The 72089-nt window shown below is 38.9% G+C and overlaps 1 protein-coding gene across 1 annotated transcript; it reads left to right on the top strand.

Moving 5' to 3' along the window:
- The first annotated feature begins 4446 nt into the window (after positions 1-4446).
- Positions 4447-36432, top strand: TMEM161B (transmembrane protein 161B). The gene is made up of 11 exons (XM_050912946.1): positions 4447-4544; positions 10438-10518; positions 15486-15583; positions 17906-18062; positions 25398-25549; positions 26121-26181; positions 27877-28017; positions 31343-31456; positions 32578-32752; positions 34931-35027; positions 35909-36432. Exons 1-11 carry the CDS (start codon positions 4471-4473, stop codon positions 36184-36186), a joined length of 1428 nt encoding a protein of 475 aa, XP_050768903.1. The 5' UTR covers positions 4447-4470; the 3' UTR covers positions 36187-36432.
- The last annotated feature ends 35657 nt before the right edge of the window (positions 36433-72089 follow it).

Here is a 72089-nt window from a genome sequence, read left to right on the forward strand (position 1 = left end):
GGGAAACAAAGGACGCAGGGTGATGTGGAGAGGAGACCTTGAAAACAACTAAACAGGGCAGAAGGGGACCCACACAAGTATGTAAACACAAACAAGGAAATAACCTGTACACAGGTAATGAGGCCAGCATTATAGGGGAGAAGCTCTTATACCTCTTCTGGGAAATCGGTGTGCTTGGGTGCACCTCTGACCTGCCTGCACACTAATGCATGCAGCACGGGGAAAAAATGGGAAAGCAGGGCACTGTATGAAGCTGCAGAACTATGATTTCATTGGGATAACAAAGATGTGATGGGATAGCTCATACAGTTGGAGTGCTGCTGTGGATGGATGCAGACCCTGTAGAAGGACTGGCTGGGAAAGTGAGGAGGGGCACTTGCTCTTAAGTGGGAGAACAGCGGGGATGCATGGAAGTCTGTCATGGGATGAATAATGAACCATCTGAGAGCTTATGGGTGAAGACTCGAGGGCAGAGCAACATGGGTGATGTTGTTGTAGGTGTCTGCTGTAGATAGCCTTAATCGTGAAGCAGTAGAAAATGAGGCCTTCTACAGACAATGGGAAGAATCCTCAGGTTTCCAGGCACTGGTCCTATAGCATACTTCAACTATCCCAGTATCTTCTGAAGAGACAACACAACAGGGCACAAGCAATCCAGGAGATTTTTTGTGTGCTTTTATGGCAGTTTCCTAACACAGGTGATTGAGGAGCTGATGAGGAGAGGTGTTCTGCTGGACCTCAGACTTGCAAACAAGGAAGAACAGTTTAGTGATGTGAAGGTGGCGCAACCTTTGCCACAGTGACCATCAGATGGTAGAGTTCAGGATCCTGAGAGAAGGAAATGAGGCAAGTACCAGGTTCACAATCCTAGACTTCAGGAGAGCAGACTTTGTCCTGATCAGGCCTCAGCTTGGAAGAATCCTATGGGACGTGGTCTTGGAGAGAAGAGGGGTCTGGGAAAGCTGGTTGACTTTCAAGGATCACCGCCTCCAAGTTCAAGAACAATCTATCCTGATGTACATGGATGAACACGGAACACGTGACAAGTCTCAAACATAGAAAGGAAGTATGCAAGAAGTGGAAGCAGGGTCAAGTGACCCAGGAGGAATATGGAGAAACTGTCTGAGCATGCAGGAGTGGGGTTAGGAAAGCCAAAGCCTGCCTGGAATTGAGTTTGACGCAGAACATGAATGACGACAAGACCACCTTTTACGAGTATATCAATAGCAAATGTATTGTGGCGGAAAACATGGGCCTGCTGTTGACTGGGGCAAGCGACGTGATAGCAAAGAACATAGGAAAGACCAAGATACTAATGCTGCCTTTGCCTTGGTCTTCACTGATAAAGTTTGTTTTCAGAAATCCCAGGCTCTCGAGACCAGTAGGAGAGTCTGGAGCAATGAAGGCTTACCCTTCATGGAAGAGTATCATGTTAGGGAACACTTAAATTGTAGATACACAAGTCCGTGGGTCCCGATGGGATGCACCCACCAGTGCTTAGGGAGTGGCCAGTGTTGTTGCGAGGTCACTTTCATTGGCCATCCTCACTCTATCTTTGAAAGGTCATGGCAATCAGGGGAGATTGCTGAGGACTTGAGAAGTCAGGTGTAACTTCTGTCTTCAAGAAGTGAGAATATGGGAACTGCAGGCTGGTCAGCCTCCCCTTGATCCCTGAGGAGGTAATAAAGCAAATAACCCTGGAAACTAAATCCAAACTTATTAAAGACAAGATGGGTTTGGGAGTAGTTAGCTTGGATTTATGAAGGGAGGGTCATGCTTGACCAACTTGATAGCATTCTACAATGAAATGACTAGCTTGGTGGACAAGGGGAAAAGTGGATATTGTTCATCTTCACTTTAGCAAGGCTTTCAGCACTGCCTGCTGTAACATCCTCATAGACAAACTGATGAAGTATGGACTAGGTAAGTCAGCAGTGAGGTAGACTAAAAACTGACTGAGGTGCTGGGCTCAAAGTGTTGTGATTAGTGGCACAAAGTCCAGCTGGAGGCTGGTCACTATTGATGTGTCCCAGGAGTTGATACTGGTGCCAGTGTTGTTTAGCACCTTCATTAATGACCTGGCAGGTGGAAGAGAGTGCACCCTCAGCAAGTTTGCAGATGATACAAAACTTGGAGTGGCTGCTATGTCAGGTAGTTGTGTTGCCATTCAGAGGGACCTCTACAGGCTGGAGAAATGGGTCAACAGGAACCTCATGCAGCTCAGCAAAGGGAAGTTCCAGTATTCCTGAGGAGGAATAAGCCCAGGCACCAGCAGATGCTTGGGGCTGTCCACCTGGAAAACAGTCTGGCAGAAAAGGACCTGGGGGTCCTGGAGATCATTAAGTTGACCATAAGCCAGCAGCGAGCCCTTGTGGCAAAGAAGGCCAACAGCACCGTGGGCTGCATTATGCTGAGAATCACCAGCAAGTTGACAAAGGTGCTGCTCACCTCTGCTCAGCACTGGTGAGACAATAGGAGTGCTGTGTCTGGTTTTGGGTTCCCCAGTATGAGAGAGACATGGGCTTACTGGAGAGAGTCCAGCGCAGGGCCACAAAGCTGATGAAGAGACTGGATCATGTGTCATACAGGAGAGGTGGAGAGAGCTGGGACTGTTGAGTCTAGAGAAGGTTCAGGAGGCATCTTATCCATGTGTATAAATACCTGAGGGGGAGGAATAAAGAAGGTGGAGCAAGACTCTTCTCAGTGGTGCCCAGTGAAAGTACAAGAGGCAATGGGCACAATACAGAATATTCCATTTAAATGTAAGAAAGAAAAAAACTGTTTAAGGTGAGGATGGTCAAACACTGTCAGAGGTTGCCCAGAGAGGTTGTGGAGTCTCCGTCCTTGGAGACATTCAAAACCTGACTGAACACATGGCTCTGAGCAACTTGCTCTAGCTGACCCTCTTCTTAGCAGGGGAGGTTGGACTAGTTTATCTCCAGAGGTCCCTTCCAACCTCAGCTGTTTCACCATTCTGTAAGAATTCCTCTTTCCTTTTCCAGATTATCTTTACATTGAGAGAAACCTGGTAAAAATAATGTGTGGTTAAATTTTCTCCAAGAGAGCAGGTATGCTAGGTGGGAGAGGATGTGTTTGAACAATGGCAGTACTGCATGCTGTGCTACTAGTGAGGTGTTCTTGAGGCACGAATCTTACTTCTTCCTTTGGGGACTATTGGAGAAAATGCTTCTCAAGTGTATGAGATAATCTGTTGCTTATTTGCCAATGGTTAATTGCGTACAGCTTCCATATGTAGAAATACTTTTGCCTTCTGACCTTCTATAGCACGTTGCATTAGTGCAAAGCTAGTGAAGTGTAATTGCCTACGTCTACAACTATAAAGGGAAATATTTTATCTTCAAATTATTGTTAGTAACTAGCAATATCCAAAACTTGGTATCTAAGAGTGAAAATGAACTTCTGTATGCCACCACTTAAATGTGGCATTTTTTGTGCTGATTGAAAAAGTGCCTGTATACCTTTCCATGAGAAAGTATTCTGAAAAACAGTTTAAAAGAGTGGAAGTAGCTTGTTTGGTTGATTCTTAGTGTCTTCACTGGCATGTTTTTGTAAATTTCCCTTGCATATCTGTTTGATACTTCTTACTATTGCTTGTGATGTTTTAGTCGTGAAAATATTGCATGTAAATAGAGGAAATACGGTGTACACACTTCATGCTGGTTTTTAACATGGTGTTAGTATTAGTTGATAGAACTTCATGAGCAGGACAAAAGTAGTATGATACAACATTTCATTCATTGTTATTTAGCTTCAGAAGTTTAAAGTTGCTTTATTTAAAAAAACCAAACCAACAACCAATAGAGTTAAAGCTTGCTGAGTGACTGGGAATGAGATTGCGGCTTGCTCTGCTGAAGTGCCAAATCCTTATCAAGAGTTGGATGTTAAAGTGAAGCTGTGCCGATTCCTGTGTGCCCTCCCCTCCCTTCCCCACCTGTGCCTGGAGTTCAGCGAGGAGCAAATGCTCTGCACTAATCAAAGGCTGAAATTTGACGACGCGGATTTTGTAAATTATTGTTAATTCCAGGCGGTTTGTGCGGTGTCAGCTGTTAAATCATGTCAGAACTGAAGAGACCACAAAAACCAAGATTGTAATCAGTGATGTAATTTTAAGGCATTGTCATGTGAAATGCTACGTCCACATGTGGCCTTACGGTCTGTGAAACAGGGGACATACCTTACTGGCCTTGTGACCTGGCAGTGCCTTTTCCCTTCTATGAAGTATGAAACTGATTATAGCAAGTTCCATGGGATTTCTTGGGAACTGATACGATATGTTTTTTTTCCCCTCTAGTTTAAAAAGAACCAAAAAATGTTATCCCTACCATACAGGGTATTTTTAATTTTTTTTATTTTTTTTAAAGGTACTTCAGCACTTTTCTAAAACACATAATGACTTGTTATTAACTTATTCCTCTACAGGGTGTGATAGGTGTACAGTTGGTGGTTACCATGGTAATGGCTAGTGTCATACAGAAGATCATACCTCACTATTCTCTTGCTCGTTGGCTTCTCTGTAGTGGCAGGTAAGATAAGAAACAGTTGCTATATGGTGTGTGAATATGGTAATGCAATTATGCATTAGAGTAGTAACAGTAAAACATAGTAATTTAGGTTGTTTTCTTGAAAAATAATTAATCTGCTGTTCTTAAATTTATTACCATAGCATTGTGACACCTGACTTACAGGCTCAAGGTATAAAGACAGTGTTGTTGTAAAAGAACAGACTTGTTTGTTGGTATTAATTGTGTCAGTCAAAGTTAGCTGTTGTCCCGCTCTTATGCTATTAAAGGCACAAGCTACATACTTCAATATTAAAAAGCTAAACTGAATACAAGACTGAAGAATGGAAGGATTTTTTTCTCTACACTGCCTCAGTGTTCTTGATAATCCACCTGCTGATTAGCCTTGCATATAAAGAGTGCTTAGGTATTTATTAAAAATTCTATTTTTTTAATACTTCACAGGACAGGATTAGTACAAATTTCAATACACTACTTCCTCATAACAATAGATCAAACAGACATAATGAGTTGCAAGGGAAGCATTCCCTGTGTGGCTGTATCCATAATAACAACGAAAACCAGCAGCTGTTTCGAATATAAATCAGTATCTTAAATATTAGAAGAATCATAGACACAGTGTTTTTTCGTTTGGGAAGAAAAACACTTTGTATGATTAGAAGGTAATGTGCTTTTTAAGAATTTTTTTGTGAATTTAATGTGAATTTTAAGAATACCAAATCTCTACTCCCTGATTTCTGAAGGAGTATCCTTGAATAATAATGTGCTCCATAGGAGTCTTAACCAGTCTTGTATAATTTTCCATTGCCTTTTTTCCTCTGCATCTCAGAATTACCAACTTTTTGTTTTTAATTTTCCCCATTTCATCACCCAAAGAGTTGCTAATGAAAAATGACTCTAAATGTTGTTTAGATGCGTGTTAGGTATCACTGGTTAGGTATAATGGAAAACAGTAATTGTCAGGTGAATAATATGAACAGAAATCATACTCTTAGTTGTTGGGTGAAGTTTCATTGACCACATCTGCAGGGTATTGATCACCTGTTTTGTGCTCTAAAAAGAATACTACATTAATGAATATGAAATTGCATACCAGTTATTTTTAAGGTGTGTTACAACCATAGTGGTTTTTGTCAGCAATTATTCAAATGACATTTTCTACTTTTTGTGTCCTATTTAAAAGATTTATTTAAATTTTTATTTCAAAGTTTAAATATTTAATTGCTCTTTTTAAAGATGTGCTCAATATTATGCCTGCGTTCTTCATTTCTGTGAAGTTTTCACCTTCTGTATCCTTGTTCTAAGGCATGCCTTGTGCCAATGATAGGGAGAAGTTTGCTGTTCAAATATTTTTCACAATCCTTTTCTCCTTTTATCTCTGCACACCTGCAGATAGATAAATACATAAAGCAGGATTTCTGCACTTGTGCTTATGGAATTCTGCTCCCACTGAAGTCAATGGGAGTCTTATTATTGCCTTTCATGTTAGTGGCCTTGAAAATCTCATTGTTGCTTTTCAGTATTCTTCTATTTATCTGGTAACTATTTTAGTGCATTGTAATTTCAGTCATTGTGAGTAACCTCCTGAATACAAGAATTATGTAAAGAGCCAGAAATAATTCTGTGTTCCAGAAATAAAAACAAGTCAGAAGCTTCACTGCAACAAGAATCTGAATTTTAATGGCAGAAAGAAAAACAGTTCTCTTCTTAGTTTAGCTGACAAACTATCTTTTATGTTAACCCATTTTCCTTAGTGCTGTCTTTTTGCCAACAGTGTTTTCTTTGACAGATCTGTGTGGGTGGGGTGGTGGAGGGTTTTATATACACTTAAGTGTGCAGGCACAGGCAGACACACACTTAAGCAGTCCAGCTTTCCTAGGAAGAATTACTGCCTGCTCCTCCTTTCCTTCGTCAACATACTTCAACTAGTCTTTGGTTCCCAGAACTGGTTTTTAAGTTATGTGGCTTAAGTGTCTTTCTTCTGAAGGGCTGGGAGGCTTTTCTAAGCAAGATAGTCTGAAATGTCTACAGATAGCCCTTGCAAAATGGGAGGGAGGATAAACACATTACCAGACAAGCCAGAAACTCTTAAGTGACCAGTTGGTTTCAAGATGCTTGTATGTGTACATTGAAAGTCCATTAAAAGGAAACATAGACACTTCAAAATTTAAAAGAATTGTTAGAATAGATAGAAATAAGATAACTGTTCACTTACAGAATGAACACTATCATTGACTGTTGAAAAACTACTTAAATTTGTAAAGAAATGCAAACTTTTTCAATCAATGTTATTTTCAGAGCTTGAACAGAAACGGAATATTCGTATCTATTGAAGTCAATGAATTGGCAGCCCAAGTATCTGCATAGGCCTTTGCCTTTTTAACTGTGTCATGGTTTAACCCCAGCCGGCAGCTAAGCACCACACAGCCGCTCGCTCACTGCCCCCCGGTGGGATGGGGCAGAGAATCGGAAGGGTAAAAGTGAGAAAACTCGTGGGTTGAGATAAAGACAGTTTAATAGGGAAAGCAAAAGCCACATGCGCAAGCAGAACAAAACAAGGAATTCATTCACCACTTCCCATGGGCAGGCGGGTGTTCAGCCAGCTCCAGGAAAGCAGGGCTCCATCACGTGTAATGGTGACTTGGGAAGGCAAACGCCATCACTCCGAACATTCCCCCCCTTCCTTCTTCTTCCCCAGCTTTATACGCTGAGCATGACGTCATATGGTCTGGAATATCCCTCTGGGAAGTTGGGATCAGCTGTCCCGGCTGTGTCCCCTCCCAACTCCTTGCGCACCCCCAGCCTCCTCGCTGGTGGGGTGGGGTGAGGAGCAGCAAAGGCCTTGACGCTGTGTGAGCACTGCTCAGCAATAACGAAAGCATCCCGGAATTATCAACACTGTTTCCAGCACAAATCCAAAACATAGCTCTATACCAGCTACTATGAAGAAAATTAACTCTACCCCAGCCAAAACCAGCACAAACTAATAAAACATTCTCTACCAATGTTGCTTTTAAGTTGCTCAGCTGTGCTCTATTTTCAGGCCACTTCAGGAAGACAGGAGAGAGCGGATGTTTTGTTTTGCATTCGTTAATGACCTTCATTCAGATTAACTGGGGCATATCTGTGCTGCTGTTGCTATTCAGACTAACTTGGATAAGTCAAAGCTACAGAGTAATCAGTTGTGGGATCTCAGTTTTAAACATGTATAAGCTAAAGCAGATACAAACTACTTTTTTTTAGCCCTACCTTTATGAAAATATTTGTTCAGATCTCTTGGTTTTCAGATTTTAAATATAAGGTGTGTAGGGTTTAACAACTAAAAAATCCCCAAACTCTTGTATCCTATTAGTTGTAATTATGAATCACTTGCAACATAATTCTGTAGTGTAATTAAGAGCAAATTGTGGTTTAAGTGTTTGATTTGTGTTAGTATGTTACACAGAACAAGAATTTTGTCTGTTCTGCTGTAATAGGTACTGTTTCTCTATCCGTGCAGGAAAGACTGTGAAAAATTAGCTTTCAACACAGGTGATTTTCATCATTACAGAAGTACATGTGGTACTCTCAGAATGCCAAGTTCAGATCTGGGAGATGGTGAATGACAAAGCAGAAGACTATTTCTCTGCTTTCCCCTACTTTCTCTAGGTCGTGTGAAAGATAGGAGGAAGTTAGTATCTCCAGTGTAGTTTGTCTTGGATGAAAAGGTAGATGCTGTAGTTTCTGTGTCATTCTCAGTCTTAATGAAGTCTCTTCTGCAGCAAAGTTTGCAAACAGCAAATTTTTTAGCTGGGACCACACATGATAAAAATAAATTAATGAAATAACCTTCACTCTTATTGATGCCTCAAAAAAACCACAAACAAAATTCAACCCCTTTTCTCCGCCCCTCCTGCCCCCCGAAACTCCTTGCTCATGCAAAGTCTGTAATAGTTGCCCTTTTCAGTTTTTGAACTGGCAGTGAATTCCTCCAAGGGAAATTTGCAGTGATGGTTTGGATCTCTGTGATGTATTATTGGCTGGCACTGAAGTTCTTTTTTCTTGAAGAAATCCCAGCATCAGCTGATTCTTTAGCACAGCAGTACCTACTGACACAGGCTCGTGGAACCCCCTATTAGCCAGATTGTATTCTTTGTAATATTGCTGGCTTGAACTCTTACTTATCCATTATGCCAGTTTTTAAGTTATTTTAAGGGGATGTCCATGAGCTCTGTGCAACTGCCTGTTTAATGCTTCATTATACCAGCAATTAAACCATTGAAATTGGGAGCTCTTCCTGGAATGTTTTGTATTTTTGTCACACCATTTTTCTTCATTCCCACTCCTCAGCCAAGTTTAGCGTAGTGTCAAGGACAGTATCAGGACAGAGCGGCTATGTCTACTGTTTAAGATCTGCCAGGCAGGCATATGCTCAGTGGTACACCCATTTCATTAAAATTATACCTATTCTCTCTCATAGTCTGTATCGAGCGTCTCTTGTAGCATAGGTATGCACACGTGAAGTGTCCATGCTGTCATAAGGAAGGTAGAAGATGGGCTGCTTGCATTTAGGACTGTTTCTGCTTTTAGCACGAGTCTCGTAGCAGCGGACCTCCCTCAGTATTTGTTGCGTAGACAACGTTCCATGAAGAATGACAAAATTTTTTATATTTACATGAAAGGCCATATTCTGCTAATATAAAGATGTGTGGACCAGACTTCCACTTGGGACAGGAAGCCTTTCTGGAACAAAGCTGGGAATCAAGTGTTATCAAGTGGCTTGAGGTTGTTTGGGTTTGATGTTTATTTTCCAAATTTGCCTGCTATCTTTTTGAAATCGGATGTAACATAATCTCTGATTGCTGGTGTAGATTTGAATGGTCCTACCTGATGAGGTTTTCTTAACGTGAGAAGTACTGATGGTTGTGGATTCCATTATCATCTCTAACTATTACTCTATGTTAACCCATGTCACCAATTAGTGGCCTCCTACTCCAGAAGAGTACTTCCACATAGATTTCCCCAGTCTGTGCCCATTAATACTTGGGCTCCTTTGCCTCAGCGTTTCAGAATGGAGATCAGACTGACATCCTTCCTGCATCTGGACAGCAACCCTCCCTTGTTGAATGTGGAAAAGGCCTTGTTTCAGCTACTAAGGTTCTTGACATGCTTAGAGATTAAGGTAAAATGTACCATCTTAGAGACTTAAGCGTCTCTGTTTTTCCTCTTCAGAATTTCCTTGCCACTACTTGCCTTTTAAATAAATGAGCAATGGATGGTGCATTGACTGTGAAAGTGGAAAAACTTGCAGCTCAGCTACATGTAAATTAGTGATTTATTTTTTTTTTAATAGCACTTTTTCTAGTAGGAGTTGAAGATATCACTGAGGAGGTGTTTAGAAAAGGAGTGTTGATGTTACAATCTGCTCTGCCTAAGAAAAAAGACTGGTAATGGTTATTTGATAATAGCTATTTCAGATTCTAGAAAATTACTGTTTTTTTGAGAGGCATAGTTATACTTTATAAAATCGTTTAGAGTATGGTTCTGATGGGTAATTGTAGCGGTATAATTATTCTAGTGAACTTTTTCCAATATCAGTACAACCTTGTTTGCTGTGTCTGATGATAACTTGAAAATTTGGTGTTTTGAGAAGTGAAGGGCTTTCACTTGAATGACGAAGTGGCAAAGCTTTCTAATTATGAATAAGCATCTCATGCTGAAGAGAACTGAAGTTTAGCTGTGGTTGTTCAGTTCAGGCAGGGCTGGTACTTGTGCACAAGGGTATTTTGCTTAGGTGTTGCAAATGACCAGTGTCTTAATATGCATATAGATCTGTGTTGATATATAGGTTTTTTAGAAAAACACTCTAAATTGCTAATACTGATATTGTTTTACTTGAGATTTTCTTTTTCTTTAGTTTACGGTGGTATCAGCATCCTACTGAAGAAGAACTGCGGGTTCTTGCAGGGAAACAAAGAGGGAAGAGCAAAAAAGATAGGTAAATACTTGTTTTAAGCCTTTTTCGTTCCCCCCCTCCCCCTTTTTTTTTTTTTCAGCATGATCCATATAATAACTTTACTGGCCAACTTTTGTCTTTGCGTGAGTTAAAAACTGCTAGTTGCATATGCCTGCCCTGCTTGCATTAATTGTCACAACTCTGTACCGAACTATGTTCTTTCAGTTTAACAGAGAGTTGAACGTGCCCAAATTGTGCAGAACTGAATGATTTCCAGTTTACAAAACTGGTCTGTGAAATTGCTAATTTGGTGGCAAGGATTTTTTTTAGTGAATGTATTCATTTGGATGAAAACTGAGGAAAGCAAATCTTCTATAGGATTGAAGCTCTTCATCTTGAAGCAAGAGAAGAAAGATTTGAGTATATTAGTTCAACATAGGATTACTATGAGCCACCACTCTTACACAGCTGTGAAAAAGGTAAATGTGCTCCTAGGATGTATTAGGTGAGGTATTTATAGTAGAAGAGATAGGGAAATATCTCTTGGGCAAGGCACAGGTGTAGAACTTTATCTGGATTACTGTGTACAGTTCTGATCACTCATGTTCAAGAAAAATGAATTTGTATGTGAACAGAGGGCTACGAGGATCATCCATGAAACAGAAAGTCTGTCTTACAAGAGGAGGCTAAAAGAGTTTGGCTTGTTTAACCTAGCAAAAAGACAGCCGAGAGGGATGGGGTATCTGTCTGTCAGCTTAAGCTGGAAAGAGAGTTCTGATGTTCAGGCATGAAGTTCAACTGCGGCAAGAACCAAGACATCTTGGGGTGGTGGAGCTGGGTATGTTGATGCAAGATTTCTGATTTGGCTATGTTTAAAACAAACCAACCCCTCTGGCTTTCTTTTTGGTGACATAGGAGGTTTCCTTTAGTCCTTTTTCTTTTATTCCAGTGTGAACTCTTAACTCGTCAATTCTTAACGCTTGTATTAATCCACAAACTGCACATATAATCTGTTCATTGTAATGTGATTTTTTTTTTTCTGTTTTGTCGTTCTTAAGCTACATGGTTAGCAACCTTATTTGCCACATTTTTGGGTAAAAAATTAAGTTGTTCCTTTAATATTAAAATAACTTTAATTTTACATGTTTGTTGCAATATTCTTTCAAATTCAGAAACTCATTTTATGTAACAGTTTTCTGTAATGAGGCAAAATAATTGTGAATAGCATTACAATTTATAACTGTCCATTTAACCAGTGATATTCATATGTAAAATAACTTTAATTACGTAACTATAAGTCCACCCATAGGAGCCTTAAACAGAAAAACACAATTGCATTGCCAAGTAATAATTGTACATTGCTCTTATTGCCTTTCCTCAGCCTTGCCAGACTTTTGCCATCCAAAGCATGTCTGTTCTCACTTTCACCAGAGCAATTATGTGCTCTCAGCTGAGTGGAAGCATGGCATGTTAATGTGTGCTGACATACAAGCTTAAATTTTGTAATCTTTGGAAAATTTACTGTGAAATTTAGTAGGAACCTGTATCACAAGTCACCTATATATGCATTAAGTCTTTTTTCAGTTACTAAACTTCTACATTTAATGTTTCGAATGTGATGCTATGTTTTCATGTCTGTGAAGTCAAATTTTGTTGGTGTGATTTGGTTATTATAAGATTGATGTAAATATCTTACTACATTAACATGTAACCAAGAGAATACAGTTGTAATAGTTGTAGGTAGTTGTTTGTACTAGGGTAAATGTTAATCACAGGGGGATATGCAACTTCAAAGAAACCAAAACGGTAATGTGGAGGCTTAAATGGTGCTTTCTTTGCTTTGCTGTTTTAACAACAGAATGAATAATACATTTACTTTTTAGTCGATAAATATACCTTTGTGTCCTCTAAAGAAGCAGCTGTTGTTGGAGGAGAACTGTAGTTTAAAGTAGGAATCGTTCCTGTTGGGTTGGTTTGGATGTACTGTTTTAGGTAGCACAAAATGGAATGCAGTGCTCCTTTGAGCCAAGGAGGTGCGAAAGAGATCGTGTAGGAGAAATAAGGACACATCTATTTGATTTTCCCCATGTCTTTTCAAGATACGGAATTGCTTTGTCAAGCCCATAGTCTTGCAAAATGTAGTACCTGCTCCTTACTTAAATACTTTTCCAATTTGTACTAATTAAAAGAGAAATGATGAAAGGAGATCTAAGGAACTTGCTTGAAAATTAGCCTGAGAAACAGCTGTAGTGTGAACTTGTCCATTTTATTCAATGCATAGTACACTTCAGTATATTATGCTGTAGATTATAATAGCACATGAATACTAGGCAGATTTTCTATTTCAGAATCGTTTGTGTTACATTAAATTGTTAAGCTAATGAAAAGGTCCGTAACCACTATGAATTACTTTGAATTAAAGTTGTCAATGATCCTGGTTATGTTCTGACTGTGTCTCTTGGATTATGAGTCCACTGGGATAATTAAAGTGTAGGAACACCAAATTTTGTTGAGCTGAAATGGCTTCAGTTATCAAAATGCTCATCTCACTCAAGATGATGGTACTCTTGGGTGCATGCAGTAGGAAAACATCAGAGTACAACTGGGGGCAGGGAAGCACACAGAAGCTTGCAGAGACTCAAGTGGCTGGGCAGGGTTTGGGACTGCTTGTTTAGACCTGAGCACCTGAATTTTTGGAGTAATGCTTTAGATTCCTATCCTCCATTTTCAGTTTGTCAAAATTCTTGTGCTTCGGATAATACTAAGAATTAATATCACCTGAAAAAAAAATTATTAGTACTTTCTGCTTGTATTCTCATCTCACACATTGGCTGAGAGGACATCATTCCTTAAAAATAAGTTCATGAGTGATTGATTGAATTTCTTTTTAATGCTTATGTCCCAATAGCTTGTCTTTCTATGGAAAATCAAGCTCTCCTTTTCTAATTTCAGAGGTGCTACTCTAAAATGTGGCAGAGCTTACTGTTTCCTTCTAGCCGTTTAGGGGTTTTAAGTTTTGGGTTCGGTTATTTTTTTTTTTTTTTTAAACCTAACAAAACATTTTCTGATCTGCTTTAATGATTTTTTTTTTTTTTTTAATAGTGATGAGGTAAGTTTTACCCTAGTTAGTAATGGTAATCTCTCAACCCAATTTCATGTAACTTGACTTTGTTCAGGTTCTTTCAAGAGCATCCTGTTTTCTTTAATTTAAAGTCTAGTAGTGTGACTTATTTTCAGGAAAGTGAAGATCATGATGTTGGTATAGGTTCAGAGCTCCAGATGAAAATGTGCCTTTTGCTCTAAATATGTCATCTTTTATGGTCTTTACATGTATGTCTGCTGTGAAAAATGATTCCTTAAAGAAGTGTTAGTTCTAACCAACAATTTGGAAAACATAGTCTAACTTCATAGTATGACATACTTTTGTTTATACTGTATTTGAAAGATGGTTCAGTAGAACTGGAAAAGGGAAGCAATGGTGGCTAAGAGAAAGGCTTCCACACAAAGAGGAGAAGCGTAAGGCTTACTAGTCTGGGAACTGGCTGAGGGAGGGTTTTGCAACAGGTATGTATCCAGTGTGCACAGAAGGTGGATGGGGAGTAGTAAACTTACTACTATGTTATACAAGGAGGCACTGAATGATATTAGTAGAGTAGATTTAAGGACTTCTCAATTTAGGACACACATTGTGGATTTTGGTGCCACAAGGCACTACGCAGCTCAACAAATTTCATACTGGTTCAGAAAGGGATTAGGCAAATTCATGTAAGTTTTGAAAAATGATGGTTTCAGAAGGTGCAATTGCTGGCTCAGATTATCCTCAAGTTGCTTAATGCTGGAAGCCAGGAAGGGTTTAGCAGTGTGAGGATCAGCCTTTGGTTGCCCTATTCCTTCCATTTGTTTAAGCAAGTCGCCACCTGTATGATAGGAACAAATGAATCTGCGTGTTACTCTTTATGAAGCTCCTGTGTATCACTGTCATGCTCTGCAGCAGTGGCTAAAACCTGGAACACAGCTTTAAACCCTGGTGCTGTATCGCAATGTACTTAGCAATGTCTGTCTCCCCAAAGAGAGCACGATGGATTATTTCTTTTCAAGATGTACTGGATCTCTAAGATTGCTAGTAATACTGCGACAAATATCTTTTTTTTGTGTGCTTATTTTCATAAGCAGGGTATGAATTGAAACAAGTCTATAGTATTTCTACACATACCCTTTTAGATTAGAAAATTATCTTAAAATTGTCTTTGCTTGATGGCTAGTTGGATGGATCTTTCAAGGATCTGGGTTAGTTCAGCTCGCGTGACGTACTTTCTAAGCACCGTGTTGTGACAAAAAGGCCTAATGCTTTTTTGGGAAATTTGGTTGTGTGGGGTTTTTTTTGTTTGTTTTTTTCCTTGTCAGCTATCTTCCGAGATAGATTACTGCGTGTTATTTCTGGTGAGCGTTCAATAAATTAACACTGCCAAGTCTGTCTCTTGTTTTACTTACTTTCAATCCAAAGATTTGACACTCCTGTCTTTCAGCATCCTGGTCTAGACCTCAATTAAAAAGTCTCAGTTTAGCTTTGATTTTCTTCAGGGTATCTGTATGGCAGGGTGGAGATATTCTGCTTTGTAGCTGTACTCATACCACTAAGCTTTTGAGACTGTGGGAACTTACTAAAACACCCTGTAGCTCCCTGAAAGAGAAGATCAGTGGGCTGAAGTAAATATTGGCCACTGGATCTTGCCTTAATACACGCTCAGGATGCGGCATGTAGAAGACATTTAAACTCATACCACAGGAGTATGTCAGAGCCTTGCAAGATAAAGCTAGGAATCATTGCCATACGTGGTTGTTTCTCAAGATTTGAACTTGAATTAATGCTTTTAGCTAGCTAGATAAAAATGTTTGCATTTGGCAAAAAAGTGGTCTGCACTTTTCTTAAATTTGAAATGCCGTTATATATTGAAAAAGTTTATTTTGTCATATCCATGTGTGTATTATCTATTTATTTATTTTTACAGAAAGTATAATGGTCATATTGAAAACAAACCCCTGACCATTCCAAAAGACATCGATCTTCATCTGGAAACAAAATCTGTGACTGAAAGGGACACTATCGGTAAGAATGAGTGGATGCAGATGATAATATATTATTTCGAATATAGCCTGATTCTGTCTATCAAGTGTTTATTTGCGATGAATGCTGGAATACCTTTTTTTATAGACAATGAATGAATAGAAGTACAACTGATAATAAAGTTAAATGAGAAGGCAAGAATTAGGGCTAAGTCTCCTTTGTTGTTCCATGGGTGACATCTTAATAGCAGTGTTATGGAAAAGTATGAGAAGGTGAAATCCAGCATAAAGCACATCTATTGTTGTATCAGGCATCCATAGCAATATGAGACAACACCAAAAGGATGACATCATAGTCTATTTGAAATAGAGATCATAGCTTTGTACAAGAAAATGACAGTTGGCAGATGTCGAAACATATACTTTCTGCTCATCTAAAATAGGAAATGTGCTGTAGCATTGAAACCTAGACCTTTCAACCACACATCTGAAACACTGAGGTAAAATGCTTATAAATCAAAAGTGACAGTACAGAAATAAGCAGCATTAAGTGTTTTGGAAGTTGCTGGTTTTTTAAGTGATGATTTTTGATTCCTTAATCGTAACCAGTCATTCTGTTACAGAAAACTCATATAGGGATATGTATGTATGTGTGATATGTATTTTCTTCCTATCTACATTTTTATATGCATGTGTTCTATGCATAAATACAGAAAGAAAGGAAGCATAGTCCTATGCAGGAAATTTCTCAGCTTAAGTTATTGGAAACAGTATAGAAAATACCTTTAACAGAAATGCAGAGTTTTTTGAAGCTGGCACACAAATAAACAAAGCAGTCACAAGTTCCAATTAGTGTTATTTGCTTGAAATCGTAGCATTTAACTGTCTCCCTGAGTATTTATAGATACTGATACAGTGTAGGGTTTAACTGTCTTTAAAAAGTTAAGTATACAAACTTTTGTTGAATCTAACCAGGTAGTTATTTCAAAATAAGTACAGCACTTGGAAATACTTGAGTTTGGCCAATTTTGTATATTTGACATTAGATAGCTTGTAGTCAACAGACAAATGCTTAGTAATGTTTTGTGACTTTTTAACCGTGTAGATGTGGGGAAGGTGTTTGGGAGGGACAGGCTGCACTTCGTTGTCACAAATTGTTCTTTGCAGTTCCCAGCACCTATGGGAGCTCTCTCCTCGTAAATCACCCAGCCTGCATGCAACACGTTATGATCCTCAGAATTTTTACAGAGGACTTTACACAATGATTTATTGCTGTACAGGAGATATTAACAAAACATGGAAGAACAAACCATCAGTATCTTAGATGTTGGTTTTTTAAAGAAAAAGGAAGTGATTATGTGTAGTGTTTTGAATGATTGCCAGTGAGCTTTTGTCTTGGTTTTGGCTGGGACAGAGTTAATTTTCTTCTTAGTAGCTGGTACAGTGCTGTGTTTTGGATTCAGTGTGAGAATGATGTTGATAACACACTGATGTTTTAGTTGTTGCTAAGGAGCACTTATCTTAAGCCAAGGACTTTTCAGTTTCCCATGCTCTGCCAGCAAGGAGGTGTGCAAGGAGCTGGGAGGGAGCACGGCCAGGACAGCTGACCCCAACTAGCCAAAGGGGTATTCCATACCATGGAACGTCACGCTCACTATATAAATGGGGGGGAGCTGGCTGGGAGGGGCAGATCGCTGCTCGGGCATCGGTCAGCGGGTGGTGAGCAATTGCATTGTGCATCACTTGTCTTTTCTTGGGGTTTATTTCTCTTTTTTTTTTGTTATATTCCTTTTCATTACAATTATTATTATTAGTTAGTATTATATTTACTTTAATTATTAAACTGTTCTTAACCCATGAGTTTTCCTTTTTTTTCTGATCCTCCTCCCCATCCCACTGCGGGGGGGAGGGGGAAGCGGCTGCGTGGTGCTGAGTTGCTGGCTGGCATTAAACCATGACAGCTTTTAATCTTTAATGGAGAGTCAAAAACCCTCTTACCTGGAATTGCAGCTAGGCTCAACTGGAGAACCATTTTCTGTTGTGAAGTTGAGCTCTAAATTAAGTATGCATTTTGAATTTAGGATGTTAATGTACAAAAGCTGAGATGGTAAAATAGTAAAATCTTGTAGCCTTATAAATTTGAGTAGTAATCAAGTATCGAATAACAGAAATGAAGAGTGAAGTTCAGGTTGCTGAGTGGCGAAAATGTGGCTTTTTTGCTGTTGTTGCTCTTCACCTGGATGATCTGGGTCTACCTAGACCTCAGTTAAATGAAAAAATTTTTAAATTGTCACTCTGTTCTATATATGTCAGTAACTGCCTTAAAATATCACACCTTTAACATTTGCAATCTTGTATTTTTCAGCGTTGCATTATTTTCCAGAATATCAATGGTTGGTGGATTTCACTGTTGCAGCTACAGTTGTGTATGTGGTGACAGAAGCCTACTACAGTATTGTGAAGCCCTCGCAAGAAATGAATATCAGCGTAGTGTGGTGTCTGCTTGTCTTGGCTTTTGCGGTGTATCCTTTTCTGTTTTCTTAAATCACTCTATCTGTTCCAAATAGTTTACATCATTCTGCAATTCAAATAAAGCTCTGTATTGTTGATTGGCAAGATACACAAATATTTAGCATTTGGAAAAAGGATCGTGTAAGCTAGTGCCGTTGTTGGGTAATGTATATGCTGTACGTGCTCTTTGTACATGCTGATATCAATAGTTTGTTAACATTAATACCAAACCATTTATGGAAAAAATACATGTATGTGAATATACAGTTAGTGCTCATCTGCAGTATGTAGTGGTTCTAAACTAATTTGGTTTTGCCCGGTTTGGCAATCAGAAATAGATTTCTGTACAGAAAGTATTTACAACTTTTGGAGAATTGTGCAATTTACTGTACGCTTTTTGTTTTCAGTATGTTTAATCTGATACTTCCTGAACAAAGTAGTACAGTAATATGTACACTAATTCATTGCAAAGATGCATGCATGAATTAATATTTTTAAAATACATTCAAGACACTCTTACAAAGTTTACAGAAAATAAAATGTGTAGACCGTTGTAGGAGCCGAGGTGGTACATTTTCAAAGCTCTATGAAAAGCTGAACTCCTTTCTGAAACTGAGGGAAACAAAAGCGGAGTATTTAGGAAACAGGCAATATCAAACCATACAAAGAAGCAGCTGGTATGTTTATTTTTACTGGAGAAGGCAATATCAGACATGGATGCTTGTATGGTAATTAACTGCTTTCCACATACCAATCCAGATGTACACTTTAGGGAGGAAAGTTGCCTTTTAAAGACATGGTAGGTGATAAAGCAGTGGAATTGAATAAGGCCCTGCAAGAGTGCAGGTTATAGAAAGGTGAATTAGAAAATGAATTTCTGCAACTCCTCTGCTCCCTCAACAGCTGACAACCAGATAAAGTGCTAAGTTAGGGTCAGTATAGCACTTGAATATTCAAAATTGATTCCTCTGTATAAATGCCTGTTCTTCAATAGAGATTCTTACTGTGTTGTGGGGGTTTTTTTGGTGTTTTTTTCTTTTTTTTTTTTTTTTGTGTTAGCAATAGCTGGTGGTGTTATGTAAAACCCTTGAACTCTAATGTTTGGTTATATTTGGTTAACAGTTCTGGATATGCTTAAGGCTTGTCTGTACTTGTTAATTATTAAAATGTGTGCTGCCTTTATGATAAGGACAGGAATTCTTTTTCTAAGTAGCCTGAAGTATAAATAATATCCAGAATTTTCCTTGTAATGAGGAAGAACTTGCTAGAAGAGGGAGTTGACTCACAATATGAAAAAAAAAGTCAGTAGCTTGCTTCCAGACCAGGTATTTCTCCTTTGACTTGTCAGTGGACAGATCCACAGTCCAAAAGGTGTTTTTTCTAGTCTACTGGGTAGTGATAGGACAGTCAGTGCCTGGCTCTTGTGCACCTTATAATGATATTGTAGCTATATTATAGCTAATATATAGCTGTTATTGCACACCCTTTGTTTTATTTGTTTGGGTGAAGTCAGGAATTCTGGTTTAATCTTGGCAGAGGGAAGGAGAGAGAGGCAGCTACTGCTTAAGAAATCAGAAATGAAAGCCAACACCTTTGACTCCCATTTTGAGGACGAGGGGGAGGTTAATAGAACTAATGGAAAAACAAGCTTCAAATACTAAAGCCACCGTATGCTCTTAAATTTATTGGTGGCAACGCCCCATTTGCTTCGTCTTTCAAATCTCGGGTGTAGGCAACTTAAATAATACTACAGTGATTATAACTCTAGGTGAAGCAGAGTTGTGAATTATATATTGTAGGAAAATCCCCTGCAATAACTCTTTCTTACAGTGGTATTTGAATACAGTCCTAATCACTGCTTTCATTTGCTCATCAATTCAGGGAAAAAACAAATGCACAAATTAAAAAAGATTAAGTTGCCTGGCAGTGCAAGCTTTCTGTCTCATGTGTGAACATGCAAGTAGCAATTAGGGTCTTTTTTTTGATTGGTGCTTTCTCACCTGCCATTTTTATATGAATTGAGCCTAAACCAACATTTCCAGTTTTATCTTAATCTGGCTGAAGCACTTGAGATCAAGTTGCACGTTTGGACCTGGAGGAGATTGAAACAGATCTAGTATTCTCTGCATGTTAGAAGCATATTTGCTATGTTTTCTCACTAGCCTTCCTACATGACTGAAAGGGAAGTAAGATCAGATAGAGTAGTATTAAAAGCAAAAGATCGTGTGCTAAAAGCTAGATTTTATTTAACAAGCTGTGAACAGGTAATTGCATGCTTTAGCATTTTTGTACTTAGGCATGTATTGTCTAAGCGACCAATATTGTTTTGAGTTTTTGGTAATGGGCAGTATACTTTAGAGAGAAAATTCTTAAGGACTTCTATCATTTTGTTGGAGCGAGAGAAAGGTTAGAGAAGTTACAGTTGAAAATTCATGTGGCACTTCTAAAAACATATGCAGATTTGGGAGAGCCTAGAGAAGAATGGCCTGATATGTAGGACCAATCCTTCAGAAATAAATAAATGAATTCTGGGAAATAAGAAACCTATATACAGGTGTAACCTTGTATAAGTATAATTACTTATCCAGTACTAGGTAGTTGAACAGTCATTTATTAATTATACAAGGGAAACAAATAGTCAGAACTAGTTTTCTGCCACTTTGTACAGCTTTTATTTACTTTTTTTTCTGTGGCATTAAATAGACCTTGTTTTTATTGAAGGCTTCTGCACAGAGTAGGCGATTTTGTAGAAATCCTTGTGAAGTCACTGCTTCCTAATATTGACTAGGGCTTTGCTTAATTACCTGTATGGTTCCTGGACTGGTGGGATGAATTAGTGTGATCCTGTGCAGTCTGAGGCGTTAGTGGCAATGCAGAAGGCTGCAGTACCAGGAAGCACAGTCTAAACTTTATATTAGAGTTACCATCTCCATAAATATGTTAACATAACTTATTCCAGGCATTACAGCTTTTTGGGTGAAGGAGGATGGTGCAAAGGGTGATATACAGAGGTATTGATAACAATCCTTGTGATCATTGGAACCTAGGCAGGTGAAAAGAGATTTCAGAAGAAAACTGGTTCATTCATGTGCTGTGACATCAGGCCTCTGGGATGCTGAGAATACTTTAAAACTCACACAACTATTTACTGATTCAGTATGTGAAGACTAGAAAGGATTCATCATAATTTAAGTGTTAGAAAAATTTGACTGCCTCCGTATTTTCAATTGAAAGCAGTCAACGTGATATGTCAAGAATTAATTCTAGAACAGTTTTGTGGTTTGATGACAGGTGTTTCTTCTGTTTCGTGGCTCTGTGTTAAGAGGTGATAGGTTGTATCAAGTATTTGGCTGACAGAATGACTAAAAAAAGCTTAGAGATGTTGGAAGTGATGATGCAAATTTTTTTCAGCCATGTCTTCCAGAAATGGATGTTTTGATTCAGTGCAGTAACCCACTATTAGCATTTTTAAATGTTCATAGTGTAGATATTCAGAAAAACTCCAGAAACGAATCTAGTCTATACATATGTGTTTTAACAGATATTTAGTCTAAAAGGAGTACATAAATTTAGTATTTGAGTTCTAGTGTTAAGTGTATGTTGGCATTGATGGTAGTTGTGCTAGGCACAACTAAGCTAGCTATAAACGTGTTTCATGTGCTGAAATATTTGTGCAGCTGCATTACCAGGTACCTCGGTGAAAGATGCCAGATTCCCCTGCCAGGATGGGTAGATGCTCAAGTGGCAGCTCATGCTCAGCTTACCCACTGTCAGGCTAGGGCAGGAATGTCTGCGTGTCTCCCTCGTTCCACTGGACTGCAGCGTGAACAATACCAACCTCACAGTTGGTAGTGTGGATAAATAGTTCCAGGACAGGGAAGTCTCTTTATTTTTAGCAGAACAGAAAAATAAATCTGTAAATGGCTAGATTCAGGAAGACTCGAAGATGTTTCTTGGAGGCAGCGTTTAGAAGACCTGCTGTACCAGCTGCTCAGTGTTTAATATTTTTGAAAGGCTGCAGGATACTGTGTTGGTTGATCACTTTTCATGCTGATAGCCTGCACTCACTGAACGGTTTCCAGTAGCTGAAGAGGAGTAACAAAAGATCTTGCAAAACAAAGATGTTGGGGTTTTTTTTAAGACAGGTTATTGGTCATGACCTGCTGATTGTGAATTTTGGCTTAAAAATGAGTTTTGTAATGTTTCTTGCAAAAGTAATGTTAATGTTTGTGAAAACTCATTGTGGGGTAGGCCACAATGTTTGAATTACTATTTTTTAAAGTTATTCTTTATTTACATCTTGTTGCAGATAGTAACTATTCACAGACTGATGATTTCTATTATTGTGAAATTTGGAAGGGTGGCTTCTGTCAGAACAAATACTCAAAATTAGCAAACTGAGTTATTGATCACAATTTTAAATGTAGCAGTTGCAGCCTGCTTACTTGCAAAGGATTGGGTTTGTAAAATAGCAAAATGCTTTATTGGCAGGAGGAAGAATGTGCATGAGGATAGAGTAAGATGTACAACACAGAGATGATCCATCTTAATAGTAGCATGTGCCTAATGTAAAGTGCTATACTTATACGGCTATTTAAAATTCATCACTGAGAATAGCTGAGTAAGTCGGGTTACTTAACTTTTTGTCTATAAACTTTTAAAGTGTTGTACGCAATTGTTTCTGTTGCAAAGGCAAGGTATTTAGGGAAATTAATGTATAGGAAAAGTAAGGTATTTCTCAGCTGGGAAGCTGTCATCTGAAAAGGTTTAAGTAACCTGATTTCATTGGTAGGTTAGTAAATTTCACTGGCTACTTTTGGAAAACATCGATGGCATAGCAAAGGAAAGTGACAGTCTTGCCTTAACTTGACTGAAGGTTGATCTAGGGAAAGTCAGTCATCAAACACCTTAAAATAACCTCTAAGCCTCAAACTATAATTTTTTCTACATACATGCAATTAGAAGTAATATAGAGGAGTTTATTTGGTTTTTCAATTGTGAATCTAAAAGTTTTGTATATTTTAATAGGAATGGAAGATGGATCTTTTTCTCTTCAACCATATGCGTAAATACCAGTGGACTGTATCATTCAAAAATTCCATAATTGCAGCAATTTAAAAGATAAAATTATTTTTGTAAAAGTGTATACCATAAATTCTACAGGCATAGCACCTTTTGTGACAGAAAAAAAAGTAATAAAAGGTAGGATGGGGGGGTGGGGAATCTATTAACTTAGCACTGTATACTCCTGAATTATTTCTTCAGTAGGTCCTGAAGTGTGGGTCAAGCAATGAAAGGAAGTGATGAAGCGAGCCATAATGCTTCGATTTTCTCCATCCCTAAAATAGGTAGCAGTGATGATTATTCAACTAACAGGGGATTTCAGTCACATAGTTTGCATAATCATTAATTTATATATAGGGTTCTGAATCTGCACTATAATTGGAATTTACTGTCAGTATGCTTTCTTTTTCCCAGCTGCATTTTCCACATCCTTTAGACACAATCCATAGTTGAAAACATGAAGTATCTAGGGGGTTATAAATCTGTTTATAGGTTAGGACTATTGATCACAAACTGTTATGAAGTCCTTTGTATAACTTCAAGATTTGAAATTAGTGTATTTTCAATTTGTAATTGATGTCCCTAGCTGTAAGAAGACACTTGGTTTAAGAATGTATTATTAGAGAAACAGAGCTTTCCAGAACACTTTCTATATGACCCATTATGTACCTCTTTTTAGGACGATTTAAGTCTTGCTTTAGATAGATCGGTTCTTTCTGTGAAGTATGAAGGGAACTTAACTTGATTGCTGTGAACTTGATCATTAGATGCTGTGCTTAGGCCACATTATTGTGTGCATATGAGTACCTCTCTATATGTACATGAAATATAGCAATATGTCAAATGTGCTGATTAATGAAGTGTGATATTGCATAATCATATAGTTTCTTGAGAGATTAACTGATGACAGTTCAAATGTTTTACTGAATAAATACTCTAAAACATGTTTTCATGTAATCTACATCTAAAAATACTTCCAGTATTAAAAAAAGTGCAAATATGAATGAAAATATTATTGCATAGTGGAAAAAAGGGTACAGTTTACGCTTAAAATCTTCTTTTCCCTTTTTCTCTTTGGTTTTTCAAAGCAGGTAATGTCTGAAGTGATCTCCAAGTACTTTATTTAAATATGGACTGGATATTGCCTGCCATTTGAAGAAAAAGTCAATTATAATGGGTTGCAGTTCACAGTAATAAGAGTTGACAATATATCATGAAAAACTTATCCTAACCTACTGTTTAACTTTGGAGCTAATTATGTTTAGAAATGTGTTGAAAAGGAGAATACACATTTTAAAAGCAGCTTGATAACGGAACAGGTGACGTCTTAGATGTTCGTATTTGTGGCACTGGGGTTACATGAAAAGACTCAATATATTATACCAGACTATATAGGGTTTTTCAAGGTTGTGGGTTTTTTCCCCAAGGTGAGCATGGGGTAGATTTTTCTTTTGTAGATAGTACTAAATGTGCTGTTGTTTTACTGTCTTTGATAGCTGAGAAATCTCAAACATGTACATTTGAAAGTAGAGAAATACAAGTTTTATCTTTTTGTATGTTTTCTGTTTAGTAAACAGTCACGTAATAATCTAAGCAACAATCCCGTGCCATTTGTCAGTTTCTTGTAAGGCAGGTCTGCACTCCCTGTGAGCAGAAATTCTCACAACTGAGAAATTTTATGCCATTATTGATAGAAGTGCTTGTTGGAGCATCCTGTTCTTGCTGTTTGTATGGTATGCTTTAGGGTTGTGCATCCAGGAAGAACACGTATAGCTCCTCTGTGGTGAAAAATGTGTTTGTTCACTTCCCTGCCATCACAGTTGTTCCATTCAAAACTAATGCTTTGGATTTTGAAATTAAGATATATTAAATCTTGAGTTATGTAGTTTGAGGGAATGTTTTTCATTTAGCTCAATATTTTGCATTGAAGATATAATTGTCTTATTTTTTTGTTTGATGTAACTTAGGATTATTTAAGCATTTATATTTAAACTGTGGTTTAATTCTCCTGCATTGATAGTGAATATTGCTGGAATTGACTATAAGTAAGCCTAAATCAAAACTATACTCCAGAGTCATGTATTCCTGGTTACCCATTATGTGATGATTATGCTTTACGGTATTCTGTAATTTTAACCTGAAATTGACTGAACACACATTACCTTTTAAAAAAATTGCACATCATAGAACAACCCTAGTATAGATGACCAAAATACAGCTTTATAATTCTTAAATATAGTTATTTTACAAACTTAATTTTCCTTGACCTTTTTCTTGTGTAGTAAGGTACTGTTTTCGTTGACTACCCATTATTTCAAAGTAGAGGATGGAGGTGAAAGATCAGTCTGTGTCACCTTTGGTTTTTTCTTCTTTGTAAAAGCAATGGCAATTCTCATTGTGACAGAAAACTATCTAGAGTTTGGACTGGAATCAGGTAACTCCTTTCTTTAGTGTTTGCAACAGCTCTAGTGATTGCACGACCTGAAAAATTTATTTCCAGTCTTTTAAGTGTTTTTGAGAATATCTGTGTTAAAATGAACTCTGTGTCATACACTTCTAAGGAATTTTGCTTTGGAATGCAGATTCTGAAGGATATCCTGTATATTTTCCCTGCTTTCTTTTAAACAGAGTAATCTTCGCCTAGGTTGTTTGTTTTGCTTATGGTATTTGCCTTCCAGTTTTACATTTAACCCATTTTGCCTTTCATAGAAAAGTGAAGCTCCTTTAGTGAAAAAAAAAAAAAACAAAACCCAACCCCAAAAAACCCCCCCAACTTATGTTTGTAAAAAATGTTAATTTTGTTCATGTTCCTGAGTGTACAAATATCAGAGATGTTAATAATCAGGTTTTATTGCCTCATGGCATGCTAATTAGCACATGAAAGAGCTATGCTAGACATACGAAAATTTGTTTAAAAGATAACCTGTTACCTAGCATTTTATTTCAAAAAAGGGATTCTGCATTTGTACTGTAATAAAATACGTGTAATATATGTGTCTCTGCAGGATTCTCGAATTTCTCAGAAAGTGCTATGCAGTTTCTTGAAAAGCAGGGTTTGGAATCCCAGTAAGTTTCTGGAAATACATTTGGCTATTTTATCTGTGCATTTATAACTGAACCACTTGGATTTTCTTAGCAAGCATTTGTATTGCATGTTTTACGCTTGTACATGCTTATAATCTCTATAATAATGTGAAGAGGTGGGTTAATGAAAATAACTCATCAGTACTCACAAGTAACTTAAGTTGCATTTGTGTTTTCTCTTTTTAATTTGGAGATAGTTTCTACCCTGACATTTTGGTTGTAGTTCCTAAAATACAGTTCAAAACTATAAACATTTTTTTCGTGGTAATTCCCTTCAGCTTTACAAGGATTGCTTAAAACAGGTGATAGGTATTTTTTGCCATTCCTCTGGTATGCCAGAGGATGAGTGTGCAAAAGCTATAGATGGAGCTTGTGATAAAGTTGGCATTAGGAGTAAATTTTGGCGTTCGGTTGTGTTTTCAGGTTGTAATAGCGTTTTCCTATTATGCAAAAACATCTGCTTGCTACAGGACATCCAAGTTTTGTATAGACTGTCACAGGAATGTGCCATAGCTTGTGGTGTTACATAAATATACAATCGCTGTCATAGACAGCCTTTGTATATTGTAGAGTGGATTTCTGTTACAATTCTTTCGTTATACACATGCTCTAAAATGCGTTTATGGGATATGTCATCGCTGTGGGAGCACAACTTTGAATTTCTTGCTTGGAAGTTCTCAAGTACCGTGCAGAAGCTATGGAATCTCTTTATTTTTGAGGAACAGAAGTTTCCTCAAACTAGATTAGTGTCATTTATGAATAAACTCATGGGAAACCCTTAACTGAATCCCATGTGTTTCCTAGCCTTTCTTAACTCTGCTTTTCCTAAGCTGTTGCAAGTTTACTAACTTCTGTATTACTTTTTCTGTTAAATGTTTATTTATTTTTGAACTTTTGCAGTCCTTTGGCTGTTTATAGCAGTAATTGAGTTGATGATGGTGTCTCTTGGTAGTTCATGTAACGTAGACTAAAGAATCTGAAACTCATGTAGATCACTAGATTCGGTTTTGTTCCTCTTTAATCTGTGTTAGTTACAAGTCACTTGTTTTTTTTTGTGTAATCCAGTGTTTGTTAATTCCGTAATTCAGTTGATCCCAGACATTTTTTCTGTAATTTTTTTATATACTCCATAGTTCATTAATACAAACTATATTAATCACTTGGAAGAGACACGTTAATTGGCCACATATATTTTAGGTAAATCTGTGAAAAACTGCAGTAATAACAGTTTGATAGAGCTTTTTAATGGATAAAGGTAGAATGTAAGTAGTGTAACTTAAATATCCATTTTGTCTTTGACCACTTAAACTCATGATGCATCTGTTCCTCTCTTACAAAACATAATCATTAAATTAATTTTGTTAGCTATTTCTGTTATATAATTTGTTGTTAATTACAATATAAAATTATTCTTTTTTGTTCTTCTCTACTAACAAACTTAACATCTTATAGGCAGTAGCTTAGGTTTTCTGTTTTTCTAGGAAATAAATAGGTGACTTGTGTTATTTTAACTCCTGATTGGTTTGTAATAATGCTGGTATTCCAGAGTAGGACTATAGAATACTGTTTGCTTTTTTTATTAAATGTTAGATACTGTTGAGTTGAAAGTAGTCTCTGATACCCCACCCCCCCAACTTCCTCCCCAAGAAAATGCTTATTTCCTTTCTTTTCTTTTAGGGGTCCTGTGTCTAAACTAACCTTCAAATTGTTCCTGGCTGTTCTGTGTTCACTTATTGGTGCTTTTTTGACATTCCCTGGCTTGCGACTGGCTCAAATGCATCTGGATGCTCTGAATTTAGCAACAGAAAAAATAACACAGTAAGAGAAAATATATGCACATAGGTATATGCTACTCAGTCTTAAATCTTTAATGTCTGAAAATAAACAAAGCAAACTATTCCCACAAGAAGGTAGTGACTAAGACTTCTGTTGCTGCCTGCTTTTCGTACCTTGAGCAGACTTGCCACCTGCCTCTTTCTGCTCAACCTGTGCTCTGCCAGTCTATTACATTCTTTGCCTTGTAATTAGAGTCCCAATTGAAGGAGCTTTCCTTTCCTTCTGCAAGAGCTCCACCATGAATGTTTCTGCTTACTGCTACCTTTCCCCCATCATATCTTTTTGGAAGTTAAGATAACTTTCAGGAAGTAGAGGTGCAACCACAGACTCTTTTTTCCACCCCCGCCTATAGGTGGGCATCATGCCTTTAATAAATTTAGGGTAAGATACAAAGAAAAGGTGACCCAGAATATTTAATAAGGGTCAGATGTTAATACTAGTTTAAAGGAATATTTTCATTTTCAGCCATCCTTGAGTTTGGTAGTAAAATGTTTTCTCCGATTTAACTGTTTCTCTTCAGTGTTCTCTGGTTGAGGGAGAAACTCCAAATGTTTTTCATAGATCTTGACCTTTGATGTTTAATACACGTTAATGACAGATTCTGCAGCATAGGCCATTGTGATCATTTAGTCCGGTCACTTTCCTAAGAGAACTGTTATGTTTTCTGATATGAAAATTATTTATGTTCAAACTGCATTTTTTTTATTTTCCCACAAATATGCCCAGCTTAAAAAGTTAATCTATGTTTAAAGTGGGTCCTTCACCCTTGGTAAATTTATAACCAAGTACTCTGTGCTATACTTGCACTCATTGTAGTTGAATGCATCTAGGTACAGGTGCAAGCTGTCGGCTTGTTGTATCTGCTGTTAAGTTTCTGTCTATGTATAGACTGTGACTGAGTCACTTCCTAATCTGTTCTTTTCAGCTAAATAAAATGCTTAGTTTTTCATTTTTATGGTTCTCAATATGTTGAAATTTCTTGTGCCTTTTCTGTAAGTATCCCCTAGTTTTCCAACATCTTCCTTAATCTGTGGACATGAGATCCTAGGCAGAAATATAAAATCTCTGAAACAGAAGTTCATTAATCAAGAACTAAAAGAGTAATTAATATCCACTAGAATGGGGTTATGAAAAATAAACCTTCTCTAACTTAATGTTTAGAGGATACTGGAACTGGTTGTTGAAGATAACTTTGTGCAACACTAAGCAAATTATTTTCAAAAGTTTACCAATACTTTGACTATTCAACTGGAACAATATAAAAATTACATTAAATGGATTAAAACTTGGTCAGATATCAATGTAATTAGGTAATGCAATTATAAACAAAGAATCATTGTCAAGCGATAGGTTCTAATTGGCCTGAAGAGATCGGAATTTGCCCTCAGTGATGTGTTTCTATCAATAAGTAGATCATTATTGACTGTTTGCAGTTGTTTGACAGTGACTAAGGAGTAGCAGTAAATGAGGATGAAGTGTCACTGATACAAAGCTCTCTAATTTGGGTGCAGGAAAACAATGCCTTTCTCTGTAGTCGAATACATGGTCTACTTTTGGAAAAAAAACAACAAAACAAAACCGCCCAAATCCCCAAAGCTGCCCGAAAAAACCACCAGCCCCAAGCTCCCCAAAAACCAACTAAAAAAAAAAAAAGAAAAAAAACCCCCAAAACCACAGAAGAAAAGAACCAGAGAGGACAAGCTCCCTTTCCCATTCCATTACAGAATAGGAGGTTTAGCTTACAGGAAACACTGACCAAAAAAACCCACAACCGAACCCAGAAAGAAAAAAAAAGTAAAGTGAAGTTACCATTTCACTAATGTTCAAAATGATTAATGTGGTTCTCTTATGTATATAGGGAGTAAGGTTTTTTTGGGTAAACAGAATAAAAATAATCTGGTGTCCCTTTTGGTTTTGATAGCTGGTTTAACTTTTTTTCTTTAGCAGCAGTACCCTTCCCTGCATATATTTTGGAGTCGTCTTAATCAGTTTGTACCATTTTTGTACACATTCCCTCATTTTCCAGAGCCTGCTTCAAGAGTCTTTCAGCCTTTCTCCCTGTACTCAAGTAAACAGAAAGGGATTCTTGCCACCCTTTGGCACATTCCAGTTCATTAACTCAGTAGGATGTCTTAAATAAGTAGAAGCACAGGTAAAATGCTTTCACAAGTTAATGAAATGCTTTGGACTGTTCTTTGATGCTGTTGTGTTCCCTAGCAACACTGAATAACTAGCAGTGCTTATTTCTTCAACTGAAACCAATGATTTAAATGTGTATGTGATGACATCTTCTGAAACACGCAAACATTTTAATGGTTTTAGGAAGCTTGATAGTTTGAAATCAGTACGGTCTTGTGTTCTTTAGAATAACTTTTGATTACCTCATTTCTTCTATGGTGTAGAAGCACTGTGGTTGGAGATGGAAGGTGTAGACAAGCTGATTCTGTTAGTGAGGAAGCATTGCACTAGTGAAACGACCAGATCTACAGCACTGAAGTCTTCAACTGTTTTCATTTCATTTTAGTAATGAAAAATGATTGGGATATGGGGTTCAGAAATGAAGGATATTAATTTCAGGAAAAACTCTAGACAACTATCTCCTTTTTAAAAATTCTGCTGCCTGTTTTGTACTCAAAGATTACAGAAGAGTACTACTTTTACATTAACTGCAGTTTTGTGCAATGCTTTTAAAATGAAATATCTGTGCTGGCTTTCTTTTTGTCTGAGTATCTTTAATTGAACGTAAGTACCAAGTTTCATTTAGTCAAGGTTCCTAAGTAAAAATCTTCATTAAACTGGGAAATCTGACCTCTGAGAACTGTTGCCCCTGGTCTGCATAGATAATGGAAATTAATCTGAGTACGTTTTAAATACAGCAAAAAAATAGTAATATAGCAGCATATTTCCTATAATTATCCGAGATGCTGACTCTCTAGATTAAAACTAGCTAGTGCAGTTTGGTGTTAAGCCATCTTATGGAAATCTTCAACAACTGTCTTTTACTATAGTGTGGCATAATGCAGGTAGCTCCTTTGGTTAGATTGTTTGGAATAAATCAAGTTTTCAGATATTCTCAGAGCACTTTTTTAAGCCACAACCAGTGTGATTTCACAGTACGTAATATCACTGTTTGCTGAAACGCAAGTCATACCTATAAAATAGGAAAGTAATTTTCTTATTTACCTTTCTCCCAACTATTTTAAAATTTGGATTTCTCCTTTTGAATCTGTACCCCCAGTTTCAATGGTATGGTAATTGTTTGTATTTAATAACTTCCTCCCTTTTTTTTTTTTTTTTCTTCTTTCAGAACATTGCTACATATAAACTTCTTGGCACCTTTACTTATGGTTCTACTGTGGGTAAAACCAATCACTAAGGACTACATTATGAACCCACCTTTGGGCAAAGAGAGCGTCCCTTTGTAAGATTCCCTTTAAAAATTCTTTCTGGGTATTGAGAACAAAGCCGTAAGTCTAAGTAGTGCCCTGTGAAAGTCATAAAACCGTGAAAGACTTAAAATTTAATAGCATCTACTGTCAAAGGTATTGTGGAAGTTGCAGCTGAGCTCTAAAGAGCTTCTGTTATTTTGGAAGAACGAGGATTAGTCACAGAGTGTTGAATGGTAAGGTGGTGGTTCCCAAAAAGCTGCTATCTTCTGGCATCTCCTTGGCAGTGATGGGTTGTTCTTCCTAGGAGTGGAATACCATCTCATTGCCACCTTCTTGAACCTTGTATCTTACATATTGGTGTAGGAGAGGAGTGGTTTCACTGAAGACAGTTGAGATACATTGGCATGAGAACTGACCTAAGTGATCTGTCTTAAGATCTATGTGTAGATGAAGTGCATATGGAATTGATAGCTAAAATATTTAAAACATAAAAAGGGAAAGAATTTTCAGGAAGAGTGGTGTCTGAAATAAATATTGTATCAGTAGCATAGGTGATTGTCATTGTCACTATTAGTCTAGATAATTCAAAATAGTAGTATTCAAATAGACTCAAAACAGATGTGATTGGCTGACACTTTTATTGCTTTCTAGGTCTAATATGCTTCTAAGGTGATTCTGTGATATCTGAACTATTACATAAAATGTTGCAAATATATATATATTTTGTGCTTCCATTTTGTTCCTGAGTTCCTCTTAAAATGAGGGTGGTGCTATAACAGGGTATCTAAGGCAACTGAAGTACGCGTTTGCTATCTAGAACTGTGTGTCTCAAAAGCTGTAATTATCTGAGCGAGCTTGGTTTTTAGTGTCCTGTCTTCATTACTCAGAATTTAAGCATTTAAGAGCTGTTCTTGTTTACAGACAAATGGATACTAATTTGGATCGAATACTGTAATAGGGCTACTAAGAGGTAGCAGTAGAGAGAGCAGTGGAGGGCAAAAGTGAACATTGCACATGAACTTCGTAACTGTAGATTGTGCGTTAAGTATTTTTGACAATATGCTTCGAGATTTCTTTACAGATGATACAAACAAATAACTCTGTAGCAGCAGGTGACCTTTGGAAAACAGCATTACCCTTTTTTTATCCACAGAATGTCAGAAGATACATTTGACACCATGAGGTTGTGGATTATAATCCTGTTGTGTGCTTTACGGTTGGCTATGATGCGTCATCATTTACAGGCCTACCTGAATTTAGCCCAGAAAAGTGTGGATCAGATGAAAAAGGAAGCTGGCAGAATAAGTATGGTTGATTTACAGAAGATGGTAAGTATGGTGGCACCGAGGTTACGTATTTGGAGTGCTCTGTCTGTACAAATGCTTTTTTTTCCAGTTTGTTATGTTTTCTGTGGCACCAGAGCTGAAATGTGAATGAAGCTTGCTAAACTAAATCTCCTACAAAAATAGCACCATTACAGAGAAATTCTGCAAACCAAAATATGCAGAGATGTATCATCCATATTATGCAGATGGCTTGTCTTAAGTTATTCGGAAGTTGTTATAAAAGATCCCTTCATGAATTATTCTTTACAAACATGTACAAATATGATGTGTTTCTGCTCAGCATGAATAGATCTTGGGGAGTGTACAGGGTGAGTGGTGATCTGTAGCTACAACATGAGAAAAAAAAGCAATTGAATTTAGATAGAAGGGTGAAATACTGTTACCTAATCCCAACTATGATTTTTAAATTGAGGCAAAACTTAAGGTGGTTATATTCTGGGATAAAATGAGACATGTTTAATTCTGTCAGACCACTCTCAGGTGCACTAGCCTAGTTACAAACTGTCTGCCCATCTTGTTACTGTGGCAAAGGAAAAATGTCTTTGATTTTTTTTTTTTTTAAAGAAAAGTAATAAAACATACCTGAGGAGGTAGAAATTCGTAAGCTTGTTGTAGAATGGTGTTGTGTGTTGCCTGCAAAATAAACTTACGTTTCTGGTGTTGCATGATAGTGCTGCATGATGATCCTGCTGAGTTGGGGTGTATTGCAGCAGCAATATTGAAGTGTGCCATAAGACAAAGATTCCTCTCTCAGGATTGTCACTATTACTTATAATCTTGTCCTTGGCTTCACTGAGTCTCTGAAGGGCGTAAGTGGAATATGCAGTAGTTATTTACAGACAAAGTGGCTAGCAGTTTGCTTCAGAAAAAAGACTAGGAAATAGAGGTAGCAGCAACTGGTTAGGACAGAACTGTGCTGATTGCTGTGAGTGCATAATTTTAGTTCTGGGAGCTTTCATCCTATCTATAAAACAATAGTTCTCCTCTATGTGGTGTTTCCTAAACCCATTTGTCCAGTATCTCCATATCTTCTCTTTGAGAAGGCCATAGCCACTAAATGAAGTGCTGTTGTTTTACTAGCCATGTCTGCTTTATCTTCTTCTGGAACTTCTGCCAGTAAAGTCTTTCCTATCTGTCATCCTGCAGTGATCATTATTTTTTACTTTGTCCTTTTTATCATGTTCCATCAATTATCCTACAATATTTTTTGTCTCATGCTTTTTCTTCTGTCAGTGTCTTACTACTTTTTCTTCTCATGTTAGTTTTTTGATGCTTGCTCATCACGAAGCCCTTTGAGGTTTTAGAGGCATTTCCAAAAATGTCATGTCTGCCTTCATCTTTTTTGCCACTCTGTATTCTGTTCTTTTCTAAAATCCAGTTAGCTTTATTTCATTGCTTGCTTGCTATTGATTTTATGACTTTTTTCCTTCTTTATTTGGTCTAGTCTTTTAGGTCAATAACTCATACAAAATACGTAATGTAACAATCTTGAGAAAGAAGGAACAGATTGGGACCAGGGGGAGGGATAAATCTGGGTGGATTTCAATCAACCATAATGTATACCTGAAATGAAGACCATTTAAATGCTGTTATTGATCGACCACTAATGGAAAAATCATCTTGTCATTGTTTTTAAAATACTGATGTTTCACAGTTGGAAATCTTAAAAAATATCTCGCTTTTGAAAAGGGACTGCAATATTAACCAAACTTTCATTTACTTTTTATGAGGCTTTGGATAGTGACTACTACTTCATTTTTGAAATGGGATTTGGTTTGTAAATCACTGGGGACTTTAAAAATTAAACATATATTTAGCTTTGATTCTGGTGTATTGAAATGGGAATCTTTGAATGATGACATGCAGTTTGCAGAAGCAAAATTGATTGTTTTAACAGAACTGATGCTTTTAATTATTTCCTTTCAGCACTTCCTATCAGATTTGTTAGTGTCCTGAAACTAGAGTTCATTATAGGGATTTCTTCATTAGGTCTTTTGAAGACAATATGTCACATGCCAAGATGTGCTAGAAAACTTTTAAAACAGCTTTAATGCATAAGTACTGTTTTTTTTAATAAATTGCTTGTTTTTCCTAGACATGTTCATAAAGGTTTGCTTTGATCAGCCAGAACTCATGAATTACTCTCTTCTGTTTTCCCAGGTGGCTCGGGTATTCTATTATCTTTGTGTAATTGCACTGCAGTATGTTGCACCATTGGTAATGCTCCTTCACACAACTCTGCTCTTGAAAACACTAGGTAGGCAAAATTGGACCAACAAAAATGTGTTCTGTTCTACACAGGGCTTTTATATTTTTAGCTTACTAAAGAGAATTAGAATGTACGGGTGCTCGCAATACAGAAATACGTTACAGTTCCTTGCAATTTAAAACATACTGATGTGCGACTTTTAAGCAGTCCTCTTCTGTTGCTGCGTTTGACATCTTTCAGTGATACGCTAATTTGTTTGATTTATTTCTGAGAAATTGTGTAATACAACCAATTAAGCTGTTTACTTCTGTTGAAATATTTGTCTTTTAAAAAGTATTTTAAAAGTGAGCTGTATAAAGCATTGTTGATTTAATCTTATGAGCATCTGTTAAAGGAATTTTTTTCAGCTTTTCAATCTTAGGTGGGCTTTTTGAAAGTAAGTTGTGAGATATGGGGTTCATTTCATTATTGGAAGATCTGATGTCACTCTAGTGGTGGTTTTTTTTTTTTTTTTTTCTTTCTTGTGAGGGATGTCTTTTACAGCCTGCCATGCAGTCGTGGTATTCTTTTTGCAAAATGTCAACGGAAAGAGATAGGCTTTATTAGGCTGTGATTCATCCCATTCTGGAGTAGACATCTACATCTGGTGAGATGAATCATACCCAGCACTGACAGGGGTCCCAAGGCAACTGTATCCCATGTAGATGTTAGGATGTCAAAAGGTAAGATGAATCCTACCCTAATAGCTTACTAGTATGGTCAGGAAGCCATGCAGATGAATACAGTTAGTATTTACTAAGTTATGAAAACTTCAATTTTTTTTTTCCTGTGTGTGTGAAAAATATATGTCAGATGATCTATCGAGCGATAGAAATAACAGAACTTGAACTTAATTCTACAAAAATCTGTTACTTGTTTCTTTTTAACAGGTAATTATTCTTGGGGCATCTACCCGGAATTGAATTCTGACACTCCAGTAGAAAACAGTCTGCTTCCCAGTTCAGTTTATTCTGAGTCTCCACCTGCTGATGGAAAGATGAAAGTAACTGTAGTACAAATAACAATGGCTTTGGGAAGCCTAAAGAATATTTTCACTCCTCTGCTGTTCCGGGGACTCCTGTCTTTCCTCACCTGGTGGATTGCTGCTTGCCTCTTTTCTACAAGCCTTTTTGGGCTTTTCTATCACCAGTACCTGACTGTGGCATGAACAGGTCAACTGACAAAGCAAGTGTGAGGTCAAATGCTAGATACAAACCCAGGTACCCAAGAGGAGATGAAGAGAAAAGAAGAAAACTATATATGAAGAGAAAACATATCAGAATTTTTTTTAAACACTTCCTCTGTGTTCTCAGGGTGAATATTCTTACAAAGTTTAAAATCACAACTGGGTTTGTTATTTTTGTTACCCAAATGGTAGGTAACTAATTGAATTATAGTATTGGGACTGACTGATGTTATTGTGTGGCAGGTGGTGGTGAGCATGCTGAAAAGATACGACCTCTGAGTATCTTGGTTTCCATAAACAGCAAGCCAGCCTCAAAACTTTGTGTTTTAAGCATCAACAGTCAGTGAAGAACTGTGTTAGAAGGGTACTGGTTATAGTGATGGTGGCTGCCTATCTATTAAATCTTGAAACTGAGCCATACAATGGAAGGAGCGAGGGGATTTAAAAAAAAAATACTGTTGGATAGCTGTCGATCACTTTTCTCCATGAAAAATGAAATAATCCAACAGGACAAAAGAGATACTGTATATTACAGTAAGGAAAGTTGTATAAAATTTAAATTTAACAGGAATAGATGTATGGTATTGCTGCCTAAATATTTTGCAGGAATGCTTGTGCAGTTAAGAGGAGAGTTATAAAAAATATATTATTTCAGTCCCTGCAGTCATTTTGAAGTAAAGGCCATCTGTATTGGTGCTAATATTGATCCACAGATTCCATTTGGATCTTTTAAATTTCTTCTTTTCAGGTAATAGATAAATTCCATTGAATTCACAAAATAATAGAAGATTAGTGACACCAATCAAACATTTCAAAACAAAACAGTTTAATCCTGCTGACTGAGAGTGTATGTATCTGTGTAATGTACATATAAATATATATTATATATTAAATATATAATATATATGAAGTTATAAAATATGGAATCTTTATTTTAAATTACTGAATGTATCTTACAGGGCCGTGGGAGAGGGATGTGTGTGTATCTAGTAATTTCAAGATCCCTTTTGAAATGAAAATTAAATTTTTTTTGAAAGTTCAGTTGAAAGGGCTATTTGTTTTTGGTGCCTCTTCAAAGGTACTTAGCTATACTAAAGAACTTATGCTTTTTTTGGAAGAAAAGATCTACTTAAACTGTTAATCTTGAAATTTCTGCTCTGTCAGATCATCATCTTTTTCCACTCTAATCTGTGTTAACTTGGCCAGATAGTAATAACTAATATCTCTTGGCTTCAGAAATAGATTTTCTGTATAATAAAACAGCTATAGTAAGGAGCAGCAAAGCATTAACTTTACAAGTCTTGCTTAACTGGAGGGATAGATTCCAAGTATAAAACCATTGCAAAACAAAGTAGAATGACAATTTTTCAGATGTCTTGTGTAATTGCAAAACAGGAATGGGAATTTATATGCAGTAGCTTTTATAAAAAGTTAATATTACACTTTGCAGAGGTCAGTGGGTTTTTTAACTAATACTAGCTGTTTTTATGTTACTGTTCTTTTTCTCTTGAATTTGTGTACAGCTTTGGCGTATAATAAGCATTTATAAATGGAAAAGCTTAACTAAATATTTAATATGTAGCAAACCTACCATATGGGAAAACAAACTGTCAATGAATGCAGAAAATCAAGAATTTAAGCTGGTGATAAACTGTCTTACTATGTTGAATGCCTTTTAAGTTATTTATTAGTTTATTAAATTGTATTTACTGATACTAGGGAAAGATTTGTGTACACCAGCTAGTACCTACTGCATGCGTTTGGGATGCACCTTGCATCTGAGAACACCTTGCATGATTCTACCGGTTTCATTGCAGTATAGTATTTCAGTGCTACTGGTGCTGCAAGCTTTGTTTTTTCACACCAGCTTTTCATAACTAACGTGGGCAAAGGCTTAACTGTGTGAATTGGCCTAAAGAAAAATATTTGACTTCATAGATTCAGATCTTGAAACATTCCTAGGAAATGTCTTTCAGATGACTAGAATGACAAAATAGGATGGGTACTGGACCCACTTTCTATTAGTTCGAGAGGTATCATGACTAATAGAATTAATAAGGCCAGCTTTTAAGTTATAGGTAGGTATCCAATGTTAGTGGTTTTTTTCAGGAAAATAAAACAATATAGTGCAGTTTGATTGTGATAGTGAACTTGGCTGAAGAAGCTCACTGTATAGGAGATGTAACCTATTGTTGCAGTCTGAAGGACAGGAGTAGATTTTGGGTACTGGAGAAGACTTCAAAATAATGTTAAGTAACAGTTTCTGTTGGCATAGGTATTTATTCTGAAAGCTCATAAGTGAATGGTAGTTATATAATATTACGTTCGGCAAAGGTAATTGATTGTGTGTGTAGCTGAGCTTCGCAGAGCTTTTCGTAAGAGCTCATGCTGTCTTATTCTTCGGACGTCACACTGATCACAGTGAAAAATAGGCACCTGGATGTTGCTAATGTTAAGATCAATGCTTGTGGCCATTGCTGTTTCATTGTTCCGCAGAACTGAATGGTTGACCTTCTGGTCAGCAGTCTGATCTGAGTGGGAGATGGTCTTTCTTTCAATCCGTTTAATCCTTACATGAGTCTAGGAGGCTTATTAAGAAATAAAATATAGCAATAAACGCCTTTGAAATGTGAAGTGACAGTGAAACTAGAGGGAGCATACTGCTATGGTTGTGAGCAGTGCTTCTTACAACTACGTGATATGCTCAAAAGTGACTTTTAAAGTAAAATAGCAACCCTGATAGTCCTGACTTCCATGTATGTTATGTAAGCTTCAAAGGAGTATCTGCTCACTTCTTTAGTAAGTTCCTTTAAAACAGCAGCTGGCAAATGTTTTTTTTTTTTCCATGGAGACCTTTATCAGCACCTGGAGCGGGGTGGGGGCAAGCATCTTGCAGAAGTGGAAAAGCAGGTAAAACATGACTGAAAGGTTAGTAGTTTTTATTCAGGATTCTTAAACATTTTGTCTTGCTTATTGCCCACTGCCTACTTAGTTTCTGAGAGATTTTAGAAGGAAAGGTGCCTTTGACAAAGAATCAATGTTTCTTTCTTTCTTCCTCAATTCAGATCTCCCTTTCTCACTCCAGTAATATGACTTGTTAGCTTGACTCCTTTTTCCTATCCATGGCTTTTCCGCTGCCTTCCCTACACAGGACTGACTGGGGTAAATTAGTTCAGGATGGTATTTTGATTTTTATTGTTTTAGTTTAAATTAATCTATTTTTGAAGTATTAGTTCCTTTAAATAGTTTAAATAACTTTGAATCCCAGCTGAAATACAAACAAACTTGTTAACAATTGTTTAAACACTGCACTTTTGTTATGGAACTCCCTTCAGGCAAAGTATTAAGATTGTGATAAATCCAAGTCTTCCAGCAAGTTCAGGGAAGTCCAAACATGACACTTGGGCTATTTCTGAGCTTAGAGAAGTTGATTAGGAAAAGGAGAATGGATTATAACAAGCCTGTTCTTCCACTTTGCAGGCAATGTTCTCAGGCAGCGCTTGTCTTCTTTTTGATACCTTCTCAAGCTGTAGGATTTTCCAGGGTTTGAGGTATTTTTAGCTGCACGGTTTTTTCTCTTCCAGACTTCTCTTGCATAAGAACCAACAGATAAAGTAATGGGGGAAAGACACAAGATAACATCCTTGTACAGAAGGACATGCTTTAGAAAATTCATTTCTGTGGCAGTTGTTCTTCACCTCCTTTGAGTCACAAGTACTGGAGGATGTGTGAATAGAGATGCTTGCTTACCTGGTTGTAAAGTCAAACTCACCTACGAACAAAAATGCCACCAAGATCCATGAACACAACAATTAGGTAGCATAACCTCAGTGTATAAAATGGTTAGTGAGTACAGAAATTTCAACTAACCTCAAAGGAACAATTAAAAGTTTCGTATTTTGTCACAGTAACTACAGCTAAGTGGTAGTAGAGGTCTTGGACTCACTGCATAGAAAATTTAAAGTATCTAGTCTTACAGCTGTTGGAAGGCTCTACAAGGTAAAAGGCCTTATGCCTTTATTTTCAAAGGCCTCTGTTTTCCTTTCAAACATTAGCTTGTTTCTCCAGAGAAGATTTTGAACAGTTTTTAAATGCTATGCTTCATGTTTTGTCATATGACACAAGTTGTGCATTTATTTGTTAGCCACAAAAATTCTAGACTTAAACCCACAGTTAATTTTGTCACTACAAAGTTACTAGAATGTTTTAGTTAAGATTGAAGAATTAAGTGCATGGTGAAAATGGAAACATTGAATGAAAATGAGGCCAAAGAAAATTGTGTGTTCTCTTGGAGAAATCTTTCTATTACAGCTGAGCAAAATCTTAATAGAGGAAAGCAACAGCAGGTCACTTGTATCCTAAATCAAATATTAAATGTGAATGTTTACCATTATGAGTAAAAAAGACTGTTATTTTCAGCATCTGCAGCCTAAGTCCTAAATCCCAAATGGTAAACTTAAGAGCAATATTTTGACCTCACTGATATTTACTCTAAAGAGCATCTAGGCAGCAAGTATCGAAGTCAAATGTCTGACCTAGTTAAGCAAGCTGATGCAGAGTAGTCAGTCTGTGCTTCAGAGTGATTTTTGTGCAACAGCTTCTGTAGGAGGATCTGCCATGCTTTGTGGCTTTGGCAGTGCATCTGCTGAAATGGATGGCATGTCTAATCTCCACTCCTAATACTAGACTGAAAGGTCTTCCTCTGCTGTGGGAGAGATAGTGAGGCCAAGATGTTATTTCAAGGCTGCTTTTACTGACATCTGTATATGCTGCACTTAACTTTTTCAAGTCTCTCACTGTGGACTGCCAGGAGAGTAATGCTGCACTGGACATTGTTTTGCATGCCAGTGTATATATATTTTTATAAGTTTGATTTCAATGGCGTTTTTAATGGAAATTACTTTTAATCCTGATACCATGGATCATCTTTTCATTTTTTTAATTAATATCAGTGCCTGCAACTAGAAGTCAAATATTTCTACACTAAATTTTTTTTTAAAACTTGATGTCCAGACTGAAGTATTAACAAGTATGCAGTTTTATATTGAAGTGTGAAATCCACCTGTAAATACCAAACTTTTTCCATATGTGATCACACATTAGTCAAGAATCCTTACTCGGATTTGCAGCATTTCTCTCAACAGCATGCTATCCATATGACTCTGCTATTTATAAAACAAACATCTCAGTAGAGTTTTGAGAGTAGCTTTTTACAAACTCCTTAGCAGTAGGCCATTTCTATTTATTTTATGATGCTGCGAAGTATTTTTTAAAACCTGGCTTAAAATATCTTGTGCTTAAAGTCAACCTTGTTCTCTTTTCCTCCGTTGTAACTCTGCTTCCCTTATATGTTCGAAGCTTCAAGAATGCATATTTGTAGTATTTTTGATAAAAACCTAGGACAAAGAAAAATGCACCAAAAATTTTATTTCCTAAGGTACAGTTCATACCCGTGTCATGAGTGCCAACAGTTTTTATTTTTCCTGTCTTCAATCATTCCTTTGTCCCGTTGTTAATGATCTTGCATGTTTTCAGTATGTAAGGTTTTCTAGGAAGAATACATGTGGGGAAATACTCTGTAATAGCAATCACAGGAAACTTTGTCTAATGTTTCAGTCTTCCCATTTATGTGAGCAAATATTAATGTAAAGATGCTATTAAATAATTTAAGCCTAAAATTTCTCATAAGGTAGACCTGTTACAAATTGCACAGGCAACATCCTCCAAGTTGTAAATATTTTACTTTAAATATGTCTCTTTGTTGCTGGGAACACACATAAATTCAGTGTTGTCGTTAATAGTCTTTTTTGTCTTTTTAAGTGAAAAGCACATAATACTTCCTACTCTAGAACAAACCTAAGAACAAAAGACTCCCCTCCCTTCATTTCAGTATTTGCCAAATGGGGAAGACTCTGAAGTTATTTATGTAAATTCTAGCTTTCTCTTATTGCTAAGTTACTGTTAAAATACAATTTTTATAGTTACAGCTTTACAAGTATTAAGACTGTCATGTTTCACAGTGAAGATGGTGTCAGATGGTTGGTGCACTATATTGACCTGTCCTGACTGGTGTTGCATTACCTGCTGTTTCAAAACAAATTGTCTCATTTGCTTTATGCTTTAGAGTTTCATTGGGATCTGTGAACAGGAGAGCGCAGCACATGTTGGAAAAGCTGGAGAGTTGCTCTGTTTTGGGTTGGGGTTCTGTGGGCATTTGTTGGTTGGTGGGTTTGGTATTTTTTTTATTTTAGTTGGGGTGTATAATACTTAGGTGCAATTACTACAAATAATAACCTACAGTAACACTGCATTCTTTTTGTACACTGTAGACTAAAGTGCCTAAATGTGGGTGGTCTCTAGAAGACATGCTTTAAATTTCTTGCGTGTAGCTTTTGTAGTTATTTTGCGACATAACAGAAGGTTAACTTTTGGAAAGAAAATGCACGGAGTGCTAGCCCTTAAAATGGGGTTTGCTATAAAATTATTGTTTCCTTACAGTTTTTGGCATATTGAATGTCCATGTATGTTTGTGGGTTACTACACATTGGAGGCAAATAAGATTTTGAAGAAATCTTTTCCGTTCCTGTTGCTTTAATGATAATCTAACAGCTTTGCCTACTACCTGACTGGTAATAGAACACCCCACTGCCGCCTATGCATTCAGTTTTCTTTTTTTATGACTGAGGGAAAGGACTTACACAATTCTGAAAGGGTTGACGTTAACAAAGTTTTGTAGTGACGCCCTGGGTGTTACTTGACCCCAGTTGCGCAGGCACGTGGCTGACTTCAGCCAGGTAAGTAGTTCTGCTTGAGCTTGGAAAGGCTGCACTGAAGTTCACCACATCCGTATGGATTTGGGGCACAAAGAGTACAGAAGAGCTGGATTGTAACGTGGCTGTCTGGCACTGAGCAAAGCGGCTCCGAAAGAAAAGGCACAAGTTGCACCTTGTACCAGTTTTGTAGAATGCTGTTAGGGTGTTGAATAGCAAACCCACCCTTACCTTTCGACTGCTTCCCTGCCTCCGAGAATGGCGAGAGCTGAAGGTGAAACCTGCTTGGTCTGGTTCAGCAGGGAAATTAAAAAAGTGAGGAGACAGCAGGTGCCTACTCTTGAGTTAATTGTGCATTCTAAAGTGCTTGTAAGTTGAGATGGTGTTGCTGATTCAAATCTACCAAAGGAAGCCTTCCTCTGAGGAAGACTTATAAAAGCATTTTGAGCTTTTAGCTCTAAAAAGTGGCTGTAGCAATCTGTACTGTATATAGTACACTGTTTGGGAAAACTAGCTCCAGTAAGCTTACTAAACGTTTCCTTACACTATGTGTAAGAAATTACATTGCTTTTTTTACTGTAGAGCATTTAAGAAGCTGGTTTTGTCTTGCTTAATGTTACCATGTATCAGACAGCATTTTATTAATGTGAAAATAGTAAGAATTGGTTTGTCGTCTAAACGCCTAAGTTCCTTTAACATCAGTAAATTTTGCGAAGTGAAGCAAGATTATACTTTCTTATTCCCCATTCATTCTGTTGAAATGTTATAATTTAACTTTGTTTTTATAATACGCATATTCTTAAATTTATATCTATTAGTTGCTAATGGTAATAGCACAGCAAATCTAAGAGAAACTGTGATATCTGCTATCAACTGCCCCATCAACTTGCTTGCCTTTGTAAAGCGTTGATCAGTGTTAGACATTTAATGTCTACTACAGTGATGCTCATATAGTATTTTAGTATCCCTACATGTACTCTGCATGCCTTGCATTTGTGCACTGTAAAAGGATAGACTGTTTTACAGTATTTAGGGTTAAAAAAACCTTCCATTATTTTATATAGTATTTCCCATATCTAAAATAGGACAATTTCTAAAGCCAAAGATCAATAAATGTTTATTGTCTATCAGTGTGATTTTTTTTTTCCCCCTATTTTGTATGATACATCCCACTTGTTATCAACTTGTGCAAAATCTCCAGGTTTGCCAAAGAACGTGTGGTAACCAGACTTTCTCATTTTCTATGCTAGCCTAAATTGTTTATCTTTTTTAGAAATAATTGAGTAGACCCATTATCTCCTCCTTGTTTGGGGTGCAGCAGAATAAACAATTTTCTAGTATAAATGCAGATAGTGTCTTACATGAATAGCAGTTTACCCACAAAGAACCACTTACCGATTTGATATAAATGTGTTAATTTCTGAGTGTTTCAGAATTAAAATTTGGGAACAATTTAACTTCCTGGGGAAAAGATCGGCTGTACACCATGGTGAGTGGAGGAAATTCTGTTTCCCAGTACACTCACAGGATTTATCACCTTTCTTCTTGACTGTCAGCCTTCCTGACGGAAAACCACTTAAAAAGGGGTTGTATTTGCTGTCTTAAAAAAAAAAAAGAGAAGTGATGTGTTTAAAAACACATTACATGGTCTCTTCTATTTGTGTCAAACTTTGGGTTTTTTTAATTTGATTTTTGGAATATCAGATTTGGTTATGCATGGATTTTCTTTCCGTGTGTGCAACACGTACAGATGAACGATGCCAAAACTGCTCATATGGTTCTGCAGCAGTGAAAAAATCCTTGAGAAAACAGCCTCCTTTAACCTACAACCGAAGTGGTACCAAAGACCCCTTCAATTATAAAGGACAGTCCTGTTGCAGAGAGGAAAAATGCCCCACAGTCCCTAGGAAGAGCCAGTCTTGATTTTTGGGGTGGGGATTGGAACGTGTAGAAGACATTTGAGCTGTGGGACCCCCTCCTGAAAGTGATCAACCCATCTCAGATAACAGGGTGAGTTTAAAATCAAGGTTAGGAGGAAGGTAATGAGCTATGGTGGGAGATTTGTTTGTGTCTCGGAAGCCATCTCAGCCTTCTGCTTTCTCCATGCAACCTGAAGCTTGAGTCTGCCTTGAGACTCTACAATCCCCAAGGCTTTGCAGTAGAATGGGTGTTTGGCCCAGCACGTTCTTCTCAACAGTTTTTGTAGTCCATGCTTCTGCTTTGGATAATGTGTTGACGCCAGTTTTCTAAGTCAAAGTTCAAGTTAATCAGTGGGTGCTGACACAGTGTAGGTGCTTCTCAAGACTTTTTCTAGGTTAGGTTTCTGTGCCCTACAAAGTTTGTTGTGTTTAACCTTCAAAAGGCCTTTGGCTGGAGCCATACTAAACACAATTGGGTTACTTGAGCTGTTGGCTCTACAGCATCTTTTCTACCAGTGAAGTGTTCAAGTGCTGGAGAGCTCAGACAATCGAGCAGTTGCCTGGAAAAAGCATCCATCCCTCTGCTAGCCACAGCCCCGGTTGCCACGAAGGTGTGTGCTCTGCTCTTCCAGCTCTTCACATTCATCTGCTGTGCAGCAAGAAGCTGCTGTGAAAGCCTTGGCAGTGTGCTCCTGGAATGGAAGTGAGCCTTTGATTTCAAGGGTTATATGAAGTCTTGCTTTTGAACCCATCAGGTTCACACTCTAAAGCCCCACTGATTTAACAGGTCTTCAGCAAGGACAACTAGCAAAGGTGACCTCTGCTGTCAAGTGCAAGCATGCATGATTCAGTGTAACAGCCTAGGGATTATCCAATTTTTTGAAACATTAATTTTAGCAGAGTATGTTCTGTGATGTAGAGGAAGGCCTGGAAGTGTACTCCAGCCAAGAGGGCAAGCATCTGGTACTTGTCCCGTGCTAACTGGTCTGGACAGGGCTGAGAAAATAATGAAGATGTTGCTGTTTTGATTTAGATTTTATGAAGAATTTTCAAAGAAGGTATAACACAGTTATTGTTGCTTGCCTGCTTAATAGACAGGCAATAACTGGTGGACTGCAGCAGAGACTGGGAGATCACTCTTCCGGAGGAATATTCAGTTTCCCTCTAAATCTACATTAAAAAAAAAAGAAAATAATTTGTTATACTTGTTCTGGAGTCAATCCTGCAATATTTTCTGCTTCTCATAATGTCTGAGACCTCTCCAAAACACTGTTTGTGGAGGGTTAGCATTTTGCTTTCCCAGGGGTGCAGCCCTGGTGGGTCTGGGCGAAAGGTGGCTTCTCAGTTCGTGAAGTGTGGAGCCACTTTGTAATTCTGTCTCTCTTGAAAGCGGAAGGGAAAATAAAGCGTCCTTCTCTCTGAGTTAAGAGATTCGCAAGCTACTTTCAGTGATTCTGGATAACCAACCCATGCCCATGTTCTTCCCACGTGTCAAATTCTAAAGCAGTTTTTCAACAAGTGTAGAACTTGTGTGATTTCCTGAAAGGCTCATTTTCATAGATGTACGGGGTATAGCATGAAGCAGTTGTGCATATGTCAGAAACTAAGAGAATACAGGCGCTCAGTTGGAGTTAGATGTATCTGATCTTTTACGATCACAGATGTCCAGTTTCTTCCCGTTCATCTGGGTTATATTGGGAATAGGACATACCTGCAAGTTCTGGTCCTGAAATCCGGTTTTCTTCCTTGCATGAGCACATGCTATTCCACTCCTACTCTGTTTTTGATATCAGCCTGATTAGAAGAGTGAAATATAAAAATCTTCAGCCCAAACATCTGTTTCTTGTCCAGATCGCCAGTTCCCCTGTCTTCTTGTTCATGGAGTGGGATCAAGCTGTTACTGTCATCTCCCAGGCAGCATGAGCTCCCAGAAGTGGGGAAGGGGGGGGGGGGGGGGGGGGCGGCACAGCAGGGTCATATATCAAGGAATTTGGGCTGCAATTTACAGAACGAAAGACACAGAAAGCAGTTGATCTGGACAGGGATTTGTTGGCCACAGGAAAGCACGACGTGGTGATTTGGCAGTTTGATATACACTGCTAAAAACCGTCTGGGAGGTGGGGAGTGAATGTGACTCAGATTAAAAAACAAAAGGGGTGAGTTGGAGACTGTTGTGTAGCACAGGATAAGCGGGACCAATGCCTTAAACTGCACGGTGAGGTGTTGTGTGTTGTTGCTTTTGATGTGAAAACCTGGGAAAGCTGTGGGGGATTGAAGGACAAGAAAAAGGACTTCTAGTGAGAAACGTAAAAAGAACTCTGCAGAGTATCAAGGGAAGATTCAGAGGTTAAAGTACCTTAATGTGGGATAAAAACTGCATAGAGAAAGACTCTAGTCTTAGAGGAAGACAGAACAGGAACCAGAGACTGGAACCTGACACTAGGTAAATTACAATAGTAGAAAATGCAGTTTTAACAGAGAGACTCACTAATTTACATTACAGGTTGCATTACAAGCTGAAGTGGTGAATTCTCCACTGAGTTGTCTTCAGACATCCTCTCTATAAGCTGCTGTGGGTGAGCAAGTTACTGCTCTCAATACAAGGATAATCAACAAGAAGTAAAGGAACCAGGGGACGAACAACTAAACCACTGTTTAATTCAGTCTTATTCTAAAGGTTGGAATTTTGGAACTGTTGGATTGGCACTGCTGTGGCTGGGTTGCCACATGACTAGGAGGAAACACACAAACTTAATTTCTTTAACCCAGACTATATGTAGCCTTTTTTTATATTGCATAGGTTTTAATGCCTTTGAAAAGTTGTAAGTGGTGAAAGATTGTAAAATACAGTTTTGCTGATATCTAGAAAAAAGGTAATGTAAATTTGAAAATAAATATAAAGTAAGGAAATATAAATGTTACTTCTGTCTGTCTAGAGGCATAATGATATCTTAGAAAAGAAAACGTTCTCTGGAAATTCTTTTTCTAAAAGACGCTGCATTGAACTCCATGTCAAGAGTGGAGTCAGAACATTACTCTTACGGAGTTAGAAGTGTAAGTCTTCAGCAATTGAACTTTTTGTTCTGATGCTACAATTTTATGATTCTTACCTCTCAGCTAAAAATAGAGCAGATGAGGTCCTTAGGTAAGCAGCTAGATGAGAGATCAAGAGCTGGCATTTAGATTTTAGTTCAAGTTTTGGCTTTCCAAGCAGCAGAAGTTGTTAGCAGGAGGAGGGTTGCTGTTGCACTCACTGGCTTCAAGTCTGAGCTGGCAATTTAAGGTTCCACTTCTTTTAAATGCCTGGAGGTAAGAACCATTTTGTTCTTTTCCTCTATGTATTATTATCATAATTATTATTAACCTTGTCCTGACTATATTATTGAGACTTTTGTGCTACTGTCAAGAAACTCTGCTTTGGAGACGTATCCTCCCCCCTCCCCCTGCAACTCCATCTTTTCATCAGAACCCTGCTTGAGAAAGGGATGTCAGATGATGGTAGTTCAAGCCAGCTGTTGTGGCTGGTTCAGGATCTTTCAGCAGGAATTCAGAGGTTTTGTTGTCTGTTATCGAAGTCTTCATAAGCTGGATTGGAGACTTTCTCCCTTAGTAGCATCTATATTCTGTTAAATTTTTTTTTTACTCGTATATATTGTTTTTTCTTTCATATCTTAGTTTTCACTGTGGAGTCCGCTCTCTAGAGCACGGTTTTTAGCTGAGGGGTGTTGTTTTCAGCGGAGCAGCCTCCGCAGGTGCCCGCTGTGTCCCCACCTGGGGCTTCCACCTTCGGCCAGCCTGGGCACACGCTTACCGCCTCTCGCTCCATCCTGTACTCGTGTCTCCTCCTCACCCACAAAGAGGGACACCAGACACATGCAGTCCCCCATGTATCTGTAGTTACAGATTTAGCCAATTATTACTCACCCTTTATATACTCGTACAGACTACTACTGTGTTCCTGGTCTTTTTTCCTCCCACCCTTGACTGCAAGCCCAGTTCTTTCAACCCTCCCAGATGACCACCTCCCAAGTGTTAATGAGACAGCCCTATTAATATATCTCGCAATGAACTCTGCCTCTTGTTTTGCAGTGACTTTGAAACACTGGTTCTTATCTGGGTATTTGATAATTCCCAGATCCTTTTATGCAGTACTGTTGCAAGACAGTTATTTCCTATTTTTGTATATATGTTTTTTTCTTTTTTATTAAGTATAGTACTTGGCACTTGGTTGTGTTAATTTTTTAAAAATTTATTTTAGACCACTTCTCCAATATATCAAAGTTACTTTGAATTCAAAGTAATTGTAACTTGGATCAGTTAGGTTTATTATGTGTTTTCTACACAAACATACAAAGATCATACAATCATAGAATCATAGAATAGTCTGGGTTGGAAGGGACCTTTAAAGTTCATCTAGTCCAACCCCCAAGATGCTAAGGAAAATATTGTCCTCATAGGAGCACGCACACATGCATTATATGTATGTTTACATGTATGTGTTTTTATATATGAGCACTGCCCCCATGATATACTCCCTGTCTAACAGTGAAATGCTCATTCACTACTGTTCTTCTGCGTTGTGTCCTAACCGGCATACTCTTAATAACTGGCACGAACGTGCTTTTCATACTCTTAATCCATATATTCTAGTCTGCTTATGAAAATTTCCTGCTGGATTGCCTCAAAGACCTTAATAAAGGCAAGACAGATAGCATCTCTTACTTTCCCCTTCCCCATCAGGCCAGTTGTGTGAAAGAAGGAAATTAGATTGGTTTGACATGATCTGCCCTCGGCAGATCTGTGTTAGCTTTCATTATCGCTTCGCCCTCTCAGAGTTTACAAATCGATTAGGAATCTGTTCGGGGTTTTTGTCTGGGTATTGAAGTTAGGTTGGGTAGTTTAATATCCTCAGTTACCCCACACTTTCATGGGGGGTGGACATCGTATTTCCCTGTCTTCAGCCCTGTGAAACTTCTTGTCCCCCATGAGCTTTTTGGGGCTGGTCAATAATTGCGTGGTGACACTTTTGGCCAGTGCAGTAAGCACTCCAGTGGCCTTCTTCAAGCACTCCTAAGTGCATCTAGCTTTTCTTCATATTCGGTAGTCTTTTCTTTCTGCATCCTGGCCTGCCATTGTGAAAAATAAACAGAAAAGTTAAGGAGCATTCCAGCAGCTTATTTGTTTAATTTCCCTATTAAGTAATAGACGGCTATTAATTTTCCTTCTCATTTCCGTTGTCCCTTGGATATTCTTAGCTTTCTTGGTTTTGTCCCTGTCTGCCTGTTGTAGACTTTTTTTATGCTTCCTCTTATTTGTGTGCTGTTGTTTGGCTGTTTTTGTTCTGAGTTTGGTTATGAAAGAAATCCAGCTTTCTTCTTGCTCTGGTTCCTTTTCTCCTTCCATGGTACCGTTATTTATCATCTCTCTTTACTCCCACTAGAGAAGTCACTTTGCTTATACATTTTAGGGAACGAGCTGTTGCAAAAGTTGAAACATACTTTAAGTCACCCCACAGCATAAATTTATCCTTTTGGGAAAGTGTGTAAAGTCCAGCTTTGCTGCCTTTCGTAAAAACCTCCAATCTCTGTCAGCTCCACAAGTTCCTGACGTTTGCATCTATACAAAACGAACTTATTCTAAACTCACAGAAAAGGGATTCTTATTACAGAACTAATAGTTGCTTTCAGTGGGATGATCTTTACTTTTACCAGATTTTGATTAATATGATGCTTTCCATCTGTGTTCTCTCAGCTTCCCAGTCAGCACAAAAAACCTTGTAGGTATTTTCTCTCCGTTGCAGAGCTGTAGCAAAGAAGGAAGTAGCCTTCTGTGGAAGGCATTAAATAGGAATAAATATGCCCAAAGTCAGCTGTCGATGTCTGTGATGCAGACCTATGTTAAACAGAGCAGCTCTTCAGCAGGGCAGGAAGAAGTGCCCTGAAAGTTGGCTTACTTGCTTAAGTGGATTTAGTAGTAGTCTGCTTTTTAACAAACAAAATTAGGTTATGTTAACATCACTCCGAAATACTGAGAAATAAGTTTTGAAGCGGTCAGGGCATGTGCTGCTTATATAAAATAACTTTCTTCAAATTTTTTTTAGTGTCTGTAATCCTGTTTTTACATCCACCTTCTGTTTCATTTGATTCAACTGCATAGAAGTGTAAAGGGTTTATTTTTCGCAAGCTCTTTGCTGGGAGAGGGATGTTTTGTCTGAGAAAATGACTACGCTAAGCCTTTCACGTAGAAATGTTTCATATACTTAATAAAAAATAAAATTGTCAAAACATTGAAAGAAATTTTGTCTGCCGGTGCTTATGTGTTTCAAAGCATGTTCTGTTGTAGATGAAAGTGCAACTGGTAGAGACTGAACATATTTATTTACTGATGGTTTCATCATTCTGTACTCAAATAAAAATGCCAGGTGGCAGCATCAGTGTGAAAATACCGGATTTTAGAAGCACCATTGAGGAAGCATATTTTGGTTTTGAGAAAATCAGAGACTGAAGAACACAAGTGCATTGAGGGTAAGTTACTGGTGAAGTGAAGAGGATGAGGAAGGTGGGATCAAACTCACCTGCTGCAGTATCTGCAACCATAACCTTAGTGTCCTGGTTCTTCTGCAAAGACTTTGGCATGAGAAAAGTCCTTAGGACACAAGCAGATCTTGCCCAGGCACTTGACTTGGGCCAATACACTTCCCACCGGTGTGGGACTTGAATCCCTGTCCTCCACGAGGCTTTTCATAGACTTTCTCCCCAAAAGTTCCCCCTGCCTTTCCGTGGCATACTCAGTTTTGGGGACCTTTGTGGTTTCATGCAGTGAAGGCAAGAAAAAATAAGACAAAGCTGTGGAATTATCTAGTACTAACTTTTAAACTCTGTTTTAAACTCTATTTTAAAATTACTTGACTAGATTTCATCGTTGCAGTGTCTCCTTAGCCTGTCTGCTACCTGGTGTAAAATTAAATGCAAGGGAGGAAGGGAGGGGTAGAAGCTGAATGCTGAAAAATGGCTACTGCTGGTACACGTGAAAAATGATCACTATGCAAATGACCTTTCCTTTAGGAAATTTTAAAATAATGAAATCACTTTAATATACTTCTAGCAGGTCATTCAATTAAAAGGGTTTTAAAATTAAGTTTCCGCTGCTGAACAAACAAAACTGCAATGAATCAGAATTAGCAATGTAAATAGTTTGTTTAGTGGGTAAATATTAGACCACTGTGTGGTTAGAAACATGGCGGGGGAGTTTTACAGGGCGAAGTGTTCAAGCCTGTCTACCTCAAGGTGAGCTCTTAAATCTGTACAGAGGCCCTAGTCTTGTTTTGCTGTACTGGTGACTTTTAAACTTGGGCATATATCTAACTGGCTAAGCAGAAGCAAATTGATGCTGGATTTAGATGTAGCAGTGTTGGGCCCAGTGCAGCTTACAATTGAATTCTCCTTTATTTTTTTTCCCCCATGAAAAGTCGCCCCTTAGGTGAGGGCTGGACATTGCCCCGAGGATGAGGAGCAATCCAGGATGCAGCAGGTTCCCCTCCTACATCCCGGGCAGAGATGGGGTCGTGGTATGAGATCCACCACATTTGCGTGAGAGTTATTTCAGTTCTCCTAATTCCTGCAGCACGCGCGGTTCCCTTTCACGGGACTGGTTTTAAACTCTTGAGATACTTGAGGAATGTTATTTGCTTATTTTTGCCTGTATTTTCTTTTTTATGCAATCTTGCAGGATTCCTGTTCTGGTCCTGTTTCATCCTGTGCTTTTTCCTGTGAATTGGCGTGTTCTGACAGCAGTTTCCTTTTAACCTGCATTTCACTGATAAGTGTATGTATATGTTTTACACACTATGTACATGGAAGGTTTGTAAGGGAATCTGGGCACTGATGCTTACTTAGTCCCTGCTGAATCGAAAGGGATGGATTTTGATAATTTGAAAAAAGGGAAGAAACTTTAATTGAAGTTTTTGCAATTTAGTGACTAGTTTATTGTGTCGTTTGATGCAAAATATAGTTCCAAAATTAGTGTGAAATACTGGTTTTAAACTCACTTGTAAAAACCAAGAGTAAGCACATTTAAAAATTGATTAGAGCTGCATGAAGCTGTTCCCTAGAGATTTGAACTCTGGTGCATATGCCCTCCCAGCTATCTTAGTCATTGCTGTTTTACCCATTTAGTTTGCAGCTGGCTCACCTTGTTCGTTTGTGCTGACCTAGTTTATCTGATTACTTTAGTTGGCCATGGCAGAGAAGGAGAGAGGAAGAAAAAAAAAGGGGGGGGGGAAGAAGTTGCTTCTTCCAGTTCTGGCAAGGCACTCGTTTTTCTCCCTTGCAGCCATCTCTGTTGTTTCACGTCTTTTAAGTGTGAGATTGCTTATACACCACACTGTGTTGCTGCATTATAATAAGCTTCAAGAGGACGTCTCTCTTCAGGCCTGTTCTCAGGGACAGAGACGGGAGGATTTTTGCAATAACAGTGTACGTAGAAATGCATATACTTGGCAACATAAATTTATACTTCAGCAGTGAGCAGCATGAGAGGAAGTGGTATTTTAATAAAAAACAAAAGCCAAAAGACCATTCTGTTCAAGGGACTAAAATACTTGTGAATTAAATGAATAACTGTGGCAAAACCCGTGTTTTCTTATTATTTTGATTTTCTTTTTTCAGAGCAGAAAATGAACTATCATGTTCCTTTCTTCTTTAAATAAGAGTTTTAGATTTTTGTAATTGATTTTTTAATTGAGGTTTAATATATTTTCATGTTCTTCTGAGTTATTCTGAAATTTCCCCTCCCACACGCCAATATTCTTTGGTTTAGTAGCTAAACTGAGATACCCATTATTCATGCAACTTCCTAGTTATGAATGTCTACCTAGACAATTCAATACTGCTCTCTGCTGTGTGGTGTGAGTTATAGGAAAAAAATGTTAAACTTAACATATTTTTTAACATATTTTCAGTACCCAGCGCAACATGCTTCAAGTGTGCGTTGTCTCCTCACCATAAAACACTTTCACTACTAAGGGAAAATCTCTGGAGATTGTTCAGCCCCTTCATTGGTTTTTTTTTTGTTGTTGTTGTTCATGGGGTAGATATTAAGAAAAAAAGTTTATGATAGCTTAGCCAATGTTGCGTAAGATAACTGTGAATTTTTTTCATCCACAAAGTTTTTTGAATTTGATTACATAGAAATCCAGAAAATGCATTTTTTTTTCTTGCATCCTTATGACCACTTTTTTTTTTTTTTGTGCTTGGTGAATAACAAAAATGACAAGGGAAAAACAGAGAACAATTTCACACCTGAGATTGAAGGAGTTGATTACCGTCATTTTGATGATGTGCCTTTTATATGTCTGCAGTGGTTAAGAAAGACTTTATGGTTTGGAGCATGAGCATTTTACAGCGATTCAAAATTATTGAAGAGCTACAAATTTTGTAAAGTGCTTCAATTTGTTAGTGACTCAAGTGGCATTGTAGTGAGTTCTGTAGGGCTTTTAGTACGCTTGTATGCACAACCTATAAATGTTCCTGTAATCTTCCCTAGCTTTTTCCCCCCGCCTCTCTGCGTGTTGGTGCTGTTGCTCCTAAGGCTCCCTCTGCTAATATCAACATTTCTGTTCAGCAGCAGCATCCCGCACACAGCCCCAGCCTGGCCCAGGTGAAAGGGAGGGGGATCGTTGCAACGCTACCGTAATAAAAATATCCCGATGCTGGTGGTGACATTAGTCACATTAAAGGAGCGTCACCCCCTCGCTGTGGAAAAAGAGGACGCGTTTCACTCTCGCATGTTTAAACAGTTTGCAAAACTGAGCTCTGAAAAGGCTTGCTATTTAAAAAAAGATAATCCTAGCACACTCAAAAAGAAAGGAAAAAGTACTAAGAAGTTGTCACTTTCTTACTAACTCTTATGGACATGGAATTACTTTCTTATTCAAAGTGATCTTAGGTATTATAAAGAAACTGTCATCTTATGTTATGACATGATTTGGTTATTTTGAGTGTAAATCGCAGCTTTGGCGCCTGCTTTCCCTCGATTTTTCTCCTCATTTTGAAAAGCAGCATGAGGATAGTTCAATTTGCTTAGCAATCTCAATTGCCCATCCTAGTCAGGCAGGAATACCTGAAAGTTGTGGTTTTATAATACAAATGTTCTGCCTTGAAATAACGAGGAACATTCACATATCCTATCAATAGTGCATTTCCTACTCAATATTACACAGAGCAAAGTAAAATTTCCTAATGCATTTACACTGTTTTCTGCAAAAACTTAGGTTTTTTTTCAGCATTACACATTTGGAATGACCTGTGTCTTCCCTTTTGTGGGTTGCTTTTGGCTTTTGAAATCCAACATCTTCTTAGCTGTGACGCAAGTTGCGTTTTGTCTTCTGAATGAGTATAAACCCAAGATCATAAACCTCCTGGTCTGAATCCTCACGGTGAGCATGATTTATGTTTGCCTGTTTGGGGATGCGTACTTGTTTTCTTGGGGATTGGCTGGAAGCAAGTGTCAGCAATTTGCTTCCCTCAAAGTTGACGGGAACTTTCACCCAAGGGGAAAAAAAAATTAAAAATTGCCAGTATTCACATAAAATCTGTATCGGTGTTCACCCAGCTCTACCCATAATAATGAGTCTAAAGAGTTTCCTCTTTGGAGCACTTTTATTAAGAACGCATTTGTGAATTAACACATGATTACAGATATGCCATACTCTGCACAGTTATAATTTTGAAATGCGGGCAATAAGGCACTGGCAGTCTGCTTTTTATCTGTAGCCTCTCAGACATCTGACCTTTTTAGCGCTAACTAGGAGAGCAGTGTTCAAAGGCAAAAGTGGCAGTAAGCCAAACACAGTTATGCACAGTCGTATGCAAGGAAAAAAAAAGAAAAGGGTCTCAGTCGTGAAGCTGCAAATCCCAAGAGGTTTGAGACATTGCGGCTGATTAACTATCAGCTCGGTGAAAGCAGAGCTGAGCCGGTGGTGAGCGCCTGCTAAAAGCCCCACTCAAAAACGCGCTCAGACCCCCACGTGAAGGGGTGAGAGATTCGGCAGCTGGAAGGGAACAAAGGCTTGGTTTCCTTTACTTTAGTTTGCAAAGTGTACCAGCCATTCAGTCAACAGGTGCCGACCCTGCGCTCTGGCTGCACCCTTAGCACTGGGAATTTGCGCTCCCACGATCGAAGCGTGGCACGACTTAAGGAGGGTGCAAGTCCTGGTGAGAAAAGAAAGAAGTGATGTGAGGCCAGGTGAGAATTCATGTGATACGGCAGCAAGGACAAAGAAATAGGGCTTCATCGGAAGTGGTGGCAGAGCAAAACACTACAGTATCAAGCACGCTGCAGGGGTGGTTTTCCCCCAAATTGGTGCCATCTCTCTGTGGAGGATGGTGGGCAGATGCATTGCAAAGTCCTGCTCCAGCTGTGTCAGGGTCTGTCTCAGACCTTCGTCCTTCCTCCAGCAAGTCAGAGCAATTCCTCTTCTTTAGGGCCACGTCGGATTCTCCAACAACACGATTTTACAGCTTGTACAAATTACAACATCATGGGACCTTCTTCCATCGCTTTTCCTCTCTTTTGTCAAAATTATTTTCCGCTGTTTGTCTTGTCTTGGTTGTCTGGGTGGCTCCACATCACAAGGGATATCCTTTACCCTTGCATAGCTGTAACTTTTCATCATATGCTCCTTCTTCGAAATTTAGCGGCATCATTATCATTTGGGATACACCTGCCTGCTCCAGTGGTGTTTCTGTCAAACCTCATTCCTCCCTTTGCTGCAGTCGCTAGCATCTTCTGGCACTAGAGCAAGTCACTCCTCTGCAGGTTATCACTTACTGCACCTGCTCTTGGATCTTCATCCCTTCCGATACGTGTGTATGTGTAGGGTTGTGTATAAAAAGAAGAAACAATCACAGGGAGGAAAGCACGGTCAAAAAAATGACTCGCCTCTTGATGTAGTGCTCTCTCTTCCCATCCTACCACCCGCCTTTTCCTCCCTTCTGAAGGCAGAGACCTGCTGCCACCTCATATATCTCCCTGCAACTTTGTCCAAATGAGTCTGTTGCCAGATTTCTCTCCATGAAAGAAATCTCTTCTGGAAGTTGCTGAGCTGTGGCCTCAGCAGCAGGATTTGATTGATAGATGGTTTGTTCCCCCACTGAGTTTTTCAGCGATGCTTATGCGCTTGGTGGTGGTGATGATGCCCAGATGATGTCTATGTGTCTCCCTGCATGAGGATCAAGCCATCAACTTTTGAGGAGAGAATTTCACTCCGCGCACCTGGTTTTGCGAGATCCTGAATGCAGAGCTGGGGGTGTGGGTGTAGCAGACTGCTACCTCGCTCCTCATTTTAGGTCGTCTTTGCAGCTTGAGCCCTGGCTTGGCTCTATTGCCATGGGGCTCCAAGTTGTTTTGTTAACAAAGAATGAAAAAAAAAAATACAGGTAAGAGGGAAATAAGGTGAGAAGTGAGGCTTTGGAGTATTTGTTGCTACGTGTCAGTTCTAACAGGAAAGTCTTCTGGAAACCTTGTGCTGCACCTAGAACATAAAATTGCATCGATTTTAACAGCCAGCTTCTTCTGAGTGGCTTTGGGATGTACTGCTCAGAGAAAGACTTTAATAAGACACTTTAAGCGTAGACGACATCCTTTTTAGGACAAAGAGTCTCAGCGATGTAAGCAGGAATAGCCTCTACCCACAGCCTGATTTTAAAGACTATTACACAATGATGCGTGCGTTAACCATGAGACCTCTGGGTGACAGAGTTGACCTACATGGCCAACTTAGGTGGTCCAAAGCAGGGGGCTTGTGTTGATCACTGAAATGTAGAATAATTGGCTGAATCTGAATAATTTTTTTTTTTTTTTAATTATTGCTATTGTCACCCCAAGAAGTAACCAAAAATATTGGTGCCTGCAATCAAATTCTCAACTAGTTAAAGCTGCTGAGATCTTTTTTAGCCGCCACAATATATATGCTTTACACTACCAACTGCTCCACATTCAACAGGTTTTTATTTTGGGAGAAACAGGGCCTTTGGCCACGAGAGTGAGTGTATACCAAGAGGCCTCCTGCTGAAGGCAATCCGTTTGTGCTGCCAGTTTCTCTTCGAATTGGCTGGGAAATGCAATGGCAACATCTCCCTGTTTCCCTGCAAGTGACTTAAATACATGCATTGATGAAGGCAACAGGGTTACTCATATGTTTTACGTTAAGTATGCTTAATTGAAATATGTTTAATTAAGCATAATTAAGTAAGCTTAATTAATAAACTGAAAATGCTTTTGCATCAGACTAATCAAAGGTATTTTGGGAGAATCAAATAGTTAAGATCCTTACATTTCTGTACCTTTAATCAGCTGTTTAACCAAATAATTTCAAACAAAGTCTGACTTAGCAAAGCAAAAAGCTTTTTTGGATATTTTGAATCGTATCATTTCAGAACGTTGCATAAATTTTACAAATTTAAGAAACAATTCCTATAGACGGTGTGAGCTCTGCAATGAGTGGACTAAATAACAACTGTTAGAAAAATAAATTAAAAAAGGAGGGGGCGAGCCTTCTGTTTCCTGTGGCTGTAGGTGTGCTTTGCTGCTGGCTGCAGGGCTAACCCCAGCAACAGGTTGTAGTTTTCCTTAGCTGAGTTGAATGTGTGATATTATTAATAAATAAGTGGCACTGGTTCTTTTTTTAGGCTGTGTCATGATCATGGCACATCCCACAGGGCTGCCAAGGGGCTGCAGCCATTAATTGAAGCGGAGGCGTGGAGGGTTCCTCTAAGTCCTCTCTCTTTTTGGCTTAAGCTCTTGCTTGTTGCATCAGTGTCTCTTAAAAGGTTGAGGTGAAAGCTTGGCTTTGCAAACTGGTAGTGGGCAGAGAAAACATTTTAACACACAGTGCTCACACCAGCTCAGCGGAGGACATGCTGGCTAGGGCTCAAGGGTGTAAATTCAGCCGTGCAAAGCTCCTCAACACAAACCCTGCCAGGCTTTGCTCATTTTGGTCCGCAGACCATATTCCTGTTTCCCAGAGGCGGATGTGAAGTTGTTTTATTGCTGGAGGAAGAGTATGCAGAGGGAGCATCTGTAGCAGCCCCTCTGGACCATCACCGCACAGAGATTTTCCCAACTTCGAAAAATTTCTGCAGGTGAATTTTCCAGCTGTTAGGTTATTTAAAAGGAGGGCAAAGCATCTGGAAAGAAAATAAAAAGGATCTGGTCTTCAATATTTCTGTGAAGCTTTTTGTTTTAATAAAATCAGTTTCTTAGCAAATTATTTTGTGAGAGGAAGAGAGGGATCGCCACTTCCCTGCCACTGAAGTGGGTCCCTCCCAAGGGCTGCTGAGGACATCGTGCAAGCCATGGTACCCCAGGCTCCACTGGCTGATGTGGAAGGCAGGTCATAGGCTGAATGAACCTACTCTGGCTGGAGAGTTTTCCTGAAATCATACAAAATCACTACAGGTATTTCAGCAATCATTTTGGTGTTTCATCTGTGTGATGGCTACCCTCGCTGCCCATGCTATTTTAGGTTAAACAAGATCCTACTGACACACAACAGACTTTCAAAATGTTGCTGAAGAAGGAGTCCTCCTTTGTGTTAATATTCTTGGGTCTTTTTTTTTTTTTTTATTAAAGTGTTGTGAATACACATTTTGTAAGAATATGTGTGATTTGTTCAGAACTGAAGCAAGGTGAAAATCTTGTCTGGCTTTATTTGAAAAAAGTTTTTTTTTTGGAAAAAGTTCTCTCACTGCAAACTTTTCCTCTCAAACCTTAAAGGATTATAGCAACTAACATAAACTACTGTGTATTTTAGCACAATCAGGCTGCAATGAAACTTTTTTTTTCCCAAAACAATTGCTCCCTAAAAGTATTGCTCCAGCTGAAGGAAGGAAAGTTTCTAACAGTTGTGCAGGCTGCTGACGCCCGCAAGGACACATCTCACACAGCCCTTGGTTGCCTAATTGGTGGAGCGAAGCCTTCGTTCTCAAGAGAAAATTACAAAATAATGAAATGTATTAATGCGCTTGACTCCAGCAGCCACGTATCCCCCGACTGAATTCTTTCAAGCCATTGCCAGGAGCGGGCGATTCTGACATGACAGACCTTTCCCATGAACTTCCCCAAGCTGCACTTTTACCGAAACAAAAACTCTCCTATGGCCTGGAGATGCCAGCACAACTCCTTTTAGTACACACAGCGTTTGGCGCTCCGCAAAGCAGCTTGCTGTGAACTCTCTCCTCTCTGTGGAAAGGAGTTTCCATACCTGCAAAAAGCGCAGGGTTTTTCCCAGGCAAGCTTGTTGTATCTGTCTTGACAAACACAGCCGACGAGGGCTGATTTGGAAGCCCCAGGTGCTGGGATTGATGCACAAGAATAAAGCAACGGTTGAAAAATCCCTGCTGAAATGTATTAATTTAAATTCAGTGTATTTTGGATTAACAATTAAAACTTTCATAAAATCAAATGATGCAGTACTCCGGATTATAATAACCCAGTACTCCGGGTTATTTTGCAAACACATCTCTTGTGGGGGGAATTAAAAAAAAAAAAAAAAAGTTATGCACTCCCTCCCTGATTAATTTAATCAGTAACCATAGTGGTAGTTTTCTGAAAATTTTAGTAACGTTATTGGTACTTTGTGACTAAAACAACAAAGTTGGTGATTTTTGAAGCAGCATTCTAATTTTTGCAGGTACCTTGGTGATGCTATAGTCTGTGATATTGATTATTAGGAGACTGATTAAAAAAATCTACACTTCTGCTATGAATCTAAACATATAGGTAACTGTATTTACTATACTAACACAATGTATATTGCCAAAAAAATTGTGTTTATTCTGTGTTTAAAGAAGTTAAGCATCTTCCTGGCATCTTTGTAAAAGAGCCTTGGAGCTGTCAGTTCCAAAATACTGCAAAATGTTGTAATTAGGTTTAAAGTGAAAGCAAATTGGAAAAATCTGTAAAAATTATGATTTAATTTTATTCATCTCTTATAATTGAAGGGAATTATGGAAAGAAAGGAACAGGTCAGTTTATGCAAGAGCTTACTCTTTAGGCAAAAAAAAAAAAAGAAAAAAGATGAAGTATCTTTTGCATCTGTATTTCATATTGAATTTAATACAGAATTTACAGTTGTGGGAGAAAAATACCAGGGTTTATGTCACAATTTTTCACGTTGAAGTAACTTATTTTTGTAAGGCATCCATTTAGTAGCAAGTCCCCTTTTTAACAACAACAAAGCAAATACTGGAATAATTGTGATCTATAAACCATCCTGGACTACTAAACAGAAAGAATTATGAAAACAATTGAGTAACTCAAATGTGATTTAGTATGGATATGCAATACATGCAACAAAGCAGAACTCCGTGCTGGGTGGGGTTCATAGCTATTGCTATTAAATTATTCAGGCAATGTAGCATGGCTTTTTACATTCCAAACTGTTCTAATCCGCTTGTGTAAAAAGCCTTCTGCAGAGCAAAACAGAAACAATTTTAATCATATTTGAAACCATTAACGTGATACCTCACGTTAAAATAACTTTCGTTTGCAGCTCCTTCAGCTGCAAGTGAACTGAAGCGAGATGAGCGACAACATCTGCTTTAAAATAAATAAAAATAGCGTTTCTGTGCTTTCGCTGTCAGGTCGATACCGACACGGCCCTCCCTCCCCTCCCCTCCCCTCCCCTCCCCTCCCCTCCCCTCCCCTCCCCTCCCCGGCCCGGCGGGGCAGCGGGGCCGGGCGATGAAGGATGCTCCTGAACCTCTGGGATGTAGTAGGAAAACGAGTCAGTGCCTTCACGGCATCCTCCCTCCTCCGCCCTCCTCCTCGCCTCCTTCTTTCCCTCATTTATTTTTTTTTTTAAATTTTTGTTTGTTTGTTTGTTTAGGGGTGGGGGTTTTTGTTTGTTTGTTTGGTTTTTGTTTTGTTTTGTTTTGTTCTTTCGAAGGGTGTGTGTGTTTTAATCTTTATTTTGTTTTGAAAGGCAGCTCTCGGCGGCTGAATAAGCGGCCGGGCAGCCCCGGCGGAGGCCGGTCCCCGGGCAGATCCCCGGCGGACCCCCCCGGGCTGCAGCCGCGGTGGGGAGACGCTCCCCTCCCGAGGGCATCCCGAATGCCTCTCCTGTCCGCAGAATTTTTGGGCACTTCTCTTGAGTTTTGGGGACCAGCGGAGCTCGGGGATCTGTGCCCGCTCCCTCCCGCGCCCCTTACCGCCTCCTCGGACTGCTCAACTTGCGCGCACGGGCTGCAATGCGCGGAAGGGCAGCTCTCATCCCTTTGCAGCGTGAAAAGAAAAGAAAAGAAAAGAAAAGAAAAGAAAAGAAAAGGGAAAGAAAAGGGAAAGAAAAGGGAAAGAAAAGGGAAAGAAAAAAAAGAGAAAAGAAGAAAAGAGAAAGAAAAAAAGAAAAGAGAAGAAAAGAGAAGAGAAGAAAAGAGAAAAGAGAAAAGAGAAAAGAAAAGAAAAAAAAAGAAAAGAGAAAAGAAAAGGAAAGAGAAGAGAAGAGAAGAGAAGAGCAGAGAAAAGAGAAGAGAAGAGAAGAGAAGAGAAGAGAAGAGAAGAGAAGAGAAGAGAAGAGAAGAGAAGAGAAGAGAAGAGAAGAGAGAAGAGAAGAGAAGAGGTTCTAGGCTGATTCTCTTCAGTGTGAGAGGGGAGAAGGCATCCTCGGAGACAGCAAACGCTCCCCTTCATTTTTCCCTGGAGGGAGCCACACGACAGAATAAATAAGCAGGGAAGGGGGGTGGGCGCCCTGGGACCCCCTCTTCCCGCAACATGGTCAGGGGTGGGGGAGAGGAAAGGAGATTTCCCGGTGCCCTGCGGAGGAAGGACAGGGAAGCTCCTGGCCGTAAAAACAGCCTTGAAAGTTTTCTTTTTTCAGGCTGCGGGTCAGCGTGCGGACACGTCTTGGGAGCGGTGCAAGGCAAGGGGGGGGATGGCAGGATTAGCTGAAAGGAATGGTCTAAAAAACCCTGCTTTTTCCCCTTTGCGTGGCAGAAGTTGGGTGTATTTTGCACGCCTGGCAAGCGTTGCAGGACCAATCTGGCAATAATTACTTTCTAAGTTGTTTGTCGTCACCTGGGTTTTTCACACATCATCTTGACAATTGCTTACTTATTTTTTTGTAATAATGGCCAGAGCCTCAGAATAATTCTTCTACATTACAAATGCTTTTCTATAAAATGCATTTTATGTTGGGCTGTGAAAGCACTTTGCACTCCAACACACATGCAATTCGATGTGGAGCCTTTTTTTTTTTTTTTTTTTTAAATAAAAATTATCCAAAATGGTCTCTTCAATGAAAGTATTCATTTCCATACCAGGTTGTTTTTGTAATTACATAAGACTCATATTAACATCTTTTAATGGGAAATGTAACTAATGTTTTACTACTACTCTAAATTTCATCTACAGGCACAGCTGATGAAATAATGGAAGAAAACGAGTTTAATACAAAGTGTGAATAATGAGTGTTCAGAAAAAAATAAAAGAGAAGGGAGATTTCATTATTTTGATATCTCCTGGGAGGTAAATTTCTTTTTTTTTCAGCAGTAAGTATAAAACTGACTTTAAAAGATTTTCCTCCATATGGTTGTAAGATCTAGTCATAGTGATAATAAATAGTAACGATATTTTACATTCTGTGGCAAAAGAAATGAGACCTGATTCAAAAGAAGAAAGAACGTGTAACTGAGGCATCACTCTTCTCTCCACCTGCTCCACGAAACCCTCAGACTCGGCTTCACATCCCTTCGTCCTCAAATACCTTTAGTGATTTCAAGGTTCAAATATTTGAGCAGAACGGTAACAGTGCAGGAAGGCCATAAAAATGTGGTGCTTTTAATTACTCTTTTTTGCAATATGGCCCAGACAAGCTCCCCCATACGTGTCCTGCCTATGTGCCCTCACTACTAGCGGTGCTGGGACCTCTGGGGTCCCCAGCGCAGCAGTGTAGGGTGAAGGGCTCTAGGAGCAGGCAACAAACTTGGAGTAAACTCCTAAACGCATCTGATAACTTGTCTTCTTTTCAGCTTTTCCTCCTCTCAGTGTGGTGTCCCCCATCCTGGCTTTCCATTCACCCACTCATTTTCTGAATCTTCTTGGAGACAGCCAGCCTTTTCTTACCCAATGTTAGCAAAAAAAGCCTCAACAGGTGGCCAAAGACAGACGCACAGATTTTTGCGTTCTCCTTTCTTCCCACTTAACCCCTGTTCTGGGAGGGACACGTGGTCGGGATGCTGCACTGCATCAGATGGATGGTCCTTCAGACCTAGTGTCCCATCTCTGGTGGTGCCCAGTTGAATTTACATCCATGCCTAGGAAGGGTCAGATTTGGTGAGGTACAATCATACTGAGGGAGCCACATGTCCCCGTCAGCAGTAGGATTCATGCACTAAAGTGTACGTAAGTCAGATCTTGCTATCAAAAGGGAAGAACAGAAAGGGCTCTTTCACTAGAATTTATCCCAAATCTCTGAAATGCTTAAAAAATGAGCCTAAGTTTCAGTGACGTAACAGGTCACACCCAAACAGATTCTGCTGTCTCTTACTGGAGTTGAATGAGGATTTGCTTTGAGTGATAGTTTTAAATTGACAAGTTTTATTCCTAAGCGTGCAGAGAACAAAGACAGGGTTCCTCCACCATGGTTTCATCAAACTTAGTCATCGTTCATCTTCATGAAGATAATTTTACAGGTTAGAATATTCAAGCTTGCTTTAAAGTGGTAAGACAAACTGTTAAAAAATGCCTGTTTGAGTTAGGATCCATTTTGAGGGACCACATGAGTATACAGAGATGCCCATATCTTACTGAAATTTTATTGAGCTTTGTTTGAAAATTTCTCTTGAGCTCCTGGAAGGAAGAAGTGAGACTTGAGCTAGCTTTTAGTGCTTTTGAGGAGTGTGCTTATTCTAAGACTTTTCCAGCACATTCTTCAGAGTGGCATAAACTTTTACTCAAGGATAGATGCAAAATTAAGAGAAATTAAGAGGAAAAAAATTCTGAGTGAGGAAGGAAATGATTTTCCATCTCCACAATGAATTACTATTTTTAAATGGCCATCATATGGGTTAGGAGAGATAGTAGGGCTTTTTAACTATAATATAGTCTTGACATAATGCACAGTTACTGTTCGAGTTGTGGACTTGCTGTCATTGGCTTTTTTAAAAAACAAATGAGATCAACACCTATCAGGACTTGGGTCTACAAAAAAACACTGAGATGGATTAGATGTCTCAAAGTACCCCTTCCCAATGTATTTTTTATGACTTTGATGATGTTCAGGGATACACTGCTGTTGTCTCACATGGAAGTCATTGCATGAATGAAGTTGCTTACTTGGGTTGATGGGAACATATTTTTGGTATATGCTCATCACAATCATCCCACTGATTCTGGCAGTTTTTTGACAGGGATTTGGCAATATTTGACACTAGACATTATATTTCCACGCTTTCAGCAGTGCACAATTATCCTCAGGGAAACGTAAAAGGATGGGAGCAGATCCTTTTACGAGATGGGAATTATTAAGGCCATCACCCTGATACTGAGCCACGTTTAAGCTGATGTAGTACCATGAATACATCTATCCAGCCCTGGGTCAGTTGGGCTTTTTTTTTGTTTCCTCCATGATTCCTATAAGATAGCCCATCCAGAAGATGATTTCTGTGATTATCTTCACATTTCTGGTCTAAGTTTATTCATGCTTGGTTTGTACTCATTGTCTTAGTGCAAAACATTTCCTGTCGCTCACGTGGCTTTCTTCACTCTTTCTTCTCCACCTTGCCCGTGTATTTCCAGAGTAATCGTACTCTCCTATGGTTTTGGTAGGCCAAAATGTCCCTTTGAAGACATTCCTTTGGGACCTTAATACACTCATCTCCCCTGGAAGCAGAATGCCAGGTATGTGAGAAAAACCACCAGAAACAGCGAAGCACCTAAAGCGTTTCTGTATAATACATGCATAGCGTATCTTCTGGAAAGTCATAGGTTTTAAATTCTGTGGTGGCATAAGCCTCAGTATGACAGGCTTGACACTCCATGTTGGCTCTGCAGAAAATAGAATTAGATTTCAATATTTTATGAAATTCAGTGTTTTAGAGTCCTCAGATAACGGTGAGGGTACCTGAACCAGAGAGGAATAATATCACAGCATGAAAGAGAAGCCACTTCTGCAAATGAATTGGCATTTCAGGTTTGGATTTAAAGACAGTAAACATGATGCTAAGGAATTTTAAGCCTTTACTTCTAAGCTACAGTAAACCAGCAAGACGATTTTTTTTGCAATGCCACGGCAGCGAAATAACGACATCTCGAGGCCTGTGTGCAGCCTTAACAAGCAAGGAAAGTCCCAGAACCAGGTTGACTCAGCAGTACCTGGCCAGACTGCTGGATGAGCTGAGGAAATATCATTGCCTTTAGGAATTAAATGTAGAGGCTCCTTTAGCTTGTGTAAAGTTCTCTGTGCCATTTGAAAAAAGTACTTGGAGAAAAAGTAGGCTGGTTTTTAATTTTAATGTTTTACTTATCTGTTTAAGTACATCTCTGGTTTGCTTTGTTAAATATGAACAGGCAGCCCAAGTGAATAACATTTAAAAACAATCAAATTCCTGTATTTACTCTAATATCAACTCAAGAATGTGGATATCAATGCCTACGTTTTCATCTTTCTAGCATTAAAACAATTTCAGCACTTATTAAAAATATGTCGCTTTATCTTATCTTCTAAATGCGCGACCTCTTTATTGCATCCCGATCCAACAAGATAAATGTGGAATTGATATTCAGGTGCTGTTATTTTGCAGACTATTCCAGTTCCGATATCCAAACAGAGTATTTCTCCAAGTACAGAACAAACAACGGTGAGATTCACAGAGGGATTTTTGCATGTGTGTGGCTACTTTCTGCAGTCATCTTTATTCTGTTACGATTGAAGTGAGTGCCTACAGGAAATAGCTGCAGTTTGCTCACCATTCCCGCCTTCAGAAGCAGAACCTCATGCCTCGCCTCAACAGGAGTCTTTCCCCAAATCCCCCTCTCCTGCAGCAGCCCTGGCTCCGTGCCCCCATTATTGCCCATCTTCTTCTTCTTTGTGTGCTCTCTCCTGTGATGGATGCTGCCAAGATCTCTGCCCCTGTAGTGTGCATGGTGCCAGCTGCTTCAGATGAGTGGGCAGTGATATTTGCTGTCCCTGGGTGTCTCAGAAGAGGCAGAGAGATATATCCTCACAGCTGAAAATCTTTTGGCACCCCCCCCCCCCCCCGTCCATGTGAGCTCTGTTGGCTCTTTCTCCTTTTCAGCCACCCGCTGCACAGCTGGCGGGGGACAATACTCAATATGCCTTTGTCACTGCTGCCACCGCCAGATTGAGAGGAGAAGGGATTAGGGCTGGAAAGCAAAATGGATTAGGACAAGCCCTCATGAGGCCCTGAGGAATATCGAAGTGGTGGGGAAGCAGAGCAGGGACCAGTGCTACCGTGGTGTCAACAACTGTGATTTTTTCTCAGCTTTGAATATTCCTGGCCCTTGTCCTTGCTGTGCGAAGGACATCAGGGACATGTCTTCCCTTCTGACATTGCTCTCCCTCGACTGTGAGGCAGACCTTTTCTCCTTCTAGCCCTATCTTCTCCCTGGACAGGCCCTTCTATTTCTCCTCTCTTATCTGCTCAGAGATTTCTAATCTGTAAAAGCTCTTTGCCACCTAAGCAATTTTATTGCTTAAAATCTCCTCTCCACCCCTGTGTCTCTCTTATTTTGCTTGGGGTTTTATTGACTCCCTGCAAGAAGGACTGACACCATCTGAAAGGAGCTCTCTGCCTCTCGTCTCCCTCTATTTGTTTTACTGCCCTTTCTCTTTCTGATTTCAGCCCCTGCTGTACTTGGAGAGTTGAACCCTGGCTCTCAATAAGATACATACTTTTGAGGGCACAACCCAGGCCTCATTTTTAAGAAAAATGTGGCCATTATTGTCATACAGGAATTCAGATTGCCATGAATCCCGCCTGGGATGTAGCACACCCTTGAAAGAGCTCTGGGCTGCTCCTCCAACAAGTCCTCAGGCAGCCTGAGTGTGTTCTCCACCTGCAAGCAATCACTGCCCTTTCTCCATTTTGTGATGGGGCAGTGGTACAGCAGCTTCCTTTCCCACCCTTTTAAAATACATCGTTCACCATTAGTAAATCGTACTGTCTTATATCAAACCCTGCAATGCGTAGGAGCAAAGAGAGTGCTTATGGGTATGGAGACCTGGATTTTTACCAGTGCCTTTGGGTGTTGTTACCTGTCGAGCTTCAGCACCACAAACTGTGAGACCCACCAGAAGATTTGGGTAGGTCAGCCCATCTGGAACCCCTTCTGCCCACTACCGTTACTATATGCTAACTGCTATACTTACTGGAGATCCAACCTTGAAGCCGAAGAGCACCATGAGGTCAGTCAAGTGACTCAGGCTGTCTGTCTTGCTCCAGGATGTCCTGAAGATGTTTTCCTTCACATACAGTAACTAAAAAGAGGTCCAGAGCTAAGATTTGCAAATAATAAAACTGGAGAGGATGGCAGAACAGCCTCTTTCTTGCTTGTGTTTTTTTATGTTGTGATGTTGTGTTTATTTTTTCTCATTTATTTTTTCCTGGAGTGGGGTGGGAGGGGGAAACATCACTGTGTGTAATTAGAACGGGAACCTAATCCTTGATTTTGACACGTGCAGCTGAATTCATTCTCAGCTTAAACCACTGGAGCTGTGCTTTCACTGCTCATGACATGGGCAGAGCCCTTCACATAGATTACTGCTTTGTAGTCAGTGTTGGCCCATCTATTATCCAGTATCTTCTATTGCTTCTGAAAAACTTAATAAACTCACCACAGGACAGCTGCACTGTGTGTCTTTACGTATATTTTTCCCCTACATTTTCTAGTTTTTTTTTTTTTAAGGCTGTTTCATAGGATCTGGTATTACTGCAATGCTGGTGCAGTTGTGATGCTAACATATGCCTCTTAAATGGAGGAACAAAGTGTGCAAAACTGACAGCGAAGGGACTGGAAATCTTCAGGAACTGATGAATAGTGTTATGAAACCATCTTTCCAGCTGAAATGAAAGAGCAAATTCTGCATGCACACCTTGTGTAGTCAGACGGATGCGGACAAGTATTTAGGCTCTTCTCTGTAGGGCACTCACGCTGAGTGAGTGTGACACATTCCAATAATCAAAATGCTATAATTGTTTGCTCCAGAAAGGCTGCGTTTGGGTGGTTTATGAGCAGGCACGGCTTGTATGTTGTTGCTAGGTAAGCTCATAGTTGACTTTTGCAGGGAGAAAGCTGAGAGTTTAGAACTGCAAGGCATACTCGATCATATTTCTCAACTGGAAATCTCCATTTTAAATCTGCTTGTGGTCTGGGTGAGATGCTGTGTTTGTTTACTCCTTGTGGACCTGAAACCAAAAGACAAAGCACGTTCTTGTTCATGCGTTACTGGCCAATAATGTAGATTTCTGAGTTGAATAGGCTTATCTGGCCACTGCTCTCACAGCTATCGGTAGCTTCTGGCAGGAGGGCAAGTATGGTTCTGCTTTGTCTGGAAGGGAACCCCTGGTGTCACACGCAGGTGGGCGGCAGGTGGCGTGGGACTGGGTAAGGTAGGAGGGGAGGATAGAGCATCTCTTGATACACAAATCCATCTGTTCCCTCTAGCCTCTGCTCTCCGATGGTGCTCAGAGGCTCCTTCAGCAGTGGTGTTGCCATGGGTCCGTTTTGTCTGCAACACATGTGTTTGAGCAGCAAACCAGGCAGGGAAGAGGTTTTGTGCAACTTCTCCTAAGAGTGTGATGGAGAGTTGTCTGGAGAGGAAAGCTTAGCTTGCTTAGCTTGGTATAATTGGCTTTGGGGCTAGCTGTGTTAACGACACATTCACACTTATGATAGGACCACTTGCGGGTTAAGGCAGGAGAAGAAAAAGTTGTCTTATAATCCTCTTGCTGCACATCCATACTGTGACGTTTCCCAATTTTAGCTTAGTGTTAATTGGCTTTGGAGACGACGGAGTTAATGAGTCATTTCCAATTGTGGTAGGATAGCTGGAATTCATTTTGTACCCCTCTCATTAAACACCACATTCAGGCAGACGAGGCAGACGAGCGTAGGTGATGGGTGTGGGTGAGCAGAGGCATCGGGCCAGGCTGTTGGCTCGCTCTTGCATGTTCCTGCATCGCAGGCGAAAAGCGCTTCCGCCATAAACTACCAGTGCTAAAATGCCACCAGCTCGTTTATTTGTTATGTAAAGGAGCATGAGAGTGCAGGTGAGTTAAGCGTATAGCATGAAGGGAATGACTTCCCGGTGTAGTTAGCGTAGGTGTTTTGTTCTTTGTTGTACCAGAAGAAAATCGTGATCCGCTGCCTCTGACAACAGCAAAACAAAAGCGGTGAGGATCTGTCCTGTGGAGTGCACCTCAGAAACTTTTCCCCAAGCACCACACAAGCTTTGATTAATCTTCAGATGGTATAAATCCTTCACCTTACACCTAAGACTTCTTTGAAGAAGAACATGAAGTACTGCAGCTCGGCTACAAACATGGTAAATGCTTTGCAGATGCCAAAGATTAAACTGACTCATACGGCTGCTTCACAGACCATGGATATTTAAGGAAAGAAAAGGCAGAAAAATGAGTAGTCAACATAGTGCAAGAAAATTAAATCCTTTTACTTCAGCTGCCTTGAATAACATCTTTCTTGCAAAGAACGAGTCAAGCACTTTGCAGACGAGGAACATAACAGATGAGTATAACAGGAGTTATAAAGAAATCTTCTTACTTCTGAAGTTATCAGATTTGGATCTGGAAGTCATAGAGAGTTGAAAAATGTGCATCCCATGGTACCATTTTTACAAATGCTCTTTTCAAACTAGAAAGGCACTTTTAAACCTTTAAAAAAAAAAGTCCCAGAAACCAAGCAACACAAATCCCATTTTCTGTTAAAACTTGGGGTTGTAATTCTACTATCTTATTAAAAATTTAATGTTGCAAGATAATTTGAGTTCTTAATAAAAGTATTTTAAAATTAAAAAATAATTTGATTTTCTGTACTCCAGGCTATAATTTGATGTTCCATGTTCTAGAAAATATTTTCAAATTACTTTTTTTCTAATGAATAGAAAGATTAAGCCAATGTTGGAGAAAATACAGTAAGTAATACATCGAGGGCTTAAAAATAGATGTTTTCATTGTCTGTCTATTTTTGGGTGGTGTCCCAGAATTATGTGACATAAATTGGCAGTCTTAACTGCCAATACTGCTATTCTTCCTTGAGGTAGGGAAGGTTTATAGCAATGCTATTCCAAGGAAAGATCTGGCAGAGGAATGTGATTCTAATTCATCTTTACTATGAAAAAAACCAGTGCATTGTTGTTTTGTCTTGGGGTGACTAAGAAGAGGAGAACCCTGTCCACCGCGGGGAAGTCCCAGTCCTGTACCTGCCTGCCTTCTGGCCCCAGTGAGCAAGCAGTGGTTTAAGTCAGTGTATAGCTCTTCCCGTGCACCCTGCATCAACTTCACCACCACTTTGAGGTGTGATGTGGAGCTGATTCTTCAAGTCTTGCTGCCCGTACCTAATTATCTAAGCACGCATTTCTCCCTCAGTACTAGACCTGGTGGGCACCTGACATGTACAAGAGAAAAGGGGTATAAGGCATTGTCTAATAAGAATGGGTACAGGCAATATTGCAAAACACGGCGTCATGTGAGCTGAGAAATAAAATGCAAAGTAAACTTAACCGAAATGAAGTCCATGTATGTGGATTTATTTTTGGTTTTGTTTTTCAATTTATTTTCACCATTGTCTAATGATGCTTATTTGGGTTAATTCTTCTAGAGGTGGAGTGTGATGGTGATGATTAGCAACAGCAGAAAAAAAAAATAGTAACACCTACTTTTGCGGTGCTTTCTTATCCATGTAATTCAAAGAACTTGTCAAGCGTGTATATATTTTTGCACCCACTTTACAGATGGTAATAGTAAAGAGTTGTAACCGTTGGCTCAAGTCAGCTTGATTCCATTTGTGTAGCAACATTGATTTTCTTCAGCTGAGGACCTGCCATTAGTATTTAAAGGCTGGCTGAAAACTGTAATTTGCAAAGTTGCATGGGAGAAAGAAAGAGATGATGGGAAGGGATGTAAATGCAGAGGATGGTAGTGGGTCTGATCAGCTCTGCAAA

The sequence above is a fragment of the Gymnogyps californianus genome, chromosome Z, assembly GCF_018139145.2.
Source record: "Gymnogyps californianus isolate 813 chromosome Z, ASM1813914v2, whole genome shotgun sequence".
Classification (NCBI taxonomy): Eukaryota; Metazoa; Chordata; class Aves; order Accipitriformes; family Cathartidae; genus Gymnogyps; species Gymnogyps californianus.

Excerpts from the sequence above, each read along its gene's own strand:
- TMEM161B (XM_050912946.1), top strand. The coding sequence starts at position 4,471 with ATGGTAATGGCTAGTGTCATACAGAAGATCATACCTCACTATTCTCTT. Across the intron at positions 4,545-10,437 it reads TGGCTTCTCTGTAGTGGCAG|TTTACGGTGGTATCAGCATC; the intron begins GTAAGATAAGAA and ends CTTTTTCTTTAG. Across the intron at positions 18,063-25,397 it reads CTTGTCTTGGCTTTTGCGGT|TAAGGTACTGTTTTCGTTGA; the intron begins GTATCCTTTTCT and ends TTTCTTGTGTAG.